Below are 72089 nucleotides of genomic sequence, written 5' to 3'. Positions count from 1 at the left end.
TGTGCCGCAGATCTTGGGTAGAATGTTCTGTAACTATTGATTAGGTCTGTTTGCTAGAGTTTAGTTTAATTTAATTCTAGTGTTTCTTTGTTGACTTTCTGTCTGGATAATCCGTCTCCTACCAGAATTATTTTTCTGACTCCTTCTCACTTGGGTAGACTATTTCTAGTATTCCTGATTTTATTTTTGATTTGACTGTAGTTTTTTTCACTATTTTTTTCCCTTTGAGGATGTGACCTTAATGTTTGTAGTTTGTGGTGCTTGCAGGGTTGTAAAGACTCTGTATGAGTTCCTTGTTATAGAAAACTTTGTATGATGTCTTTCTCAGATGCTGGTGACAGTAGCAATGTGGTAGGCGTGTGAGCAGGTTCACTGTCTCACGTGCGGTTGGAATTGCAGAGGTCTCTTGATATGTTTATCTTCTTCCACAGTGGTATACATTTATTTATTTATTTATTATTTTTCCCTTAGTATTTTACTTACTTGGTTGAACAGTTCAGGCTTCAGGCCAGTAGGGGAGATGTCCATGGGTAAAAGCCAGTTGTGGCTAAAGCACATGGATAAATGCAATACCCAATGGTTGGCAGAGTCACAGCCTTAACAGAGGTAGCTGGGGAGCTATCATGGGGAAGGGAAGGAGCCACCTTAGCTCTCCTGCCAGGCCAGCTAGATAGTCATCCACCTCCCATTCGTACTCCTGATCCACTGTTCTGGGTATTCAGATCAAAAAGACCCCTTTTCATCTGCAAGAATGTTGATGCTCCATGTAGGGAGCTTCTTTCAAAGCATCTGTGGTTTCTTTCAGTTTTCCTGTTAAGTTCCTGTGTTGCTTCTTGGAAAAAGAGCTCACAGTGTGAATCTCTACACTCTATTTTGTATTTGCAAGTAGGAGAGGCGTACTAACAATGCCTCCCATCTACCATCATGGGGGGAAAAACAACAACAACCAAACCACAGTTCTTTTTAAAAAACAAAAGGATCATGGTTCTCTCTGGCTTTAAATTCTTTGTCAGTTTTTCGTTCATCATAGATATAAACATTTTTAGTTTGGCCGGAAAGGTGCTCTGTGAGCTTTCAGGGCAATGCAGGTCTTGGTACATTGGCCCATGAGGCTCTCTTTCTGGAAAGCCCCTGCTCCTACCTGTAGATGCACATCAGTCATCTTTTAAAATTCATCTTAGATTTCTCCTCCAGTTTTCCACCCCCACCACTCACCCAAGGTAAAATGAAGTATACTATCTTTTATGGGAGGATAGTACAGTACAGAGATTGGAGTATGAGTTTTGGAATCAGACTTAGGCCTAAATTCTGACTCTACCACATAGGATATGTGGGATCTTGGATGTATTTCTTTAATTCCCCTGTGCCTCAGATTTCTTATTTGTAAAATGGATTTGTAATTGAACTTACCATGTGGAGTTATGAGGTTTAAAGGAACAATCATATGAGAGGCATTTAGAACAATTACAGCCATAAAAGCCCGTACTGAAGCTTACTCATTATTCCTTTTACTACTCTGTTCTGTATAAACCTTTATTATAACTCCTCTGACACTTTTTACCCTCATTTGTTTGCATATGTCTCTCCTTGTAGTATTTTAGGCTTTTCGAGAATAGTGATTATATATGATTCACTTCTGTGTCCTCAGAGACTAGCCCTCTGTGTTGCATACAGGAACATATCAGTATATGTTTGTGGATGAATGAGTTTGTTAACAACAGTGGAAAGCATATATACTATTTATGTTGTAGGGAAATTTTTGTGCTTCACTGGAAAACTGAATGGGTTAGAACAATCTCTTCTAGGTTATCTGATTCTGATTTTATGGAGGCTCTGGGCTTTCATTGACCTTGAGCTATTTTACAATTCTGTAAATTGTAGATAATTGATAGAAACGAATAATACTTGTTTTGGACATTCAACTAGATTCAGCCCAGTAGAGATTCAATTGCCTTTTTTCCTTATCATGGAAGAAGCAAGAATTTTGCCTCCATTTCAATAAACTTGACCTTCAAATTGTTTTTCTTTGAATTCTCCTTTGAATTGCTTGTAACCTCTTACTAATTCCCTCATTAATAATGAGTTAAATAAAATCTGTGATACAAACTCACTTGACATCTGTATGAAATCCACGATATTATCATTATTTTGAAAATTAACCGTTCAACATTGCTCAACTCTTATATCATGATGATCTTATATATTTCAGAATATTTTACATGATAAACTGTAAAAGACACACTCTAGATGCGATCTGAAACCATCTTTTCTTTGGGACATCAAGATTATTATTCATAATTAATAAAACACATTAGTCATTTAAGGCCAAGTTTGGGGCTTTTTGTGTAATGGGGGGCTGGTTTCTAGGTCTTTTTTGCTAAAACTTGCACAACTTTTATAACAACTTGTCTCCTCCCATGAGGCAGACAACAAAGACAAAAATCTTTTTAAGTATGTAGAGAATCATATGGGGCCCTTATGGAGCTCTGCACATATGGAATCAGACGTGTAGGGATAGTCTTAAGGATTATAAAAAGGAAGATTTGGCAGAATAATAAAGGAAAGAAAATTATATCTTGAACAGCTTTTCAATCTTTATCAAATTATAACTATTACAAAGGTCATTTAACCATAAAAAGTCCACCTGAATTAGATCCACTACCTTCTGGAAAATGACAAAGTATAAATTATAAAAAGCTACTAAAGGAAAGCAGGTAAATTTAGGACTGGCCACACACAAAAAACCTCTAATTTGGACTAACTGAAGAAAATAATCAGTCTAAGTTAGTGGCATTATTTATTTATGGCAAACTTTGTCAAGAAATGCAAATTTGCAAAGGTCAAGTGTTACAGAGTAAGGTCTTACTTGCCGTGCTTTAATGAGAAGTCAAGTCGTTTGTAATCAACACATTAATTGTATGCAAGTGTACATGGTTAAAACGACTCAAAAACAACAGGTTTCCTTCATTAAATTAAACATTCTGCCTGCTTACATTTCGATTACACTTTCACTTGCTTCAGAGAACAAATGTAAAATTCCTGATTATCAGCATATACATTAGTGAGGATGCTGAGTTTCTTATGAGATTTTTCTCTATGTTGTATATAATGTTCTACTTATCTCCCTCTTCTTTAAGGATGTAGCTGCTGATGCTTATTATTTAAGTGTCTATTAGCATTTAAAAGATTGATCAGTGATCTGTAGGCTTTTAAAGATTGGTTAAAAAGTATATAAGGTCAATAGCCAAAGCAATAACAAGAACCATCAGTTGCTGAGCATTTACAATGCATCAGAACTGTGCCAAACTCTTTATATGTAACCTCTCATAAGAACACCCATTTTGCAGATGAGGTAAAATACTTTTGCTTTCCCTGCTTAATTGTTCCCTCCTCCTCCCTCTCCCTCCACCCTCTTTGCATGACTGGCTCCTTATTTTTCTTATCAAGTAAAACTACCTCCCAATAGGAGGCCTTCTAGACCACGCAATCTAGGTAGGTTCTTATGAACAACTTTCCTGACACCTTGTGCTTTTCCTTTGTGGCACTTAACTCGTACGTATAAATTGATTTGCTTGCTTATTTGCTTTCCATCTATGCCCTGCTAGACTGCAAAATCTACTGGGGCTTTTGCTCTGTTGACTATTGTCTTATTAGGGATTTAAAAGATATTTGTTGAAGAGACAAAATACACATTTTTCTGGGCTGGTAAAAAGCAAATACTTTAAAACCCAGAACTTTGTGAAGATAAAGTCCATGCTTTTGCCAGAAGCCTTTGGTTTGCATCTCTCTTCGGGTAGCTAGTTTTCACCCTTGTTTTGCCCCTTTACTTCACAGTCTCTATGATGGAGCCATCTTGTCTTCCTTGCAAGCCGAGCTGCCTTGCTTGTTAGTTTCTGGAAAAAGTTGTAAACCCTTCATTCTTGAAAACATTGTGTTATTCTGATCTCAGTGGACACTGTTATCACCCTGCTGTCTGTTAGCTTAATTGAAACCTGCCCTCCTCTTGGGAGGGCTGGGTTGTGCAACGTGATTTCATGACAAGCAATGCTTATATGAAAGCACTCAAAGGATGTCAAACAGTTAGGAAAGTTGAGGAAGGATTTTAGTGGAGATAAAAGAGATTAAATGAGGGATGTTGACAAGCCAGAATGCAGTTTTTGATTTTCCTTCTCTACTTTCACATTCAGTTAAAATGTTGCAGCAGGTTTAATAAAAGGAAGCACTGGGTTGTGTTCTAAAATACCAGGAAGGTCTAAAAAATAACTCTGACTATTGTAGTGATGAAGAAAAGTTGGAGAGTTGAGAAACAGTTGTTTTATTGATAGAAGATGATTGTTTATTAAAATTGTACCATTTTCTCTCCCTAGAAATTCCTTAGGAAAATACAAAAATCACAATATTTATATATTCTTTCATTCACTCAATATTTGCTAGACATACTTCTTAATGTAAGAAACACAAAATTGCGATATAGGCCCTAGATTTTGCACACTAATAGAGAGAAAATACAAATAGACAACTTTATAGCGTGTACTTAAATTGAGTTCTGGGGAAAAAGTGCTAGAAGAGTTCTGGAGAAGGAGGGGATACATTTAAAAACTGTCTCATGTGAGAAGTACCATTTGACTTAATCCTGAACAAATTGGTTTCATTGTGTCAATGAAGTTGTTGATATGGGCATAGCATTTGAGAAGAGAAGCTGGAAGGAATGAAATATAGAACTATTTAAACAAGGAAAAGGGCAGAAAGGTTTGTATTGGTTAGTACGAATGATACATTTTGGGAAGTTTTAAGATTACGATTATAAAGGTTATTTGGGAGACTGATATTTAATGGTCTTGATACTCTGCTAAGGAGTTTATATTTTGTTTAGGTAATAGAGAACAATTACAGGTATTTTTGCTAAGTATAAGGAGGTTTTTAAAAATACAATACTTATTTTGGCAGTTTACCATGACCTGGAGAGATGAAAGATTATTTTGAAAGAAAATTCTCCATGGGTCTCTCACATTTCTACATATCTTCTGAGCAGAGGAATTGACAGATTTTGTTCCAGACTATCTTTTCAAGAATGTTTATATAGCAAACAGTCTTGGAAGATTAAAGTAGTGCCTCCCTTATAGGAGAGGAAAAAGCACCCCTTTAAAAGATTGGAGATTTTTAAGCTCAGAGTCCCTCTGCGTGATACAAATTTATTGTATACTCACCATCCACCTGGGCTTCTGAGCATCTCCCCAGTGGGACTTGGGAAACAAAGAGAACCTAGACAAACATGAAGCTTGTAAAGCTTGCTGTGCCATGAGTTATAAAGTCATTTCTGTCTTGCCCAGGAGTCTCATGTCTTTTGATGGCAACCATCAAACTATGAGGGGTTAACTTGTTAGTCTGCAAGTAGGATAAACCTCAGAGCCTTCACAGTTTTCAACAGAGTGAAATCTTAAAGTTCAAGGAAGCAGTGATTATAGAAATTCATTAAGGCACAGTAAAGTATTAGTGGTGTATATGAGGCTAAAGTTGTTCTAAAGGTAGTAACATGTGTCTGTAAACTGGGAAAATGGGGAAATAAACTAGTCAAGAAAAACGGTTTTCGGGCATTGATTTCACATGGGGTGATATTTGTCTCATTAAAAATAAATTAGATTAAGAGAATGAAAAGACAAGCCACAGAAGGAGAAAATATTTGTAAAACACCTATCTGGTAAAAGACTGGCCTCCAAAATATACAAAGAGCTCTTGAAACCCAGAAATAATAAAACAAACAATCCAATTAAAAACTGGACAAAAGATCTGAAAACACCTCACAAAAGAAGATATACAGATGACAAGTAAACATATGAGAAGGTGTTCAACATCATATGTTATTAGGGAATTGTGAATTAAAACAACAATAAAATACTACTAAAATGGTTAAAATAAAAAATACAGACAATACCAAATGCCGATAAGGATGTGGATCATTAAGAACACCTACTTATTGCCGGTAGGAATGTAAAAGGGTACAACCACTTTGGAAGATAGTTCAACAGTTTCTTACAAAACTAAACACACTCTTAACATACAATCCAGCAATTGTGTTATTTGCTATTTACCTAAATGTGTTAAAAACTATGAGTGTATAAAAACTTTCACATGACTGTTTATAGCAACTTTATTCATACTGGCCAAAACTTGGAAACAACCAAGAGAGCCTTCAATATGTGACTGGATAAACAAATTACAGTGCATCCATACAATGAGATATTATTTAGCATTAAAAATAAACTCCTGAGCTACAAAAACACATGGAGGAAACTTAAAGGCACATTACTAAGTGAAAGAAGCCATTATGAAAAAGCTACACACTATATGATTCCAATTGCATGACATTTTGTAAAAGGCAATACTATGGGCTGGGCACAGTGGCTCACGCCTGTAATTCCAGCACTTTGGGAAGTTGAGGTGGGCGTATTACGAGTTCAGGAGTTCAAGACCAGCCTGGCCAACCTGGTGAAACCCCATCTCTACTAAAAATACAAAAATTTAGCTGGGTGTGGTGGCAGGTGCCTGTAATCCCAGCTACTCCAGAGGCTGAGGCAGAGAATTGCTTGAACCCGGGAGGCAGAAGTTGCTGTAAGCCAAGATTACGCCATTGCACTCCAGCCTGGGTGACAGGGTGAGACTCCATCTCAAAAAAAAAAAAAGAAAAATAAAGGCAATACTGTGGAGACAGATAAAAAAGATCAGTGGGTGGAGGTTGGGAGTGGAAGGAAGAGAGGGATGAATCAGTGGAGGATAGGGGATTTTTAGGGCAATGAAACCTCTCTGTATGATACTCTAAGAAGGGTGTCTTAAACAGCTGTCAATATCCATAGAATGTACAACACAAAAAATGAACTTTAAGGTAAACTTTATTTAGCACTAATATATCAATATTAACTCATTAATAATAACAATGTACCACAGTAATTCAAGATGCTAATAACTGGGGAAACTGTGGTAGGAGACTGGGGAGAGAATATATGGAAACTCTTTCTGCCCAATTTTCCTGTAAACCTGCAACTGCTCTAAAAACTGAAGTCTATTAATTAAAAAAATTGGAAAGATAGGAGGTGATGCTGGGTTATTTGGAGAAACAAATCAATCTAATTTGATAACCTTGGGTTTGGGGTCCTGCAAGATATGAAGATACTAGTATGGCACATAAATTAAACAGAGGAAAAAGTGACTCACTGGGAAGGCCAACAAAACATTGGGCAAAACAGCATCAAAATTGAGAACAGTTACCTACCCTGGTGGGAATTGAGGGACCATCCACATTCAAAGTACTGCTTGTGTCTGGCCATTAAACCTCAGGAAAGACAGAAAAATGCTGGAGCTCAAACCTGAAGGATCCTTAATAGGAACTAACTCTCTCCCTTTGCTGTTCGCATTAGCTTCTAGCTTCAGCAGAACCAACTTTTTTTTTTTTCCAGATCTTTTTCCTTCTGGATCATAGTCTAACATGTACCAAATTGGCCTTTTTACTCAGAAATATTTGAAATAAAATATCAAAGCATGAAATAAAGCCCCTGTCCTAGAATGGATGCTCGTAGAAGAGTGTTCTTGGATATATATCTGCCTGCTTATATCACATCATAATAATTATGCTCAATTTCCCCACCCTGAAAGTTCTCTGAAATGTTAGATTTGGCCCCTGGTCACTGACTTTCCCCTTATTTATTTAGGCTTTGCCTCCACCCAGCCAACAGAGAGCGCCTATCTTGCTGTTTTCCATTTGATACAACCCACAGCAGACTTAAAACACCACCCCAGCCTCACTGCTGAGACCTGTTCAGTTATCTGCCTCCTCAGCTTTGGATCAAACCACTGCACTTTAAAAAAACTCAATTTTCTTGATAATTAATGTATTTGCATACTTCAAAATCAAAAGGAAATAAAAACATATACTGTGAGAAGTCTTGTCTCCACCTAGTCCCCATCTATTCCTTCACCTTAAATTTTCTTACTTATATATTTTTAAATCCATCCCCCTCAAGCATTTACTCTTTGAGTTACAAAGAATCCAATTACACTCCTTAAGTTACTTTAAAATGTACAATTAAGTTATTATTGACTATAGTCTCCCTGTTGTGCTATCAAGTCATAGGTCTTCTTTATCCTTTCTGGTTTTCCCCCTCCCCCCGCCACTGACCATCCCCACCTATCCCTGCAACCCCTCAATCGCCTTCCCAGCTACTGGTAACCATTATAACTATGTGTATATTTTTCTAAGTTGCCTAAGATTCTTTCTGGAGCATCTCATAATATAGCTATTAAAATTCTCACCATAGGTTTCCCTTGATTTCCCATCCAATACTTTTAATATTTGATTGGATTTACTAATTCAATTGATAGAGAATGTTTCTTACTACTATTATGTAAGGTACAATTCCGAGTTACTATAGGTTTTGAGAGATTCGTCTGAGAGCCTGTAGGAAGTTATTATCCAAGAAGCTTATATTCCTACTTTTCTATTGCATATTACAATGAACTTAGTTGTGATCTGCACTCATGATTTCCTACAGGCTTTGGTATAATTAATAAAGAGTTTAATTCTACATGAACAACATTGTAATCTTAATTGTCCATAGGGTAAGAAACTCTTCAATTCATTTTATACAGGAACAAATTTTCACATCCCTCTGAAATTCCCAGTGGACAGTGGAACTATATAAACTCATGTTATCCTGGTTTCCATATATCGAGTGCTTCCCTTTAGAACAAAACTTGAAATAATTGTCCAAAATAAATAATTTCACTTTCATACCTCTCATTCTTTCTTCAGTCTTTTCCATTTGGGCTCTGTCTCCACTATGTGACTAAGGATGGTCTTCTCTCAAAGACGCAGTAATCCCATGCTGCCAGAACCAGTGGGATTGGGAGTTCTCATCTTACTAGACTTCTCAGCAGCACTTGGCAGCTGCCTCACTCTCTCTGAGACATTCTTTTTCTGACTTCCTGGACATTACCCTGATGGTTTTCTTCTTAACTGCCTTTCAGTGATATGCATTTATTCCCCCTTTCTTCAAATTTAAATATTGGTATGCTCCAGGGATAGGGTCAGGGTTCTGATGTAACTATCTATGCCTTCTCCTTAGGTAATTTTATCTAGTACTTAGCTTCTAAATAACTTCTATATGGTAATGTGAAAGTGAACTAAATATGGCCTGAGAAGGACTCTGTATTTGAATATTTGAATCCTTATGGGCTAACTGCAGCCTAGCTTAATAGGTAGACAAGATTGAAAACCTAATTTAGGAGTATGCACCTGTATCAATAACTGAGTCTTGGCCAATCCCAGCGGCTGTACCTCAACCATTCATACACTGCTGAGGGTTCAGACTATATTTGAATAAGGGAAATGCAACCTGTAACCAATCCAGCCGTTCTGTACCTCACTTCCGATTTCTGTACATCATTTCCCATTTTTTGTCTATAAATCTTCTTCCACCACGAGGCTGCACAAACAACCCCATCAAAAAGTGGACAAAGAATATGAACAGACACTTCTCAAAAGAAGACATTTATGCAGCCAACAAATGTGTGAAAAAAAGTTCATCATCACTGTCATTAGAGAAATGCAAATCAAAACCACAATGAGATACCATCTCACACCAGTTAGAATGGCAATCATTAAAAAGTCAAGAAATAACAGATGCTGGAGAGGATGTGGAGAAATAGGAACACTTGTACACTGTTGGTGGGAGTGTAATAGTTCAACCATTGTGGAAGGCAGTGTGGCGATTCCTCAAGGATCTAGAACCAGAAATATCATTTGACCCAGCAATCCCATTACTGGGTATATACTCAAAGGATTAAAATTAATTATACTATAAAGACACATGCACACATATGTTTATTGCAGCACTGTTCACAATAGCAAAGACTTGGAACCAACCCAAATGTCCATCAATGATAGACTGGATAAAGAAAATGTGGCACTTATACACTGTGGAATACTATGCAGCCATAAAAAAGGAAGAATTCATGTCCTTCACAGGGATATGGTGAAGCTGAAAACCATCATTTTTAGCAAACTAACACAGGAACAGAAAACCAAACACCACATGTTCTCACTCATAAGTGGGAGTTGAACAATGAGAACACATGGACACATGGAGGGGAACACCGGAGCCTGTTGGGGAGTGGCAGACTAGGGGAGGGATAGCATTAGGAGAAATACTTAATGTAGATGATGGGTTGATGGGTGCAGCAAACCATCATGGCACGTGTATACCTATGTAACAAATCTGCACGTTCTGCACATGTATCCCAAAACTTAATGGATGTATATATATAAAAAGAGTCTCTGTGAATCTGTTATGATTCTGAGGGCTGCCTGATTCGTGAATTTTTCATTGCTCAATTAAACTCCTTTAAATTTAATTTGACTGAAGTTTTTCTTTTATCAGTGAGGACACTCAAGTCTATATGTCCAGCCCTGAAATTTTCCCTGTATTCCATATTCATATATTGAACTGTTCATGTGACATCTCCACTTGCATATCTAATAGGTATCTTGAATCCAAAATACTCAAAACAGAACCTATGATCCTCCCCCAGTTTTCTATCAACCAAGTTGTTGAAGTTAAAATCTGGGTGGTATCCATGTTCCTCTCTTTCCCTCACTCTCAATGTTGATTTCACCTCTAAAGCATCTTCTGAATGTATTCACTTCTCTTCCTCTCCACTACATTCACCCTAGACCACTCACCATCATCTTCTGCCTGGAACACTGGGTCATGTCACTTCATCGCTTAAAATCTGCCTGCATGTCCAGTACCACTTAAATCAACTTTATTATCTTTTCCCTGGCTTACATCTCTCTACAGGATCTGGCCTGAAGAGCTTCCTCTCTGAAGCCGTCTCATACCATGCTCTCCATAACTATGCAACGTACATGCTCCCCTTCTTTCTCCAGCATACTCAGTATCTGCTCACTTTAGAGGCTTTGTGCTGTTACCTTTGTCTGGAATGCTCTCATCGTAGATCTCCGCACAGCTTATGCCTTCTTATCAGACAGGACTTAGCTTAAATGTTACCTTATCAGAGTTCCACCTAATGTGAAGTAGTTTCCTCACTTTGTAGCACAGGATACTGCCATTCTTCTCTTTCTGGTATTTTTTTTTTTTGCATATTTATTTATGTATTTCTTTGCCATCTCAAGTTGGTTGACTATAATGCTCGTACGAGTGGTATGAACTTTATTTTTCTTTTGCAACGTTATCTCCCAGCACATAGTGATGATTATAATTTGCCAGTCATTCGGCCAGGCAGTAGGAATGCAATGGTGAACACAAACAGGGGCTCTCTATTGTTATTTAAAAATGAGTTAGTATATTTAGATAACTTGTTATTCAGTTATTCATTCAATAAATATTTATTAAGAACTTACTATATTCCAAGCCATGGGGATATGGCAGCGAACAACACAAAAAGTGCCCTTGACCTCCTGAAGTAAACATTCCAGAAAGAAAGCAGAAAAGGAAACAACAGATAAACAGATATGAAATATAATGAGGAGGACGAACTGTCTAGCTCTTCAGACTAAGAGGATTCAGCGGGGAAGGTGGAGGAAATGAGTTAGGAATACGCTTGGCAAGTCCAAGGAGCAGCAGGGTGTCCACTCTGGCTGCAGCAGCGTGAGTAAGGGAGAGAATGGGGCAAAATGAAGTTGATGAGTCAGCCAAGGGCCTATCTTGTGTGGCTTTGGATTTTATTCTAATTGCAATGGGAATACATTAGAGGGTTCAGAGGTAGGGAGTGACATAATCTTTTATTGCAGAGAGAATTGCTTTATGAACTATTTTCTTCTCAGAGAACTCTTTAGGGGATTGGCTGAGAATACAGTGATTGTTGAGAAACTTGGAATTTTTGGCTGATACTTCTTATACATCAGGCTGTGTGCTGGTAGCAAGAAGTTCTGGAACGTGTTCCCAGATTTGCAGATTCCTTCTTGAGGGGTCTTGGCTAGGCCAGTCTTTCTGGCTTAACACTGCTTCTTCACACTCATGTATTCAAGAAAGCATAAAGAGTGAGGAGGAAAGACAGCAGAGCACTTACGGGAATTCCCTGGCTCGCTGAAGCCTCAAGTCGAAATATGATATAAATAAATTAGCATGCAGAAAGAGTTTGGGCCCTTTCCATAATTAATAAAAACCATCCAAACCAGTAAGGTCTCCTTTGGAATAGTTTCTGAAGGTTGAATGATTCGTGTACATGAAAGATCAATGTGACTCTGTGTAAAGCAAAACAATCTCTGGGCTTTGTTTGACCTAAAGGTACTTGAATAACCCTCAAGGGTAGCCTAATTAAAAAAATTTAAAAAACTGACTTTCTCACATGTTTGGGCTTTATAGGTGAGGCAATTTCTGAATCAACCAGGATATTAGTAAGTAAATAATTACTAGGAAGGCCAAGGAAGGACGCTTTAATGCCTGATCATAAATGGAGAAACGAACCAAAAGAGAATTCTCAGAGGAATGGCGTATTCCATCCTTGAATTCTGGAAAGACTGCATTTGGATATTGTATTTTTAAAGACATGTACTTTTATTTGATATGATTAAAATTGGGATGGTCCATTCATCTGGGACAACAGTGAGGAAATGGAGTCAGGCCATTGCTCTCTCTTTTTGGGAACCATGGTTCAGGCATTCAGCCACAGGTTTCCTGGGATATCCCTGTCTTTCGTTTTCTTCTCACATTAAGGGAAAATCAAGTCTTCCAAGGACTCAAGAAAAACCTAAAATATCCCTCTCTGTGACTACAGAGAAATTCCTTCAAACCAGAGATTGAGTTATTTTCTACCTGAGCTTATTTGGGATACATTTTGTTGCTTCTTACAAAGGTGTGAAATGGAGGTTTGGGATTTCCTCATAAATGACCTTTTACAATGACTTCCTGTTACTTTATTTTTCCTGGGGAACCAGAATAGCCATGCAATACATTCCCACTGTGTGAGGTTGAATAAATCTTTGTAATTTGGAATTAGTCACTTGTGAGATCCTAATTAGCATTTTGAGGAAAGTGTCTATGTTTATTTCTGACCAGTCATGGAATAAGGCTGTGTTAAATTCAGTGTAACATTTTGTTGGCTCCTGCAGTTTGAGAAGCTGATGTCTCATACAAGTGTTTAATATCACCATCCTAGTCTATTTTTTTTTCTTCTGTATTGGTGGGCTCCACTCACTTTTCTACCTCTTAACCACTGTTAACTTAGAACCTAATCATGTTTAGTAGTTAATGTGTACCTTGTGAACTTGGCAAACAAAGAACTGATTCAGAGAGAACTCGGAGAAAAGCAGGCTGGCATTTAAACTTTAAACTCAAAAGCAAACAGCCAGGCAAATAATAAAGCACAAAAATGGGCTGTTCAATGATCCTGACGTGGTGATTACAAAGCCCCGCTTTGTATTCTTCGTTTTTTTGTTGAGTATTGCAGCCTGTGCATTGGCACGAGTCCTGGTTTAAGGAGAAGAAAAATAAGATCAACCTCTGACAAATCAACTAGTAAAATCTATAGGAATGAACCACGTGATCAATCTTGTGTGAGTGAAGAATTTTAGAAGTATCTAAAATGCAATTAAAATGTGACCTTGGAAGCAGGACTGAATTGGATTTACAGTCTGGTAAATGGAAACCTAGTCAATTATCATGGACTCTTGTCTGGAGATGGATGTGACCACAGAGCAGGCAGGGACTGAATGGAGTAGAGAGAAGGCAACCTCAAGAAGAACGAATTTGGTGGTGTATCACAGCAGTTTTATGGAGAGGATGCTAAGACCACTGAACATTTCTGGAAGGTTTGGCTGTTGGATCTCTGGGGTGGTTCTAGACTCTGGGGTGGTATCATATCTTGGCAACACTGACTCCATTACCAAATGTATCCCCCAAGACACCATCTGTGTATGGCTCTGGCTTCTGTGCTGCTTTTTTTTTTTTTTCAGGGAGAGAGTTTTCTGATCAGCTACTGTCTTATGCTGGATGGATAGTCTGATGGGTTCATTTCTCATGATAAACTAGGAAATTGACATTCTGGCTCCTGTGAGAGCATGTAAGGTGAATCTTTCCCAAGAAGCAGATCACCCCTGGAAAGGCTGGCAAAGTGGAACTTCAGGGCTGCCAAGCCAAGGACCTGACCCTGGTTCCCACCCAGCAGCTGGCTCTTAACCTGCTGTAAAAAGAGTATAAATGCCATAGTGAGGCCTAATAAGAAGCCACAGCATCTCTAATCTGCCATGGTTATAAACTGCATTTTTAATCACTGCACCATTTTGCCTCAGTTTTCCTTATATTCACATATTTTGGTGATCTAATGTCTGTTTCTTTCATACACATTTCCATATTTTTCCTTATGTGTCCTACATGGTAAATTTATGTCCAGGTGCAAGGCATTAATATTTTAGAATAAAATATCTATAGAAGAGGAAGAATGTTGAATACTGGGTATCCATTTTCTATAAACACTGTATTGCTACTGCACAATGACAATTTTAACCCCTACTTTAGTTCTGAACTGGAATTAATACTCTAAGTAGAGACAGTTGCTTTAAAATGTCCTGAAAAGAGAGGAGAGGCATCCTTCCCATACCGGATGCTTCCTATCTGGTGCATTTCCAGTGGGAATACACAAAAGGTTTTTATGAGCCAGGCTGCATAAGCACACAGGGTAGGAAACAGAGCATTAGGATCACATGAAAGCAGAAGAATAATATTGGTCTCAGGAAGGCTAGAATGGGACTAGAGCACAAGAGCCAAGGCTCTGCTCCCGTAAAAGAGACCATAAAACCCCTAAGTGAGAACTCCAACTTTCCAAAAATAAGAAAAAAGGTTTTTCAAAATGAAACATGCTAAAAGAACCAGAATCTCTTCACTCAAATTGTTCAGAGTGTATGATCTCATGTCCTTACATACACACCCCTCAGTAGAGTCATAAGGAAGAGAAATCGCAACATTGTTTTTATTGCTACTATTAGCCTTTGAGAACATGAATTGATTATTAACAATATCATGAAAAACAAATAGTATAGAGGGATAGTGATGATGGGAGAGTATAAAAGATGAGAAAAAAAACTAATATTTTCTCTACAACACATGAATTGCTTTTTTACTGTCTATTCCATGGACAAATATATTGGGTAACAAGATGTTGGAAACAAAAATGCAAAGAGGTTATCTTTTCACCATGGTGTAAGGCCCAGGAAGGCAGGGATTTTTATCTTGTTTCATAAACTACTATGTCTCCAGCACTTAGTCTCATGCCTGGAAAATGGTAAGGACTCAATACATCCATTGAATAAATTTTTGAATATTATCTTATGAAAGAGAAGATGATATCATGATGAAAATATGAACTATCTGTGCTTAATTTCTGGTTCAAGTCCCAAATGTAGGCCTGGTTTGCCTGATGACTTAGAGAAAGTACCATATTTTCTGTGGGGTATTTGATTGTGCTACTCATGCACTTTCCTCTGCCCTGAGCATGAGGAATCTCTCTCTCTCTTTCTTTTCCCTGCATGGGTTCCCATACTGCTATGAAAATCTAGTTCACTGATGACTGCCTCATGGAGACTTTTCACGATTAATCAAATTGGAATCATTATCCTGCCTTACTCTGTGCATTTGCTACAAGGAATAATAATTGGCACGATGGCAACATTAGAAAAACTTTATCTAAATTTACTTAGACTTTCCCTCTGTTCTTCCCCTCGATTGTCATTTCTTCTTATAATATCTCACTGTCCATTTCTTTCCTTACTGGCCTGGTCTTTCACAAGGTCTAAGACTTATTACTGACAATCTCCAACCCCTGCAATCTCCCGCCACTGTTAAAATATCTGTTATATGAAAATTTCTCAATATCTAAGACACATTAAATGAGTAATGAGTAAATGACTCATTCCCGTACTACAGAACTCAAGAGATAGTTGACGCCAGTAGACAGAATACTGATCTGATAATCCTGCGACCTTGTTTCTAGAAGGAGATCTGTCACTAACCAGTTTTGTGAACTTAGGCTACTCAGTCTGCCTATGCTGCTCTTTTCTCAGGTGTAAGAGTGAGAGTTCGTCTAGAATAGTGCTTCTGTACTTCTGTAAGTACGTATGTATGTTCTGTAACACCGGTCCTGAATGTGTCATTCAAAAATATGTTCTGAGATTATATTCACTTCAGAATAGCTATCACGTCCTTGAATATTAGAAAGTTGAAGGATCTGACAAGTCCTGAAATTAATAAACTGTTTTTCTTTACCTAATAATTTTTTTTTAAAGGCAGAGGTAGCATATTGGTAGTTCCCTAGAGAACCTTATGAGGAAATCACTAGTTGAACTTTCTGAGGAGCTTGGGTGCCATTGCAAATCTCTGTAGCTCTAATGCCAGCTACTATAGGTACAGAGGTGGAATAGGGTAAGATTTGTGCTTTTCAGGCATATAGAATCAAATCTGAGGGAGAGACACAAATAAATGTGACATAGTGGCAATTGTAGATTAAGGTCTGTTCAAATAATAATGGGTTTGAGGACTGAGAAGCAAGTAAATCTGCCCAGAGTGGGGGCAGAGGATGAGGAAGGGAAGGCTCCACAGGGATGTTGCAATAGAGAAGTTGGGAAAGGATGTTCCAGGCAGAAGGAACAAGGCATAAAATCCAAAGGTGTGTTCTAGGCCTGGGAAATAATTCTGTGGTTATGGAACCTAGAAGCGGAAGCTGCCTAGGAAGAAAGTGGAGGGACAAAGTTCTGGGAAGTGGGTGGAGGACTTGTTTGCCATGTGCTGTAAACGCTACCTTAGGGAATCTGTACTTTATCTTGTAGGTAAAAGGGAAATATCCTTAGATTGGGTTTTCATCATTATCATTACCTAATCAATAAGTATTTCTCAAAAAGAATTTTAAAGTGCTAAGGCAGAGAGGAGCTGGGAGAGACTGCCAGGGAAATTAATTCTCATTCTGTTGACACAGCTCAAGTAAGAAATGATGAAGGACTGAATAATGAAATGCAAAAGGATGAGATGGAAGAAATAGTTTTGACAGTAATTTAGGAACTACACAGACCAGTAAGAGTGATTGGACAGAAAGAAAGAGGAATACAAAATACCTGTACAAATTCGGCCTGGGAGAGTGTTGTGTGATTATAACATTAATAAGGGTAGGAATTTCCAGGAGTGAACTGTTTCATATAGGTTCTGAATTGGACTAGGGGATTCTATTACACAGTAATTCTCCTGTACAAACATATCCATTGATTTTTGTGTTATAGAGTTCAAGGGTGATTTAACGAAAGACTATACAGGATTATTTTTAAGGATGTTCAGCATCCACCAAAATATCTATGTCAAACTAAAATTTGGTAGTATTCAATGCATTCTTGTCAACAAAGCAGCATTTAAATCTGTAATTTTTTTTAAATTTTAGCCTCTAAATGATAAATAATCATTTATGGGACTATAAATCAATTTTGGTTTTCATTCAACCTGAAATTATTCTTTCAGCTATGGTTTATTCTGTATACAGAATATCTCAATAGAAGGTTGTGAAACTATTTCTATTTTCTAGTAGGAAACAGAACACAAACAATTTTAGTGATGGTTTATTATTAAGCCATTATTTTTGGAATTAATCCTAAATTTGGCCTTTAACACTAAATATTATTATTGATAATGGATTAAAATATATTGTATTTGTAGTCAGGGAGTGGGATTGTTTCAAAAACATTGTATGCCAGTGAAAATTAGAAATAATATTTCTCTTTTGTAAGGAGTTCATGCTTGCTTATCATGTAAAACTTAGCAAAGATTCTAAAGAGCAATTTTCTTAACAACCTTTTAAAGTAGAGGGTTCTTTTATTTAGGGGGAGAAGAACTCCCTTTGAGAGGCAAGATGTGGAAACTAACATGACCCAGGCTATTTACACAAAGCAGTCCACACCTCCCTGATTATGTCAGATAATTTTGCCTTTACCTGAGACAGCTGTCTTCTATTAGCTCTGGAAACAAATAGTAAAATCTATGGTCACTGATCCATGACCACCTTCTCATTTTGAATGTTTTGTCCAAGAGGACCTGGAATCCAGAAACTGAGTTGGTGGAAAAGAGCTGTTGCTAGACATAATTTATCAGAGGAAGGAAAGTACAGTGTCCACCTTAAAAACAAACCAAGCTATCAAAATGACTATACATTATAAAATGAACACAATGTGGCAGTCAGTGCCACTTTATGATTTATTTCCCTTTATATCATAAAAAAATAAAGATAAAAAGCAAATGGTCTTATCACCACAGGCAAGGCTGCCTCTCCCTCTGCAATTTCTGCGGAGCATTTACAGCAGCTCTGGAATTGTTTTGAAGTAAATTTAGATGTTTTGGAGGGCAGATACAAGTAATGGTTGTTTTACTATTCTGGGTTTCATGATAACAGGTTGCTATGTCTAAGCCTTGATATTTTGCAGATTTCTAAATGCATTTCATTGCATTTAGAAGAAATTTTGTAGTATTGAGAAAATGCAATGCAAAAATGAATAGATACAATGTCCGCTTAACTCAGAACAAAACCACCTTATTTCCCTGTAGTTGAAATGGAGGGCAGGGAAGTCAGGCAGTGGTTTCTGAAAGCCAAGAACATAGTAGCACTGTGCCATTCTCTGGCCTGATCCAGTGCCACTCCCTTCACTTGATATCTGTTTACTCTGGAGGAGGCAGTTTTTGAGAAAGGATAATAAATATCCTGGCCCAGTGCCCCAGGAGCCATGACAAGCAAAGGAACATACTTGCCTGGAGATAGCCTTTGCGATATTTAAATGTGTGGGTTAATTTTTTATCCACTTTAATAACCGTTTTATTCCTCCTTCTACTTCTTTGCTTTCTCTTTCCACTCTGAAGCCGTGGGTACAGAATCTCTGCAGGCAAGTTGCTCCAGAGCACATTGCAGGACAAACCTGTAACGAATAGTTACATTCACGGCATCTGGATTCCTAATCCTTTTCTGAAATGGCAGGTGTGAGTGGCTGTATAAAATATTCTATGTTTACCTTCAACTTCTTGTTCTGGGTAAGTGTTTTCCTTTAAATTATCAATTTTATGCAAGAAAGGGGATCTTGATATAAATATCGTAAACAAGAACAGACTGTACACTAGAGAAATAGGAGAAGAGGGAAAATATATTTTCCATGTACTTGTTTGGATTTGTTTGTTCTTTCTTTGGTTATTTCAGTAATTGAAAATGAGCCAATGATTCAAAAAAGTGCACTTCAGAATCTGTGAGGATAAACATTTCATAAATGTTTTGATATTGCTGTAAAAACAATCACAAAGGAAAACAAATACCCCTTAACTAAAGGACAATTATTCTTAGTTGTATATCAAGCAGGCCTCCCTAATTTAAGAACTCTGTGGTAAAAACATGGTCTGATTCCATTCGGAGCCAGGGTCCTGATTCCTGCCCTTCACTTCTGGGTTTGAACAGGTGAATCACAGGATGTGGGACAATAAAGATCATTTTCAGAGCCTCAAAGGAAAAAAAAAAAAATGGGTCATGAAAAACTTGAGGGGGAAATGATAAAATTCCTAAATCATAAGAAGATCAAACTAAGGCAGTGGATATATATATGTATTGGCATTTTAAAGTCAGCATTTTGATGTGTCATCACCCCACCTTTTAATTGACAGTATTTGTATTTCAGCAATATGTTATGTTTCTCTTGAAAGTTCATTGACATAACCAACAAATTGATAAGTGACATCTGTCATTGGAAAATGGAAAAACAAGGTGTGAAAAGAGCAAGCTGGGATGTTGGGAAATTGACCTTATCATTTTTAGCATATATAGTACAATTAAAGATTGTTTAAATGTCAATCAGTGGAACTAGCACAAAGTATTTAAATGAAAAAAGTATTTTGTATACTAGATTAAAAGCTAACTTATCCACTCCAAGGATGAAATAACTCTGGTTTTGTTTCTTTAGTAGACCTCTGTTTAAGTCTTTAGTAAACAGACATCTCATATCTATGTGTTGCTATATTTCTGTTCTATTAAAATAATGATGAACTTAATTAAACTTAGCTACATGAATACAGCTTTATTGTATAGACTGATTTTCCATTCAATGATCAGTAGTGCTAATGAGTACAAATAGATATATTGGTGAATTTTAAATAACTAAATATTTTAAAAAGTAAAATAAAGAAGGTAAAAAAAAAAAGGCTGTTTTTAGGTTTAAGAAAATGGGCTGCTTTTGCAAATACTAAATGTAGCTCATGCTACATATATACCAGTCTTTTAGTTAGTTCTGATACATTTCTTCCCTTGAGATATTTAAATTGATTACGCATTGGGAGTAGGATATATAAAAAAAGACCTGTATTCTTTGATTTTGTTTTGTTTCTAGCTTTTTTTTTTTTTTTTTTATGGAGAACTTTGAATAGTCACAAAAGAAGACAGGATAGGTAATCAACTCCATTGTCCAGCCCCAGTGACCACAGAAAGATGGCCAATCTTTCTCCATTTTTACTCTGTTCACTTCCCCCACCCCATATTATCTTGAAGCACATCTCAGATATGTAATTTTGTCTGTAAGCATTTTAGTATATATATCTCTGAAACATAATAATTCTTGAAAAAATGTAACCACAGCCAGGGCGCAGTGGCTCATGCTATAATCCCAGCACTTTGGGCGACCCAGGTGGGTGGATCACAATGTCAGGAGTTTGAGACCAGCCTGGCCAGCATGGTGAAACCCCGCCTCTACTAAAAATACAAAAAATTAGCTGGGCATGGTGGCGGGTGCCTGTAGTCGCAGCTACTCAGGAGGCTGAGGCAGAAGAATTGCTTGAACCTGGCAGGGGGAAGTTGCAGTGAGCCGAGATTGCACCACTGCACTCCAGCCTGGGTGACAGAGATTCCATCTCAAAAAACAAAAAAAAAAAAAAATGTAACCACAATATCATTATTACGCTTTAAAAACTTAATAAGAATTTTTACAATCAATTGTTAAATTGATTTGACAATTTTAATCAATTGTCAAATTTGAGCCCATTCAGGGCTGAAAATTCCAATTACCTCATAAATGTTCCTGTTAGAATCAGGATCTAAATAAGGTCCATACTTTGTGATTGGTTAATGTATATTTCATGTCTATTTTAATCGGTTGATTCTCCCCCAGTCAACACCTCTTTTTCTCCCTACTGAAATTTTATGCACTGGTGTGTGTTGTTTGTTTTATCACATTGCCCACAGTCTGGATTTTGCTATTTGCATACCTGTGGTGCAGCCTGATACAATTCAAGGTCCTTTTTTTTTTTAGCACGACAATCATAAGTGTATTCTTTCATGAGGAGGCACTGGATGTTTGATTGTTTCCTTCTTTTGTGACGTTCATAGCCATTGATGGTCAAGGGCCAAAATCTATCATTAGTTCATTAAGAGGTTCAAAGTGATGATATTCTAGTTTCATCAACTTTTCTTTATTTATTAGCTGGAGCACTTTCTATAAGGAGAAATTTCTCATTTACTGTTTCATTACCTGGGTATCCCATTTTTAATATTTTTTAAGTGACATAAAATACTTCTTTCTTATTCTTTACTTACCAGATTGCAAGTGATGAGTTAAGTTACTAGTATTATCCAACAGTGATAAGTCAGTATTTCTTTAAGTATCCTTATGAAATGATAGATCAGCTCCATTACAATGTTTACCCTTATTGATGTGCAATTTGTTCGATCTCTGGCCATCAGGAGCTTCTTCCAGGTTGACCGAAGTTCTTTTGAAATGATCCTAATAACTTTGATAACCTCTTTAGTATTTGGTTTGACATGTTCCACATCACTTGCTTATTTCCTGTCCAGACCTGGAATCAGCTATTTCTCCACCAAGTTCTAATATCTGTCTTTAAAGAGCTGTAGTCATTTTCCTTACATAATACAGAATATATATGGCACATGTAAACAAACCAAAATATTAATATGCTAATAAATGCAAGGCTCCTATTTTATTAAAGATGTTCCAAAGCACTCAAACCAGTAGCAATCTTCAAATTATGAAACAGTTAAAATATATCTTTGTTGTATTAAAACATCCTGGAAAGTGCTAATAGCTATTATGAAGACATCAGAGGTCAGTGTTTCATTAAACAGCTAATCAGAAATTTGAAATGGGTCTGAATTATCAAAATAACAGTCTAGAAAGGGGTAGGTTATAGATTCAGAATTATTTACCTACCTACCTTGATAGGGTTTAAGGTAGATTGTAGAGGTCTGTACCATGCCACACCCAGATATTATCATTGTTTTCCTGGAGAGTTATTATTATTATTATTATTATTATTATTATTATCATCATTTTGAGGAGTCTCCCTCTGTCACCCAGGCTGGATGGAGTACCGTGGCATGATCTCGGGTTACTGCAGCCTCTGCTTCTCAGGTTCTAGCAATTCTCCTGCCTCAGCCTCCCGAGTAGCTGGGATTACAGGCATGCACCACCATGACTGGCTAATTTTTTTGAATATTTAGTAGAGTAGAGAAGGGGTTTCACCATGTTGGCCAGGCTGATCTCGAACTCCTGACCTCAGGTGATCCACCCACTTCCGCCTCCCAAAGTGCTGGGATTACAGAGATGAGCCACCGTGCCTGACCGGAGCTCTGATTATTTTATGGTTACATTATCTGTTTGTTTCTTTGATAACAGAGACAAGTCTTTCTGATGCTGTAGATTTCAGTTAGACCTTTCTAACTAATATCCCTTGGCGATTCCTACCACCAGCATATGTGGTGGGATTTACAATCTCTACATAAGAAATTTTGAAATAGAGTCTTTCAGTGAGAGCAACAGTTGTAAAAACCAGTGATAATTTCTTAGCCAAGAGATGCCATCAATATTTTAAATTCAAATATAGGCAGCAGGAGGAATCTCTGAAGTTAGGGAAGGTTCCTATATCTACTGTCCCTTCTATGCTCAGCTCTGAGTTCTCAGTTGCAATTTTACAATCCTTCATAGGAAATTAGCAATTTGTCACATTCCTAATGCTTACTTAAGTAAAAATTTTAATGACCCCACTGATGTGGTTTTCTTATAGATGCCCAGGGCCTTGTGTTTTCAAATGCATTCTTTCTGGTATAACTTGCAAAACTGAGCCTTTGCAAAGTAGAGCCAGATGTTAAAATATCTCTTAGGTATGCATGTGGACATTTAATCTAAACAGACCAGGTTCTTTTGGGGGACAACTTGAGATATACCACATAAGTATATGGTGATTTTGATTTGTTAGAATTACTAATTGAAGAAAAACATGTAAAAGTGAAAGTTATTCCTGATTACTCATGCTAGAGTTGGATGCAAGTTAGAGAACTGGAGGTGCTAGAGATAATAGATAAATTATAGGTACAAAACCTATTTCCCTGAGTCTTGTTTCAAAAATAGATGAAATGCCCCAATTTTTTAATGCTCCTCTCAGATAGTTCAAGCCTAGGAATATTGTAGATGCTTATGATGCCTTAGGGGTCTGAGTAAGTATGAAACATGGGGCCTTTGGCTGGTGGATGCAATGGAATAATGGCTAGAGAGAGCGCTATGGAAAGGCCAGTTCTTAATGAGGGAAAGAAGAATGAGGTACATTATCAATCTCAAATGAGTCATAGGGAGGAGCCAAATTGTAAAGCTGAATGTATTAGTAACTGAAGGAAGCCACCGCACAAGGAGGTTTGAAGAAAGCAGAAAGAAGTCGGAACTTGTAGAGAGTCTGGGTTCCAGCGTTTCAATATTCATCATTTTATTTTATTGAGATTGGACGTGCTGAGAGCAATTAAAAGATTGGAGGCAAAGCAGACATAACCCTGAGATGGTGGTACACTGAAAAGAATAGGACACAATTATATTTTATTGTGTCCGTTGATGGAATCTTTCAAGATGAAGACCTAACAATGGCTGAAGTGTATGAATTTTGTAAATACAGTGGTTGCCTGACCCTATGTAATTAGCATGGAACTAAAAGAGCAACAAAAGGCATTAGAGTCCACTGGTTGATAGAGCAGGCTGAACATCAGCTCCTTCATCAGTAGCCGTGCTTCTCTGGTGAAATTGGTTAACCTCTCTGTGTTTTATTTGTTCTCATCTGTAAAAATGGGGATAGTAGTAGTATCTACCTCATGGGTTTGTGGTGATGATTAAATAAGTTAATACATGTAAAGAAGTAGGAATTAACACTAGATAAATGTTTAAGAAAAAGATATTTCAACAGTATTTTATGGGCATTTTTAAGAAGCAGAAATATGTAACTATTTGGCATAGTGATAAATAAATTTAAATGTTGAGTTTTAAAACAAAGAGGAAATAAGATACCAAGAATATGATAAGTCAGAAACTCTTCTATCATAAATTAAGGGAATGGGAGAAAGGTGGATTTTGTAAACAGACTGGCTGAGATTTCAATCCTGAATCTACCCCTTCTTGTTATGGAACATTTCCCTTGGCTTTTCCGTGCTCCAGTCTTTGCATTTGTGAAATAAAAATGATCATTTTATCTGGCAGGATTAATTGGAAAGATTAACTAAGCTATTTTATGAAAACCTGTAACCAAGGACTGACCATCAATAATAGCACAATTAACATATTTTTCCTGATTCCAAACATCATAATTGCTTTTTCATTTACAACTGTTAGAATCTACTGTGACAGTATTTTATTCATAATGGACTTTCAAAAGGTAAATATAATTTTAGCCCTACTCTGATCCTCTTCTCATCTCACAGGGCGAGGAATATGCAGGAGTAGAGGGATATGTCAGCCCCGAGGCTGCCTTCCACTTTGAATATCTAGGACCCAAATTTCCCTGCTCAAATGCCCTGAGAATTCTAAATCAAACCTTTTCCTCTAGGTGATTTAAGTGGGCACATTTTTCAAGATAGGAATATAGGATACATGTTGTCTGTGCATATTACCTTGAGTTATAACTTCCTGATATAATGCCCTGTGGCCTGTGGGCTGCCATTTGCATTTTTCCTAGGATTTTTAAATGGATGTACAGTTCTACAGGTGTTACTTATATGAAAGTTATACTTTTGAAACACTATGGTGAGAATATTACTGAAATTGTGTCGTTTTTTGATTCAGAAACAGCAGGATACAGATTAAATGCTGAACATTCATCTGTACATGTTTTGAAGTTAAATGAATATAGGGTTTTAGTGGTTACTGAGGCCCTTTGTGGGAGGAAAACAATGTGGTTGATTTATTTTCCCTAAATTTAGAGTTATTTAAAAATTAGAATTTGCAGCAGTTATACCCAGTGCTTGTTAGAAGATGCACATGAATGCAACCATGGAGACACATGGAGTGTACACTTAACACTTGTATTAGTCTGTTTTCACGCTGCTGATAAAGACATACCTGAGACTGGTAATTTATAAATAAAAAGAGATTTAATGGACTCACAGTTCTGTGTGGCTGTGGAGGCCTCAAAATCATGGTGGAAGATGAAAGTCACATCTTACATGGTGGCAGGCAAGAGAGAATGGGAGCCAAGTGAAAGGGTTTCTCCTTATAAAACCATCAGATCTCGTGAGACTTATTCACTACCACAAGAACAGTATGGGGGAACCACCTGCATGATTCAATTATCTCCCACCAGGTCCTTCGCACAACATGTGGAAATTATGGGAGACACAATTCAAGATGAAATTTGGGTGAGGACACAGCTAAACCATATCAACACTCGATACAATAAACACCATTCATATGGGGCTGAAGATTTTTTAAAAACCATGATTGCACAGTCTGCTAAAAGTTGAAGATTTTTAATTTACTCCACTGGTTTACAGCATCAGAAAATCCAATATTGCATGAGGCTTAGTAGGTCAGAACAGCATCAGGCCATGCTTGTAAAGGGAATGCACATTCTACTCTTTCTTATTTATTTATTTATTTATTTATTTATTTATTTATTTATTTTGAGACAGAGTTTTGCTCTTGTTGCCCAGGCTGGAGTGCAGTGGCGTGATCTCAGCTCACTGCAACCTCCGCCTCCCAGGTTCAAGCGATTCTCCTGCCTCAGCCTCCTGAGTAGCTAGGATTACAGGCATGTGCCACCACACTCAGCTAATTTTTTTTTGTATTTTTAGTAGAGACAGGGTTTCGCCATGTTGGCCAGGCTGGTCTTGAACTCCTGACCTCAGGTGATCCACCTGCTTCAGCACATTCTACTCTGAATGAACTCTAAATCAGAATTTGTCTCATCTTGTTCAAGGAAATTTAGCATAAGACCTAATAGAAAATACTGTTGAATAAGTGAAAGATATATAACCCTGAAGACTTAAGAGGACAAGCACACATCCCTGAAAGAAATACTCTAGAATCTTGAAAAAATGTATGTAGAAATTGGTATCCACAATGTGATGCTATAAAGTAACCCCTCATGAAACAGTGGATGGAGGCCGTAAGAGAAGATAAAGTTTATTGGAAGACAACAGGATGAGATAAAAATGGAAATGGATAAAATATGTAAGGACTGCAAGTAAACTACAAACATAATAGCAGAATTAAACTTCACTGTAGAGATTACATTAAATAAAGATGGTGACATGGAATCCCAAACTGATAAGCTCTTCCACAGGAAAATCAAAAAAGAAATCAAAATGTTGTGAAAGAAGATAATGGATACAGACAACAGAGAATGGAAACCCAAAATAAGCTGTGCTCCTGAAAAAGAGGACAAAATAAATGTAACACAAATAGTAATCAAATTAATATATGGAAATTTTGTGGAGCTGAAAACTTACCTGTATGCAGATGGCAAGTACCTGTTCTACCCCAATGAAAGAAGACATCTATGCCTAAATAAATATTAAGAAAACTACTAATTTAGTTAAAAGATAAATAAACATCTTACAAATGTCTAGATACAACTAACAAAAAAGAAAACAAGCAAATAATGCATAAGCAAAAATAAGGCTGGTGATATTCTTCTCCTATTTAACCCTGAAAGTCAGAAGACAATGGAGCAATGTCTGAGGAGTATTCAGAGCCTTTCACAAATGAATAAGAGAGAAAGAGATCTCTGGGTATTCACACTGTAAAATTTACTGAAACATATCCAAAATGATTAAGGTATAAGTAAAAATGGATAGTTGAAGTGTGGGAAAATCATGGTTAAATGGCTAACCATTTTAGGTCTGGAAATAAAGAAGTCACATGTCTTGATAGTTATATTTTTTATTATCTCAAATGTAAATTGGGAGGATATTTGGAAAGAGATGTAATAGAAAATAGCAGTTTAGTAACATTTACTCTGTGCTAAAGCCCAAGACTGATTACACTAAATAGCATTTATTAGATTATATGGAGGAAACACTGTTAGAAATACAGAATAATAAACGCAAACTCCATTAATTCAGCTTAACACAACCCGCCTCTCAGTTTTTGATAACTCAGGAAGGACAAGAAAAAACATGGATACAGGGGATCTAAATGATTTAATGAATAAAGTATATTTAATAAATTTCTAATAAACTTTGTAGCCTCTTGAGACTTTGTTGTCTTTTCTAGTACCTCTGAATCTTTAGAAATTGATGAAGGAAATGCAAAAAAAACTCAAAAGTAACAATCCTACAGTCTGCACTCTCTTACCACAATGCAATTGAACTAAGACTTTAAATGTTTAGTAAAAGAAGAGACTTGAAAATGAACAATAACAGTAGCAGCAGCAGTACAGTCCTACTATGTTAGGGCTTTCGGAATCCTTGCTCCCTATCATCGTGGAGTCGCCTCTAGTGTTCTGTGGTTATCATAAAAACAAATTTTGTAATTATCCATTTGCATATTTTCTTATTTTTTATCCTCTCAGGAGCAGCACAGGAAGAGTTTCTTAAGCTTATCTAAAAGGTGTCCATTTTGGGACAAATTATGATGTAGTTCAAAATCCACTCCTCCTCCTCACACAGCATTTTCAGCATTCTCCAAACATACTTCAATAAACACCCAAATAAAAGGGTAGAATTTGGAGGGAAGGAGTAGGGATGATTGGAGACACATTATTAGAGAAGAGGACAAATCAACATTCTACCATTTATTTTTGTTCTGGATGGTATCTTCTCCCCTCTCCCCCTTTTTTTTTTTCCTGATATTTTATGTTCTTCAGCGTCTGCCTGTTCTTAGTCATCTGCTTGGGCTGTCATAACAAAATACTGTAGACGGGGTGGCTTAAACCACAGAAATTGATTTTCTTATAGTTCTGGAAACTAGGAAGGCTATGATTAAGGTGCCAGCCAATTGAGTTTCTGGTGAGGATCCTCATTCTTTGGCCATTTCATGTTTCTCACATGTTCTTTCCCTGGGTGTGAGTGGAGAGAGAAAGATCTCTCTCCTATAAGGTCACCAGTGCTATCAGATTAGAACCCCATCTTCATGACCTCATTTAGTCTTAATTATCTTCTAAAAGCCTATCATCAAAAACAGTCACACCGGAGGTTAGGGCTTCAACATATGAATTTTATGGAGACACAATTCAGTCCATTGTAAGCAACTATCAAAATTGCCTAATTTCTTAGGATGCTGGTTCAGTCCTATTGCATCCAAATTCCATAAAATGATGGCTGTTCCGTGAAAGCTGAATGAAAACCACAGTGATTCTCTTCAAAGAGAAACCAGAAGCAGGGAAAGGTAGGCCTAGTCAGTTCTGCAGGGTTCTGGAATCACGATACTAACCCATTTTACTTTTACAATGTTATCAACAGAAAGTAGAGAGCAGGCATTTATTTATTAATTTATACTTTTAATTCTTTAAAATAGTATAAAAACATTAGGGGAAAAACCCTAAAAGCTAAACTTGGTAAAGGGCTCAAAGAACCATTATAATGGTCAATCTTTTAATAATGGGATGAAATAGTTCAGTATTATTCATGGCTCTAGGATGGTCATTCTTGATAGAACATAAATTTACTTTTAAAGTCATTCAACAAAGTTATGAATAATTTCATGCTATTAGACTGATAGTTACATGGGAATTTCTCCACTCAGATGAGAATGATATACTCTAAACATTTGTTTCATTTTTAAAATGAAGTTTGAAGAAAAGGTAGAGTCAGGGATGGAAATGATACTTTGGCCAGCTTCATAGTTCCTGAAAAAGATTGTCTAATTCTGAAGATTAGTTGGGCAAAATACTTTTGACTTCTGGAACAGTTGGGTACTCTTTCTTTTAAATGTTAATGTTACAGAAAACTTTCAGTGGCTGAGAAGACTAAAAGTTGCTGTCTGAGGGGCAGATATGATTGATTTAATACGATTTGTGAATGATTTGATGTCTAAATACCTTGAAAAAGTAAATAGTAATACACAAACAAAAAAGTTAAAGTTTTAAAAAATATCACAGTGAGTTCTTACTAAGCTCTTACTAAGAATTCTTAAAGTTTTTTCATTGATAGTTTAACAAATACCAGGAAAGAATGCTACTCATAATAGCTATAAGGTTCATTACTTACAGCTAAAGGCCAGAATGACTGTTAAGCCAATCATTATGAATCTGCCTGTGAAAAGAGAAGAAAAAGAAAGAAGATAATCAGTGAACAAACTAAACAACGAACAAAAAATTCAGTTGGTATGAAATTACTGAAAATCCCAGAGGGTCTCATTATCATTTGACATAAATTATCATTCACAAACTGTTTAACAAAGAACTGCTAAAATGAGCATTTGTCTTTGTTTGCAAATGAAATTAGAATTTAGTGAAAGGATGCTGTAAATCTCAGGGTTAGAGAAGTAAGGAAAATTTTCAAACACAAAAGCTGTGTTTTTGAATCATTTGTATTTTATGGTGTGTGTGTGTTTGTGTGTATGAGATAATTGCATAGGTTATTTGGTGGTTAAAGAGGTTTGGTTTTTAATTGCATTCGTTATTTTGTAGGAGTTGAAGTATCTTGTAAGGGCAGGTTGGTTAGGAATTGCTCCGTGTTTTCATGATGTGATAATTAGCACCCAGGATTCCAATTTCTCCATTCAAAATGAGGTGTTTAGACCTAGATGATTTTCAAGGTCTTTTAGGGAGCACAGAGTCTATGGTTACTCAACTACTCATTGTGCTTCCTAGTCCTTAACAGAGGCCTTGACTCTATTTCCCCTGCAAACTCAATGAGAAGCCATTAAAAGTGCTGTCTGGGGGTTCTAGGCATGTGTCTCAACCATGCATGAAAGCAGTGATGCCCCAAGGACATTTGTCTGTCGGAGCACAGCACGGTCAGAATTGTCTATTCAGTCCTCCAAGGCCTGCTGTGTCTGGTATGTTACCAGGCCAGCTCTTAACATCTCTATCTAATAATAGATCTTTGATTTTTGTTTTTGAAGCCACAATGCATAACTTTTTTTAAAAAACCCTGAATGACAAGAGTTCTTACACTAAAGTAAAATGTGTTTTACATTTTATTGTGTTGGCATTGGTCCCAATTAAATAATCTGGTAAAGTCATTAAAGGAATTTAAGACTTTTAAGTTCTGTCTTTCATTTTTCCTTCTCTCTGAGTAAACTTTACTACCTAAAAGAGCTGGTTTTTAAGATAGTTTATTTGGGTTCAAAAACTGTGGATTATTGTGTAGCCTTGTTGCTTAACTGCACATCTTGTCAAATGTTTTACTTCTTCCGGTCTATCCCAACTTCTCCCTTCCTCTCGAATCTTAAATGAATGGTGACTATTCAGTCATTCGCTTTTTTCCTGGTCCAACATAGCTTCTCACAAACAAACCCGGAGGCATGATAAAAATATTTTATCTTTAAACTGTTGTGACTTTTCTTTTGTATGCTACAATCTAGCAGAAACACAAGGCTAGAGTTACATGGAAAAATAATCTTTCCAGGCCTAATGGAAATAAATTCTTGTCCATAGACCTATGAGTGAGTTGTGGATGAAAAATAGAATTATTCTCATCAAACTTACAAATTGCAATGTAACATTTCAACAATGATCTGTACATGAATATGCCTCTTGTATGTCTTCCAGGTTGTGATAGTATAGTCAATGAGAAACTACTGTCACCGGATAGATGAGAGGATGTGGAATCAGAGTTTCATATGATCCTAATTATATTCTTTTTTTGTTTTGTTTTTTTCTGCAGCTATGTGGTATCTTGATCCTAGCATTATCAATATGGGTACGAGTAAGCAGTGACTCTCAAGGGGTAAGTATGCAAAAACAAGTCACCCCTTCCCCAATGTAGTTTATTTCATTTATAATAATGAAAGTTATGACAATAATAGTAATAAACATGTCTAAAGTGTTTCTCTCAACTACTTCATGTGATCACTTACGCTGTTACGTGATTTTATAATTTAATTCAATCCATCAAAATTACTATGTGACTGGCACTGTGCTAGTTGTGGAAAAATCTTTCTAGAGAATGGAGGAGGTGTTATTCAAAAAATTCAAAAACATTCAGTGAGATGCAGGTGGGAAGGCGCCAAAGTGGACATTTTCCTCCTTTACTATTTGTTTAAGGCCACCATTTGTTTAAGGCCTATATTGAGGATATAGGCCACCTCTCCTTCTCACCAAGAAGAACAATTTTTATAATAGAAGGTATTGACAGTAACTTAGTTGATCCCAATGTGGTTGGTCTAAACGGAAAGAAGATGAGAAGTTTTCTTGGAGAAGAATAATTTGAATCTGTATTTTAAAGGCAACAAGGTACAAGGTACTTGTTATTTACCTGTGGCAACTGGCAGTGAAGGTAACCGCATGCCAGTAGTGGCTGATCTAACTCGGTGTAACTCGGTAATTCTCTGGGGATGTTCAGATTTTTGCTATATGTGTAAGATTAACATGACCCATTTTCCTCCCCTACACATCATTCCGTTCCCAGTGCCAAAGCTCTTACCCAGATCTACAGGACTGGAGGAAGTGTATTTCGTTTGGTTAATTCTGGCTCCAGCTATTGGACTCCATATGTGTGGTATCTGTTCCATGCCACAGTATCCCAAATGTGGGAAGAGTTGGGGGAAGAGGGAGGGGGCGAGTGTGCGGGGATTGTTCTGTCAGTTTTACGGAACATAATGCCACCCTGGCACCATTTCCTGGCTCCCGTGCTTTTATTCTTTTCTCTCCCCTCGTCTATTCTGGGGCTCCATCCCCGCAAATTATTATAGTAACACATTCAGAGCCATTTATTTGTTCTTTGTTTTCTGGGCTCTTGCCACTAAAGGATCACCACTTCTACTGCTAGAGCCTTTTTAAGGTATTTGCCCACATAAAGAGAGTTTCTCTTCTCTGAGAAGAACTTTGATTCCAAGTTGATAATTACTGAGAGATTTTTTTTTTGTCCTTTTCCTTTTTTTATTTATTTATTATTATTTTACTTTAAGTTCTAGGGTACATGTGCATAGCGTGCAGGTTTGTTACATATGTATACTTGTGCCATGTTGCTGTGCTGCACCCATTAACTCGTCAGTACCCATCAACTCGTCATTTACATCAGGTATAACTCCCAATGCAATTCCTCCCCCCTCCCCCCTCCCCATGATAGGCCCCGGTGTGTGATGTTCCCCTTCCCGAGTCCAAGTGATCTCATTGTTCAGTTCCCACCTATGAGTGAGAACATGCGGTGTTTGGTTTTCTGTTCTTGTGAAAGTTTGCTAAGAATGATGGTTTCCAGCTGCATCCATGTCCCTACAAAGGACACAAACTCATTCTTGTTTATGGCTGCATAGTATTCCGTGGTGTATATGTGCCACATTTTCTTAATCCCGTCTGTCACTGTTGGACATTTGGGTTGATTCCAAGTCTTTGCTATTGTGAATAGTACCACAATAAACATACGTGTGCATGTGTCTTTAAGCAGCATGATTTATAATCCTTTGGGTATATACCCAGTAATGGGATGGCTGGGTCATATGGTACATCTAGTTCTAGATCCTTGAGGAATCGCCATACTGTTTTCCATAATGGTTGAACTAGTTTACAATCCTACCAACAGTGTAAAAGTGTTCCTATTTCTCCACATCCTCTCCAGCACCTGTTGTTTCCTGACTTTTTAATGATCACCATTCTAACTGGTGTAAGATGGTATCTCATTGTGGTTTTGATTTGCATTTCTCTGATGGCCAGTGATGATGAGCATTTTTTCATGTGTCTGTTGGCTGTATGAATGTCTTCTTTTGAGAAATGTCTGTTCATATCTTTTGCCCACTTTTTGATGGGGTTGTTTGTTTTTTTCTTGTAAATTTGTTTGAGTTCTTTGTAGGTTCTGGATATTAGCGCTTTGTCAGATGAGTAGATTGTAAAAATTTTCTCCCATTCTGTAGGCTGCCTGTTCACTCTGATGGTAGTTTCTTTTGCTGTGCAGCAGCTCTTTAGTTTAATGAGATCCCATTTGTCAATTTTGGCTTTTGTTGCCGTTGCTTTTGGTGTTTTAGACATGAAGTCTTTGCCCATGCCTATGTCCTGAATGGTACTACCTAGGTTTTCCTCTAGGGTTTTTATGGTATTAGGTCTAACATTTAAGTCTCTAATCCATCTTGAATTAATTTTCATATAAGGAGTAAGGAAAGGATCCAGTTTCAGCTTTCTACTTATGGCTAGCCAATTTTCCCAGCACCATTTATTAAATAGGGAATCCTTTCCCCATTTCTTGTTTCTCTCAGGTTTGTCAAAGATCAGATGGCTGTAGATGTGTGGTATTATTTCTGAGGACTCTATTCTGTTCCATTGGTCTACATCTCTGTTTTGGTACCAGTATCATGCTGTTTTGTTTACCATGGCCTTGTAGTATAGTTTGAAGTCAGGTAGCGTGATGCCTCCAGCTTTGTTCTTTTGACTTAAGATTGTCTTGGAGATGCGGGCTCTTTTTTGGTTCCATATGAACTTTAAAGCAGTTTTTTCCAATTCTGTGAAGAAACTCATGGGTAGCTTGATGGGGATGGCATTGAATCTATAAATAACCTTGGGCAGTATGGCCATTTTCACGATATTGATTCTTCCTATCCATGAGCAAGGTATGTTCTTCCATTTGTTTGTGTCCTCTTTTATTTCACTGAGCAGTGGTTTGTAGTTCTCCTTGAAGAGGTCCTTTACATCCCTTGTAAGTTGGATTCCTAGGTATTTTATTCTCTTTGAAGCAATTGTGAATGGAAGTTCATTCATGATTTGGCTCTCTGTTTGTCTGTTACTGGTGTATAAGAATGCTTGTGATTTTTGCACATTAATGTTGTATCCTGAGACTTTGCTGAAGTTGCTTATCAGCTAAAGGAGATTTTGGGCTGAGACGATGGGGTTTTCTAAATATACAATCATGTCATCTGCAAAGAGGGACAATTTGACTTCTTCTTTTCCTAACTGAATCCCCTTGATTTCTTTCTCTTGCCTGATTGCCCTAGCCAGAACTTCCAACACTATGTTGAATAGGAGTGGTGAGAGAGGGCATCCCTGTCTTGTGCCAGTTTTCAAAGGGAATTTTTCCAGTTTTTGCCCATTCAGTATGATATTGGCTGTGGGTTTGTCATAAATAGCTCTTATTATTTTGAGGTATGTTCCATCAATACCGAATTTATTGAGCATTTACAAGAAAAAAAAAACAACCCCATCAAAAAGTGGGCAAAGGATATGAACAGACATTTCTCAAAAGAAGACATTCATACAGCCAACAGACACATGAAAAAATGCTCATCATCACTGGGCATCAGAGAAATGCAAATCAAAACCACAATGAGATACCATCTCACACCAGTTAGAATGACGATCATTAAAAAGTCAGGAAACAACAGGTGCTGGAGAGGATGTGGAGAAATAGGAACACTTTTACACTGTTGGTAGGATTGTAAACTAGTTCAACCATTATGGAAAACAGTATGGCGATTCCTCAAGGATCTAGAACTAGATGTACCATATGACCCAGCCATCCCATTACTGGGTATATACCCAAAGGATTATAAATCATGCTGCTATAAAGACACATGCACACGTATGTTTATTGCGGCACTATTCACAATAGCAAAGACTTGGAATCAACCCAAATGTCCATCAGTGACAGACTGGATTAAGAAAATGTGGCACATATACACCATGGAATACTATGCAGCCATAAAAAAGGATGAGTTTGTGTCCTTTGTAGGGACATGGATGCAGCTGGAAACCATCATTCTTAGCAAACTTTCACAAGAACAGAAAACCAAACACCGCATGTTCTCACTCATAGGTGGGAACTGAACAATGAGATCACTTGGACTCGGGAAGGGGAACATCACACACCGGGGCCTATCATGGGGAGGGGGGAGGGGGGAGGAATTGCATTGGGAGTTATACCTGATGTAAATGACGAGTTGATGGGTGCTGACGAGTTGATGGGTGCAGCACACCAACATGGCACAAGTATACATATGTAACAAACCTGCACGTTATGCACATGTACCCTAGAACTTAAAGTATAATAATAATAATAAATAAATAAATAAATAAATAAAAAGAATTTTAAACCCAGAATTTCATATCCAGCCAAATTACTGAGAGATTATTAAGCCAGCAATTAAGACAATGTATTTTCTACTAAAGCATATTCTATCATGGTGCAGCTAAATGTCTTTGAACATGGCCTAGTGGAAAGAAAGATGAAAAGGGAATTAATGTCTGCTCTGTTTTCTTTGCTACAGTGGGTGGCTTTTCTGAAAACTTCTTTCTCACTCTATCTCTGTTTTTTTGTTTTGTTTTGTTTTGTTTTGTTTTGTTTTGTTTTGTTTCTCTCTCTCTCCTGTTGTTCTTTTCCTTTTAAAATTTGCTTTCTATCTTTAGAAAGCCCGGAGAATCACCGTGGCAATTAGTGGCTTCTACATTCTATGCCTCACCATGGTGAAGAAATTGGGTGGGAGATTTCTCTTGGTGTGGCAGCTTTTTAGTAACATCCTAGTCCATCAGGATTTCACTGATTGTTTTCTACTAATAACTGGAATTGTGACTTCCTGATGGCCTGGAGCTCTGGTGTTTGAGTCCAAGAGAAGCATTTGAAGATGTGCAGAGTTTCCATCCTGTAGAATCTGAAGTCTGGCTTTGGGGCTCATAATTAAGCACAGAGATTAACAGTCACCTACTTACAGGGTGCTTTGGCCCTTCAAGATGTGTGTGCAGCCTGCAATTTATTTTATTTTATTATTTTACTTCCTGTTGATATTTTCTTTCCTTCCCAGTGCTTCTAGTAAACAAATTTGGTGTTTAGTCTGTTAAAAAATTGTACATATTGGATGTATTAAAGGGAAACTGTTGTCCTTGAGAGGGTGTTACTCCACATCTGGGGATGAGAATGAATTAATAGAGTTAGACAGCACCTTTAGTTACATTTTGACTCACGCTTCATCAGCCTCTCACCCTGAACAAAAGCCAGTGTCTGCCAGGACAACATTAACCAGCTTGACTTATATAAAATTGGCTTGGTTTGTGTTTATCTCAAGCCAGTGACAAAGAATCAAGACTAAGCAAAGAGCTGAATTTTTTATTAGTTAAAAAAACAGAGGTAGCTGTTTTAGAAGGAAAAACATGAACATAAACACAGAAAAGAAGGATGTTAGGGAAATGACAGATCTTTCTGCTGAAGTGTCTCATAGGGACCCTTTTTTCTACCTCAGGATAAACTTAACACCATGAGGAAAAGCACATGGGCAGCCATCCTTGTCCCAGGAGGTCCCTTCTGGTCCAAAGAGGATTCCTGAGTCCTCATCTTTCAGGCCCAGCTGAATTTCTCTGTCTTAAAAGTCTGCCCTTGTCCTAAGACACACAGGGACACAGTGTTCATTCAAGACAGCTTTTCAAACCCTGCTGTGCCTCCCCTGGTGCAAACATCAGAACTCAGATTTCCACTTCATTCTTGAATAAGAATAACCACTTGTTGGGCTGGAATGGGAACAATGACCACTAGACAGTCAATATACTGCTTTCTGGCTAGTCTCTGGCAGTGGGTCACCCTGCCCAGGTTAACCTCCTAGAAGTGTTTCACTACCTGCTGCACAAGTGCTGGTCCACTATCTTGGCCTCACGTGTAGATATTTGAACTATTATTTGTATGTCTGGAGTATCTTTTCTAAGTTCTGATAACCCAGGTAGTGAGGCTTCCATCCTCTCACAGGGTTCGCCTGTACTGGCCACAGTATTCTAGTGAAGCAATATTTAGCAGTAAGTCCATAGAGCTAGTTTCCTAACGCTTCTATTTTTGTCACATTTATTTTTATTCCAATGTCATGCCTGTTTATTAACAAAACTGATTTTTTAGCTCTAATATTAATAAGAAAACAATAAAAACAAACAAACAAAAATCTTTAGGGCTTAACTAAGCTTTCAAAATATGTAAATTGAAACATTATCTGTAGGCATAGACTTTTAAGAGACAAAGGAGGCCTAGCTATCACGGAGGTTGACCCAATTCCCTTCTATAAATGGGGAAACTGGAGCCCAGTAGGTTGGGTGACTGTTCCATATTTATTAGGACCCTGACAAAATATAGATATTTGTTTTAATGCTTTTATAACTTTAGCACATTCATTCCTATTGATTATTGAATAAAAGTTTTCTCTAGGCAACAAGTAGAATTAAAAAGCCTTGAAAAACAAAAATATCATTAAAGCATAGCAGTCATTTTTGTGTTGACTATTAAAGGAGCTGACCTCCATGCTATATAGCCCATTCTGGGAGGCAGAGGTTTCAAGTTAGTCTAGGAACTAGTGCTCTATCTAGAGAGAGCCCAGTAGATAGAGGTTATAGAAGACAAATGGGCTACATACAGGATTTATGCATAACACACGCACAAGGCTTTACTTTTTCATTTGATTTACTTCTGGATGAATCCACATATCAAGGACAAGAGGTAGACTGAGGCTAGGTGTTATGAGGGTGGTGAAGACGAGTATGTGTGTGTTGTTGGGAGAACTGAATTATGCCTGATGGGTAGCCCACCCACTCTAAAGAACCCTAGGATTTTGTTCCTCTCATATCTCATTAACTAACCGTCAAAATAAAGAGTTTCTAGATGACTTTATGGACTATGGCTTTTGGGAACAAAGAGATAAAATTGATATGAAATATCAGGAACTGGATTTCTTTTTAATGAAGATACAAAGCATTTTTATTAACCCATGGAAGTTCCCTTATGTCCCTTTTCAGTTAACTCTTGTTTTCCCTTCTGCTTTGCTCAAAGTCAAGCACTGCTTTGATTTTTATAACCATAGTTTTGCTTATGCTTGAACTTTACAGAAATGGAATCATACAGTATTTAATTTTTTCTGTGGCTTCGTTAGCTCAGCATAATGACTCTGAAATTCATTCATATTTTTGTGTCTATCAGTAGTTTAAAGAACTTGAACTTTTTAAAGAATTGAAAACCATAAGAACACATGCTTTATAATGCTACATTATGTAGAATACACAAAATATGTGAACCAAAGATTACATCAAGAAGAGTAAAAGTAACTGTCCTAAGCTTTTTAAAATAGGGTTTAAAAAAAACTGTTACATTTCTTCTACCCAGCTTTCAACATATCATTTTAGAAAAATATAAGGTTGGAAACATTATTTGGGCAAATAGCACTTCAATAGAATGTGAGTTCCATGAGGGCCAGGATTTGTACTTTTTAAGATCACTGATGTATTTCAAGGTGCTGGCACAAGACTTGACACATAGTAGGCACTCAATGGATATTTGCTGAATGAGCAAAATCAACTTCAAGGAAAGAAATTTTCTGCCATTAATCTCTTTTTTACTTCAGATTTTCAATTCTACAAATGTGAGCTCTAGCTCCAATGCTGCTGTGGACATATTGATTGCTGTAGGTGCCATCATCATGATTATGGGATTCCTGGGATGCTGCGGTGCTATAAAAGAAAGTCGCTGCATGCTTCTGTTGGTGAGTTCTCTAAACAAATCCCAGTGTCCAACCTTCAGACTCCAGAGAATTCTCTCCCATCCCTATTGTCTGTTAAAAAATGCCATGATTGATGAAACTCTACCTCCAACTTCTCTTTAGAAGGTTTGAGTGTGTAAGCTGATCTGGCTTAGATTTGGCTTAGTTTGGCTTAGAAACTGGAGGATACTCTGAGAGGAAACAAATTTTAATCATTCATCTATTCATTCATTCACTAATTCAACATTACTACCATACCTCTGTGTGTCAGATATTGTGCTAAATAATACATAAGACCTTTAGAACCTACTAGGGAAGATTAATAAGTAAGCAAATAGCTACCGTGGGAGTGGCCCCAGAAACAAAGGGCAAGACAGGAGATGGGACTTTCAAACCAGGGCAGAAGTGAATAAGGTATTTGTATGAGTGAGGGTAGGAAAAGCTTTCTGGAAAGCTGATGTGTTTGGGAACTGAGAAGCCTTGGGTATGGCAGGAGACCGGCAAGACTGTTTCCAGTAAGTGGTGGAAGATGAATCCAAGTGTGGGTTGTGGTAAAATCATAGGTGTTTTACATGCCATGCTAAAAAAAAAAAGTATTAAATGAATGAGATAATCAGAATTGTCTCTTAGAGAGCATCGAAGAGGATAAATTGGTTTTGGATAATTCACAAACATTCATTTTTAACATATACAGTAGAAAATGGATATAGTTAAAATATTCGGAAAAAATCAAGTGTTTGGCAGATACAAATATGACATAAAAGTTTATCAGATCTAATCTAAACTTATTCCTCTAATAAAGTAAGGATTATATCAGTACCTGAGAAAAAATGTTTAAAACTGTTTGATTATTGTGAGGGATGATAGAGATAGAGTTTTAAAGGGACTCTAATAACATTCCTACTGATTGCTTTTTGAAAAGCAAGGCCTCATTTGCAATTGAAGAATTTAATTACTCAAGGAGCTTGTTTTTAAAAAAACTAACTGTCTTTGGGCTGCATCCTTCTAAATTATGATTCAGCGTATCTGAGGCCGATTTCAGGAATCTATATATGTAACAAGATGCCAGGTGATTCTGATAGTAGTTGGAGATGCTGTTTCAAAGCCAGTTCTGAGTTTGTGTGAGGTTGTGTTTGATGAAGAAAGGGAAGGAGTAAAATAACATTCAGATAAATTCATCTCAGTTTTCAGACTTCCCTCTAGTCAATATCATACAGATACCAATAGTTGTTTTGATAATTTTTTGCCTGAACCACTTTCCTCGATCAGTCTCTGGAGCAAAGTTTTCTGAGTAGTAAAGAACCCAAAATTTTCAGCTTGAAGTAAAAAGTGGAATAAATGAAGAGTGTGACTGACACTCTCACTGTGATATAATCCCAGCTGTAGAGAGAAGTGCTGTGCCAAAATGTCCCCAGATGTTACTGAATGCACTGAGGATAATGTGTATTTCTTTTCCTCTTCTTCAGTTTTTCATAGGCTTGCTTCTGATCCTGCTCCTGCAGGTGACAGCAGGTATCCTAGGAGCTGTTTTCAAATCTAAGGTGTGTGTACAGATATTTGAAAATTTTGAAAAAGTTTGAAAAATTGAAATACTACCTTGTGGCATGAATAATGTAAAATACTTTTCAATTTTCAGTCTGATCTCATTATCAATGAAACTCTCCATGAAAATGCAAAGCTTTTGAGCACCACAGGGGAAAATGCAAAACAATTCCAGCAAGCCATAGCTGAGTTTCAAAAAGAGGTAATTAGAATTCATTGTTCATTTTAAAGAGTTGGACATAGTTCTTCTGTGTTTGTTTAGTTTTTAACGCATATTCCTTAAAGATTGAAAAATGTCTCCATTTTGCAGATTTTGATTGATTATTCTGTCACCATGCAATAAGAAATATCTAAGATATTTGTAATTACTTTCTCACTTCGTACAATGTTCTGAAGCGGTTTTGAAGGACAGAAATTAAGAAGATACATTTATGACAGGTTAAGCCTCGAATGAGTCAAATCAATAATAGTTTTAATATTTTCCATTTACCATTTAAAAGGATAGTGGGTCTGGGAATCTCCTCTTTTTCTCTCTCCCTCCTTTTTTTTTTTGAGACAGAGTCTCGCTCTGTCACCCAGGTTGGAGTGAAGTGGTGCAATCTCGGCTCACTGCAACCTCTGCCTGCCAGGTGATTCTCTTGCCTCAGCCTCCTGAGTAGCTAAGACTACAGGCATGCGCCACCACACCCAGCTCATTTTTAATATTTTTAGTAGAGACAGGGTTTCACCATGTTGGTGAGGTTGGTCTTGAACTCCTGACCTCAAGCGATCCACCTGCCTTAGCCTCCCAAAGTGCTGGGATTACAGGGGTGAGCCACCGCACATAGCCCCTCTCTCTTCTTTTTAAAAAATAATGAATTATTTTGAGGACAGGGTCTTGCTGTGTCACTCAACCTGGAGTGCAGTAGTACAATCATAGCTCACTGCAATTTCAACCACCAGGACTCAAGAGATCTTCCCACCTCAGGTTCCTGAGTAGCTAGGACCACAAGCACGCATCAGCATGCCTGGCTACCTTTTTAAAAATTACTATCATTTTTGTAGAGAGAGGGGTCTTACTATGTTGCCTAGACTGGTCTCAGATTCCTGACCTCAAGTGATCCTCCTGCACTGGGCTCCCAAAGTGCTGGGATGACAAGCATGAGCAACCATGTCCAACCTCTCTTTTTCTCTTTCTCAGCCTCCACCACTTCTCTGTCTCATAAAAATGGTAATAGCTAACATTAATTGCTACTATGTACCAGGCTTTATATCCAGTAGCTCATTTAATACCCACAACAACCCTGTGGATGGGTCATAGCATTATCTTCATTAACCGTATTTTACCGATAAGGAGATTGGGATTTAGGGAGGTCTAACGGCTACCAAGTGATGGCTTGGAATTTGAACCCAGATCTGTCTGACAAGTCTATTATTTTTTAAATCAGTATACTGTCCCCTCCTTTTTTCTTTAAAGTCAAAATATGGGTGGGCATTGAAGGTCTTCTACTCTCGGGCTCCTACCTAATATTTTCACTTTACTAAGTACTGCTCTCTAAAGAGTAAACTCTAGTCTAGCCAGGTTTGCGTACTCAGGGTCCCTTGAACAGTTCTGCCTTCCTGCCTTTGCATCAGTTTCCATCCTTGGAGTGCTCTTACTGCTTTTTCCTCCTGAATATATGCATGTCATGGAAATTCACAGAATCTTAGGAGAGGCCTGAATTGTATAGGTCACTTAATCTGACTTCTCACTGATAAACATATTTTATATTTATGGTCATCTACCCTCAAATGAAATATTAAAGAGGTGAAAGTTTACTAATTTTTGCCCATCCCGCTTATATACAAGTCTGATGATTAGTATGTTATTTCTTAATTTGAAACAAAATCTGCCTCCCTAGGATTTACATCATTTAGTACTAGTTTTTCCAGAGTTTCAGAGGAAAAAAAAATTATTGATGCTTTTATATATGATAGATTTTTCTTTAAGAATGGCTATTGTTCAACTCCGAAAATCCTTGCTTTTCAAGTGGAAACATCCTTGATTTCTCAAACTGTTTATCAGATGCCTTTTTTCCTCCCCCAGAGCATTCACTAGTTCCTATTTGGATAGATGCCAGCTTGTAAAAATTCTGCTTAAAGCATCATTTCCAAAAGCTGAAACCTGATATGGGTCAGTCCCTGTTTAACTTCCTTTCTGATGTGCTTTTCCCCCTCCTCCTCCTCCTCCTCCTCCTCCTCCTTCTCCCTCTCCCTCCTTCTCCTCTTCCTCTTCTTTCCTCCTCCTCCTCCTCTTCTTTCCTCCTCCTCCTCCTCTTCTTTCCTCCTCCTCCTCCTCTTCTTTCCTCCTCCTCCTCCTCTTCTTTCCTCCTCCTCCTCCTTCCCCTTCCCCTCTCCCTCCTCCTCCTCCTCCTTTTCCTCCTCCTCCTCCTTTTCCTCCTCCTCCTCCTCCTCCTTCTTCTTCTTCTTCTTCCTCCTCCTCCTCCTCTTCCTCCTCCTCCTCCTCCTTCTCCACTATGCTCTCTTTTATAAGCTATGCTTCTTTGGGAAAAGAATCCTACCACCACAAACTCTGGCTGGATGACCTGGGGTCCCATAACACATTGACAAAAGCTGCAGATGCTGAGTGGCTTTCTCTTTGGATTTCAGGGATTTCCCACAAAAATTCCCTGTCAACATACTGATGGAATGCACCCCTTTTGGATTCTTGCTCATTATTGTTTGTCTTGGGGTGTTGTATCATTCAGTGCATACTGCCTTTTTCATCCAGCTGTTACACCACTTTCAACAAGTCCTGACCAGCTTCTTCTTCAACTGCTCCTATCTCTGATATAGTGACTTGATATTGTGACAAGTTTTAACCTTCCTCACTTCTACCCTCTCATCGGTGAGTATGTCTTTATGCCTCCCTAAGGAGTCCTGAGGTCTACCGTATTCCAAATATGAACTGATCTGTAAGTGAGAATATAAATTTTGTAGTGGAACTTACTTTACATTTGACAGAGGATATCTGTATCAGTTAACACTACTCAAGATTATGTAATCAGAAAGAATAAACAATCATCTCTACCATGGGAACAGGAAAGGAGGTTGTTTCAAGAGCACCCTCCTTGCTAGTACTGACCTTGAAACAAACTGACATTTCCAGCTCTCTGTCATATAAACACCTGTTGAGTAATGTTTTTGTGTAACTCAGTCTTTGGACCTAAGTATAAGACTTCATATCTGCCTCAGTTGAATTTGTTAGTTTATCTCTGTTATTTAAACGATCTTTGAAATTTGACTGTTCTCCAGCATATTAATCATCACTCCTAGCTCTACATAAACTACAGAATTGGAAAGATATTTTTTCTGTTTATTCAAATCGTTGATAACAATGCTGAACAGATCGTGTTCCTGTAAGAGCATAACAGAAACAACACCAACAGCAAACAATGAAAACAAAAACAATAAAAGCCAATGCATTATTGAGTGCTTTCTTCAACCTGGGAGTTCTTATCTTTACATGGATTTTCTCATGTTTATCTTTATGATAAATCTGCAAATTAAATGCTATTATTAGCAACTGTTATTATCTGTGTTTTACAGATGAACCAACTTTGGCACAGAGGTTAAATTAATGTGGGTAATAAACATGATTACCTGCCCAGTAAATGAAAATTCTTTCAGTATCTTGGCATTGCAATGTGTCAGAGCTGGGAAAACCACTCAGTCTTGGTTCTGTTGTTTTCAGCCATTTTTTTCCTCCCATTTCTACACGAAGTGTTTTCCCTCTAATAGAGCAGATGGAAGCAAGATGAGGGATAATTATCTTTCTTTCGCCCATCAAATAATATTATGTGCCACATGCCCTGATTCTTGGGGTTATCATTTCCTTGTTTTTCTTCCTGAAATGTGGCTACGAACCCTCCTTCCTCTCTTTTTTAGTGTTTTTTCCATGAATCAGTTTATTCTGGGGCTATAACTTTCCTGACATTCTAAGAGCTTGATTTTTCACTTGTGTTCCATCCCATATTTTAAAGATATTCATAAAATTCAATCTTATAGGAGGCTCCTTGAGCATCTATTTTGGTCTTTGCAATATCTCTCATCTTTTTCCTCCTGTCTTTCAAAAGTGATCAGAGATCATGGAGTGAAAATTTCACTTTTAAAACTTCATGTCTCTTTTGAGCAACAATTCTTTGACTCTCTTGTGAATTCTTTGGAAACTTTCTTGACAATATCTAAGTTACATAGATCTGACTCTCTTTTGTCATTAAAAACTAGTAGGTGAGGCTGGGCACGGTGGCTCATGCCTGTAATCCCAACACTTTGGGAGTCTGAGGTGGGCAGATCACGAGGTCAGGAGATTGAGACCATCCTGGCCAACATGGTAAAACCCAGTCTTTACTAAAAATACAAAAATTAGCTGGGCGTGGTGGTGCATGCCTGTAATCTCAGCTACTCGGGAGGCTGAGGTAGGAGAATCGCTTGATCCAGGGAGTTGGAGGTTGCAGTAAGCCAAGATCGTGCCACTGCACCCCAGCCTGATGACAGAACAAGACTCCATCTCAAACAAACAAACGAAAAAACTAGTAGGTGAGTTTTTCATCTTCCCAACTTCTTCAGATTTTTGAGTCTACAACTCCATTTTTTCCATCATTAATGTAAAGATCAAAATGAAAAAATCCTTAATTTTTACTTCTATATAGAGAAAGGTGAAAGGTGACTTACATGGTATTTTAGCATAAAAACCATTTTAATAATGACTTCAGAAGATTATAATTTAATGTATTGCCAATGTTTGTAATCTTCGTACTGACTGCTTCTCATTCTACCCTTTATCAAACAGTTTAAATGCTGTGGTTTGATCGATGGAGCTGCTGATTGGGGAAATAATTTTCAACCAAATTCCGAATTATGTAAATGTCTAGATACGCAGAGACCATGCACCACCTATAAGGAACAACAAGTTTACAAAGAGGTGAGAACTAAATCACATTTGATAAAATAAGCAATTCTGTTACTTTCTTTTCACAATTAAAGTCCCTACAAAAAATTAAAATGTATCAAGTAAAATGGGAATCATGATATAAAAATCTCAGAAATTTCCCAAATTAAAAAAATCCTTATTTAAAGATAAAAGCAGATAGACTTCATTTATTCTATGAGTCTGGCATCATTTAAGTCCAATCTTAATAGGTCAAAGAAACATTCTGCTGCAATGGGAGGCAAAGTACAAACTAACATAAAAGTTTACTTTGTCCTCTCTTTGGTCATCTTAATCATTACTCTCCTTTATTTTTTCCTACTTTAACATGACTTCTAGAAAACAATATTTTCACTTTAATTTTCAAAGTCAATGTTTTTTGTTTTCTAATCAAATTTCGTTTTCTCAAGAAATGAGGTTTCTTCTTTCTCAAAATTTAAAAAAAAGAATTCCAAGTCCTTCCCAATACGTTTAAGGGTTTAGGTTCTCTATGTTATTGACAGCTACCAATTTACCTAGTTATTGCTGCAATTGAGAAGTTACCTTGAACATTTAAAGTCAATTAAAAAAGACAGGTTAATCTTTTATGTGTTGTAGAGGTCATATTTATGTGACTTGTGAATGTCAGTACGTGGGTGTCCTAGTTCTTCTTATTGATCAATTCATCAAATACTTACTGACCACCTTCTATGCACCAAGCCTTCTACCAGTCACTGGAAATTCATTCCTGAACAGAGCACAATGTCTGTACTCATGGAGCTGATGCTTAAATGAGGAAGAGAGAAAGATAATTAGGCGACTTCAATCCAATGGTCTACTACTATTTCATGGATAGAGATGGGCGCAAGGTGTTATAGGACCCCATCTCACTTAGTCTGTGGGGTTCCGGATATGGCTTCATGAAGAACATGACATCTGTCCCTTCATCAGCGGTTCCTTCTGCTTAGAAAAAATGTGTTCAAAAATTACAATTGATATTAATATTTCACTTATTTGCTGTTATTCTTCAGTGCCTACTACATGTCAGGCGGAACCTTGCTAGGGTTAGACATACCTCTGAATCCTCTAGGAGATTATAATCTAGTTGAGAGGCAGATACATTAAAAGCCACTATAAATTCACAATGAATTAATCTTAATATCTGTAATACCCAAATATTATTTTCAATCTAGAATTGTTTTGATTTAGTAACTGCTGCTGAGATTAATTTATACAAGGAAATAGAAAGTATCTCAGGGGAAACTACCCTCTCCTTGACTATTTATCTTTTTCACTGATCTTATCAAAATTAAAAAGGCTCTTCCCTGAAGGGGAATTGCTGTCATTAATACTTAAAGTATGTCACTAAGATTTAAAATAACTCAATAAGTAATCTACCAGACTACAGTGTTATACTGCGTTTTTCCTTGTCACAATAATATTACTACAAAAAGTTTGATTCTTACTTTTTATATTCTCCCTGCTCCTCTCCTCCCTACCTAATGTTAGTGACATAATATTTACAAGGAAAAGGGGAAATAAATATAATGTAAATGAAGATAGTTTCCACTTAGGATAATGAGGAAATCAGTAAATTCAATTGCAGATTGCTATTTGTCTCCTGTTCAAATTCAACTCAAAGATGTTTTTCCTCAAGACAGATTCTGAAAAACCCCTGGAATAATCCTAAAAAACCTACTAGATAGTTTCTGTAAGTTCACACAATTCCGCTGAATATAGGCTGATAGCTACACCAGTTTCCCAAAAGGAAGGTTGTAAATTCATAAAATACTTCCATCTGCCATGTGTAAGTTGCAAGAAGTCTGGTAAAATGAAAAATATGGAATAGCCATAATTCACATTTCTTTTTTTTCTCTTCCTTTTGCCAAGATAACCTCATTATCTTAGGGGAAGAGGAAGAGAAAAACCCTTGAAACATAATGAATGTGACTCAGTAGATATAGTCATTAATCTCATCGTTAACCTAAATGACATAATAATTTCCTTGAATGTTTACCACTTTGGGTTAAAGGTGAATGGAGAAACTCATTACAGTCAGGAATGAAGGGGAAAAGATGACTTAGCCTTCTGGAGAACTTTTATTATATTTAACAAATAGCAATATTTTGTTGGCCCTTTGCATGTATATAACCATCCAAGGGATAATATATTTCAGGGCAGTACAAAAATAACACTATTATATTGTGTGGTCTTATTCCATTTTAAAAATTCTTCCCATAATTTACAATTCTTGAAGTTACTAGGTCTAGTCCAAAATGTTTTAAGCATGAAAATGCATGCTGAATTGTATACATTTCAAAAATGTAGCAGAGAGGCAACTTCCTAAATTCTCTTTTTTATCTAAAGTAATGGCATAATGGTAGACATAGTAAGTTTTTTCTTTTTAAGATAAAAATAGTCCTGATAAATATTAAGGGATTTTGAAAATGTCTTGTTTTTTTCCGACAGCGGTGACCTCAAGCCTGTTAGCCCCACACTTTCAGAGGCTGAGGTGGGTGGATTGCTTGAGCCCGGGAGTTCAAGACAAGCCTGGGCAACATGGCAAAACCCTGTCTCTACAAAACACAACAAAAATTAGCCAGGTGTGGTGGCACATACCTGTGGTCTGAGCTACTTGGGGGGCTTAGGTGGGAGGATCACTTGAGCCCAGGAGGTCAAGGCTGCAGTGAGCCAAGATTGTGCCTCTGCACTTCAGCTTCAGTGCTGGAGGGAGACCCTGTCTCAAAGAAAAAAAAAAAAAAAGAAAGAAAATACCTTGTTTTAAAAATGAAAATTTGCAATATTATTAGCTATAATCTCAACCAGGAACCTTTCTGTTGTAGATTACAAACCTAAAACATCCTTAGTCAAGGTGGTATAAGCTCTAAAATGAATAAAGTTAAGATAAAATTATCATTTATACTTTTATGTTATAAAATGTATAGCTTTATCAACTATAAAATTTATAGTATAAATTATAAAATCTATCACTTGAGGATATGTTCGTGAAAAATCGTTTATAATTATTAATCCCTAGATTCATCAATTAGGCGGTCAAGCAGAATTTTGTTCCTCAGTTGCTTTTTAATGTATAAACAAACCACAACAGTTACAACCTTTTGGAGCAAGGGTGAAGCAGGGAGTGGAAGGAACAACCCAGTTCCTTGTTGTTAAGTGTGTTTCTTGTTAGCAATGTACAAAGTCAAACAAAAGAATAAAAATTTTGATTAATATAAGGTCGAATTTTTCTGAGGTAACTTTTAATGGTTTTTTTTTTTTTTTTTTTTTTTAAACAGACCTGTATTTCTACCATAAAAGACTTATTGGCGAAAAGTTTCATAATAGTTATTGGAATAGCATTTGGACTGGCAGTTATTGAGGTACAGTATAATCTTGTATTATTGACTCTTTATTCTCTTGCTTGTTCATTAATTTTAAGAAATATTGATGGTGAACAAACAAACAAACAAACACAACAACCATAAGAAAACACAGATGCTTTAGAAAAGCACTGGATGCTGAAGGCTCGTCATCTCCCTCAGTCAGCCTGAGTCTGAGGAGGAGATTCCCGTTTTAGGAAGTGAGCAGGGCTGAGACTCTTGCTTTTGAATGACCTCTCTACCGGGAAAAAGAATTAATTTTCGCATAGTTCTTAGTGCCAGGTATCTTTTTCCCACTGAAAACTAGCACAAGGGTTAAAATTTTCCAAAGTTAGAAGAAAAAGCACCAAACAAAGCAAAATACGACCTTTACAATTTCTTATTTCTCATCTTGATTTTGAAACAAAATAAAAACTGAACTCAAGAGTGTAAGAAGCTGTTTTCTTGTTACTTATTATTACATTCTAGAGAAATCCAAGAAGTTCTAAAAAGTAGAGGTAATTACCTCTGATATCCTCAGCTTAAGTACTATTGACTCACTTGGAGAAATGTTCAGGGAAAATTGAGGCTTGTATATTACTTTCATCACTTTAATTATTGATGTTGGAAAAATATCCCACATAGGATTCTTGTCTTGATGAACTTTCTTGGCATGTTTTTAAAAAAAAAAAAAAAAAAAAAAAAAAAAACACCTGAAAGACACTTTTCACATGACCTAAATTTGCCAAGAAAATGAATTAAAACTGCTTCAGAGAAGCATTTTGGAATCATCCCAGATCTTGGGTAATTTTGATATCAGGTAGATCAAATTCACTCACAATCCTATTCCAGGACATTAGCAAGAATGCTAATAATATGAAGTATCTCCCTGGTTAATGCCTGTGAGAGCTGGTTAGCTCAGCTGAGTGACTTGTGCTTCATGCTCATGGAATGCTGTGCAAGGTACTCCTTGGACTTTCTGGTAATTTTCTACCTCTTACTCATGCCACATCACTGCCAGAAAGAAATTTTAACTGAGAATGAAGCAATTTGGTGTCCTACGTGGTTCTTTAGTTTGCTGGTGGAATTTCCCAGGCAACTATTAGAGAACGGTTAGGGACTATTAGCAGCAAATTAAACTGTGGGTTATTACTTTCTTGTCATCCAAATGAATAGGTATAAATATGAAGCATTCTTTGTTGGTAGGTTATGGCTATCTTTCTTTAGGTCTGATATATGTTCAGAGTCAAATGGTGCTATGAATTAGGTCTATTTCTCTTGATTCTGCATTTTGTAAGATGTATTTTGTTTCTCTGCTTTGTATTCTGGGTTTATGCTAATTTAGAAATAAGGACTAATGGCCATGAAGATGAGTAAGAAATGAATGATTTAAATGAATCATTAGTGATTTTAAATGAATGATTTAAATGTATGAGACAGCATGTTTTAAATGAGATATTTAATATAAGAGTTATATTTCATGTTAAACTCAAGTTCTGACAATTGACTATCACTAGCTCAAATCACAGATGCTCCTCAGTTAGCAAAACCAGAAGAAGTAAGGACATACTTGATTGGGGAGATTGATGAAATACTTTGTGTCATAGTCAAAGGCATTTTCAAGAATTTAAATACATCTAGTGAAAAATAAGATTACAAAAAGATTAATGCATTTCAGTATTTTATGAAATTGGTATATTCCATGTATTAATTACACATTTAAATATTTTATTGGTTCTTCTAAAGACATATTCAGAGAAAAATAGCTCAATACAAACATTCTATACAGTAATTTATAGGTATGAAGTGTTTGTGGTACTATCATAAAACATAATCGTTTTTTAATTAGACCAAATTAATTGTGATTTCTAGACTATCTGCAGATATGGTAAATAGTTGGTTCAAGTAACTGAACTTTTTAAAATTGTTGTTCAGTTCCTCAATCTAAAATCTCCCTCTTTTAAAGGGAAACAAATCATTTTATATTCCATCTTCCTTTATTCAAAAAGTAGATTGGAAAAGTCTTCTGATACCCAGTCTATAAATTATGTATCCCAAAAAAAACCATTTTATAGCTCATCTTACAGTCATTAGTACAAGTTTTCTATTGCTCTTTGACTTAGGCCTATCTCCCTTCTTTGTTTCCAAAGTTCAAATTCAAAAAAACACAAAGATACAAAAACAGAAAATCTCCTCTAAAAAATACTTTTAAGAAAACAGAAGCAAATATCTTCCTGCAGAAAATATGTTCAGATTATCTCCACAGAAAAATATCATATAAAAAAAGACTGTCCCATATTTAGACCTTATGTTAGTATGTTTAGGCATAGGTTTTAGTGAGATGGGCCAATATTTGTTTCCAAAGCTCTGTTAGGATTATATACCTAAGGGATTCTTCTCACATTGAATGCTAAAAATTATGCAAAATACCTTATTCTGCAAGAAAAATTTATCTATAGACATTTTTGGAATTCTCATTATTCTAGCTTAAAACAACCAGACTATCATATCTTTCCTCATTGGACTATAGCAACTTACAAGCACAAAAAATGATCAGCACTTTCCTTGCTTTAATAAAAAAAGAAAAACTACACACTGAGAGCCATCACTTTGTAGGACAGAAGTTATCCCAATAGGAGGTCCTAGAAATAAAGCAGTTAAAAGAAAAATGATAATTTTCCATGTTTTTAGACTGCTGCATACCTCTTAGCAAATTTATCATGAGTCTCGGCATACATTATAAAATGACGAATCTCTTTTAATTGTGTGCTGTTTTTTTGAACAATGATAAATGTTTTTTTCAGGGACAATGAAATGCAAGAAAGTGTGATAGTAACTGTCTAGTCTGCTGATAAGTGGTGGGCTTCTATTTCAAGGATGTAGCAGTGAAAGATGATAGTTGTCTTATCCCATTATTTTTTCCCATTAAAAAAAGTTCTTTCTTGATGTTTGTCCCACAGACTTAAGGCTCAGCATCAAGGCAAAAAGACTAAATTTCAGTCTTGAATTGTAGAATATTTTGAATGGAAATTATTACTTTTGCAGAGAATTGGTGTCAACCATTTTAAGAAGGAAGAAGTATTAGTTAGCAGTTCTCATTTGAATTACATTTCCAGTAAAGTGTTAGTAAGCAGAAAGTCTCAACACACTAGAAGCATTTAAATTGACTCAGCATAAATGGCACTTTGCCCTCCTCCGTCCTCCCTTTAAAGGGGGTTGGTGGGGAAGAAACTTTCTATTGGTAACGCACACAGGTCCTGTCTATCATTTCTACGTCAAAGACATAGCATGCAAGTCACCAACTGTAGAGCCAATTAGAGCAAATTTTGGGGTCCCTCATTCTTGGGAGAGCTACTTGAGATGGAAATTATGCCCCAGATTTTCAGTTGTGCTTTTTCACTTCAAAAGAAATTCCTGAATTAAGCTATTCCCCATAGTTTAGAAGCTTTTTTAAAAAAAGAGTTACTTCATTTTTTTATTCCTCTTAAAAATGCCTAAAACTACAGCAGGAAAAATTCTAGACTCCTTGATTTTTATGCAGATGATTTAAACCAGATGATAGTAACCTTTTTATGGAAGCAGTACATATATTTAGCCCCCAGGGACCTGAGATCCCCAGTGCTCCAGAGGAGACGCTCTGTAGAAGAATGTGTGTGTTCCAGGAAAGGGAGTGGGTCTTCTGGTGGCAGCTGCTACTGTGCAGTTATATAGGGCCAGTTAGATAGAGGCTGATTGGCCAGCTAAAAAATGCTGATTAAAACACAAAAAAACTTAGAGAGCGTTTGCAGTGCTCTTCTGTCCCATTGGAACCTCTAATTTTCCAAGAGATATGACTTAGATAGGATTGAAACTGTCAGTATACAAAATCTTTTCATATATAATGTTCTTTCTGTTTATTTATAATGTGTCCAGTGTTTTCCCTTAAATTCCATGTTAATCCTCTTATTTTGTTCTCTAGATACTGGGTTTGGTGTTTTCTATGGTCCTGTATTGCCAGATCGGGAGCAAATGAATCTGTGGATGTGTCAAGCTATCACCAGTAAAACCCCTTTAAAATGTTGCTTTGGCTTTGTAAATTTAAATATGTAAGTGCTATATAAGTCAGGAGCAGCTGTCTTTTTAAAATGTCTCAGCTAGCTGGACCACAGATACCTTCTAGACATATTGAACATATTTAAGGTTTGAGATCCCTTAAATATAAATATAAAAATGATATGAATGTGTATTTTTACTCAAAATAAAAGTAATTGTTTACGTTGGTGCTTTTCTACGTCTGATCCTTGTGTTCAGGTGGTACAGTGCTTAAAATGTTCTTCTGGAGCCACCCAGTGGAATAATCATCTCCAAGCTGACAGGGCCACAGATAGTTAAGACAGTGGATCTGGGGTTCTTCAGAAATGATACTCTTTTATGTGATGTATCAACCATTGGTGATACGATTGAATCAAGTCTGATGTTAAAATAATTGGCAATGATCCAGGTAAAAGAGTCACCATCTCTTTTCTATTTATGTCACAACTACTAACAGTATCTCTCTTTTGCTGCGTGTCTATTGTAGGAACAAAAAGGTCCGAGTGCCCAACACCCAACTATTGCTTCTCTGGTACCCATCTGGATCTTCCTCTCAGACACAACAGTTATAACATTTTTTTCTTTCTAGTTCTCAGAAATATTTAATATTTTGGCTTTTTAGAGAAGTATAATATACAGACAATAAAGTCGATAATTCTTAATGTATAGCTCTGTGAATATGTGTACATCTGTGTAAGGACTAAGATCAGAGTTGGGCACAGTTGGCTCATGCCTGTAAGCTCAGCTACCTGGGAAGCTGAGACAGTAGGATCTCTTGACCCCAGGAGTTTGAGACCAGCCTGAAAAATAGCGAGGCCCCCATCTCCAAAAAAAAAAAAAAAAAAAGAAGAAGATGCAGAATATTTCTAGCACACCAGAAGAATGCTCCTTCATGCCGCCTCTCAGTGGTGGGCTGTATTTGGCTCACACCGACTTGCTGAGCAGATTGTACACATATACACAAAAGTTTTGTACACAAAGTTCTTCCCAACTTTGTGTTCAGTAACATGACATTGGTACCTTGAAATCTACCATGCTCAGAGTATTTATACCATAGATACTGACAAATGCTGTAAATTCAGGGCTTTTCTTTCTTTTCTTTTCTTTCTTTTTTGGAGAGCTGGTTGATAAACATTTACCAATACACTGCCCCTCTCTGTAAATACTTCCCTAAAGGTAACTACTTTTCTGACTTCTGTGACATAGACTCATTTTGCCTGTTCATGAATGTTCTCTAAATGGAATAATAAAGTGTGCACCCTGGCTTCTTTGGCTCAACATTTTGTGTGTGAGAATCAACCATTTGTTGCATGTAGCTGTAGTTTATTCTAATAGCTATGTAGCATTTCATTGTGTATGAGTATATCACAATGTATATATCCATTCTTCTGTTGATGGGTATATAGTTTGTGTTCGGTTTTTCATGATTATAAATAAAGCTTCTATAAACATTCTTTTATATGTCATTTGGAACATATATGTACTCATTTCTGGCTATATATGCAGGAGTAGAACTGCTTTGCATACATATGTTTAGCTTTAATACATTCTGTCAAGAAATTTTCTAAAGTTCCTTTTTTTTGAGACAGAGTCTCACTCTGTGGCCCAGGCTGGAGTGCAGCGGATATCTCAGCTCACTGCAACCTCTGCCTCCTGGGTTCACTCCATTCTTCTGCCTCAGCCTCCTGAGTAGCTGGGACTACAGGCGCCCAGCACCACATCCAGCTAATTTTTTGTATTTTTTAGTAGAGATGGGGTTTCACCGTGTTAGCCAGGGTGGTCTTGATCTCCTGACCTTGTGATCCTCCTGCCTTGGCCTCCCAAAGTGCTGGGATTACAGGCGTGAGCCACCACGCCTGGCCTTTCTAAAGTTCTTGTGCTAATGTATGCTGATACTAGAAAAGTATAATAGACTCAGTCTCGTCTTCTGAGAAAGAGAAATATTATGGAAGGCAGTTCTTGTCAAGCTGATTAGATGGCAGCCAAGCAGTAGGAAACTTGGGGGAGCTTTGGGCTGGGTTAGGCACCCTTATTCTGTGCTTCCCTATTAATGATAAAAATAGCAGCTAGGTGAGGTGGCTCACACCTGTAATCCCAGCACTTTGGGAGGCTGAGGTGGATGGATAACCAGGTCAGGAGATCGAGACCATCCTGGCTAACACGGTGAAACCCTGTCTCTACTAAAAACACAAAAAATTAGCTGGGTGTGGTGGCGGGCGCCTGTAGTCCCAGCTACTCAGAAGACTGAGACAGGAGAATTGCTTGAACGCGGGAGGCAGAGCTTGCAGTGAGCTGAGATCACGTCACCGCACTCCAGCCTGGGCGACAGAGCGAGACTCCATCTCAAAAAAAAAAAAAAAAAAAAAAGCTGAGTACGTGTCATCTTCCAGGAACAATACCCAAATCTGTGCTTTTATTATCTCATTTTTAATCACTATATCCTTATGAGGTAGGTACGATTATCATTCCCATTTCACAGGTAAGAACATTGAGGCTCAGGGGAGATAGATGATTTTGCTCAGAGTCAATTAGTAATTGGCAGAACTGGGAATCAAACCCTGTCAAATGTGTCCCAAACCCTGACTGTTGATCATGTTAGCTTTCCCATAATAAATTTATCAATAAACTTGCCATATTTTATTATAATTACCCATTCGTGTGTTTGCCTCTGTTAGCATCCTCAAACTCTTTGAAGGCATTGATTGTTTTTTCTTTGTCTTTATGTCTCCAGTACCTATTCTTGTGCTTGGCATGTAATAGACACTTAACAAATTGTAGCCAAAAATAATAGATTTATTGAGAGCATACTGTATGCCCACATATATTCTAACCACTTTACATAGAGTCACTCATTTAACTCAGAACAGCCCTCATAGTTTGATACTATTACTAGACCAATTTACAGATAAGGAAAGCAGGGCCTAGAGAGATTAACTTTTTTTAGGTCATGTAGCTAGTAAGTGGAGGAGTTGTAATGCAGTCTAAGCGACTCAAAATCCATGCTTTTTACATCATACCATTTTGTCATATGTTACAGTGTTATTGGGATAGATAAGAAAATGAATATTAACATGTCTTTTGCATAATGTCGGGTACGTATTGCAGGCTCAACAAATATTATATAGTATCAATGATATAAAGAACTTGTATCAGTCAGGGTTGACAGAAAAATAAAAACCCTCCAGCTATTTCAAACAATGAAAAAATTATACAGGGAACTCCTATATTAGTCAGCTTGGACTGTCATAACAAAATATAGCTGACTAGGTGGCTTAAACAACAGATTTTTTTTTTCTCAGAGTTCTGGAGTCTGAGAAGTCAAGGATCAAGGTGCTGGCCCATTCAGTTCCTGGTAAGGGCTCTCTTCCTGACTTGCAGTTGAACTTCTTGCTGTGTCTTCACAAGGTAAAAAGAGAGCATGTGTGTGCACTCTGTTGTGTCTTCTTATAAAGACAACAATCCTGTCAGTCCAGGGTTCCACCCTTATGACCTTATTTAACATTAATTTCTTACTCCAAATACAGCCACAGTGGGGGCTTCAACGTACAAATTTTAGGGGGAAACAATTCAATCCATAGTAACTGCTTACAGAGGTGATGGAAAAAGTAAGAAGCCAATAAGGAGGCAAGGTAAACCAGAGATTAGCAACAGCAGGGGTTGCTACTACCCTTAGGACTGGAGAAACAGAGATAGTGTTACCAGCCCCCAGGATCCAGGGCCACCTCGTGGAAGATAAGCCATGGCTTGGATTCCAGAGAAAGACTGTCTAACAGGAACAGGAGCCATGCAGACTTAGCACTCATTATCAGAAGAAGAGAGAGAGGACAGAGAGCAGTGCCCTGGCTTCTCTCCCTCCCACTTCAGTCTCCTGTCAGACCTCCATTGACTGAGGCCACCTAGAAGTCAGAAAACAAGTGGCCCTGGAAAATATAGTTTCCTCTGACCCAAAGCAGAGCTGAGAATGGCAAGGACTGGGCTGAGAGCAGACAGAAAGAAAAAGACTGTTAGATTAAGTTTAGCCCAAAGATGCCTTCTTACACAGTAAGTTTTACCCAAAGGTTTCTCTGTGCACAGTGAACTGTAACCTAACTGGGTGTGTAAACCAACTATAACCTACTCTTGTGCTAGTCACTCAGTTTTAGTCAATTAAAGGCAGCCAACTATTCAAACTCGGTTCAAGTAAGGCAAACGCAGAACTATAAGCAATCCAGCTGTTTCTGTACCTTACTTCCATTTTCTGTACATCGCTTCCCTTTGTGTCCATAAATCTTCCACCACCTGGCTGTGCTGGAGTCTCTCTGACTCCAGTGAATTATTCTTTCCTCAATTAAACTCTGTTAAATTTAATTTGTCAGGGATTTTTCTTTTAACAAGACTGTAATAGCAAATTGAGAGTTAGAGAGCAGGCAAACAGATCCTGAATTTTTTGAGAAAAGGATATGAAAATTGCAGAAAGTGCAACTGAGATTTAAAGTTATATGAGACATTTTTGGGATTCTTCCTGTTTTAGCTCAAGTTCACAACATTTTAGGGATCTAGAGGACTTACAGCACTTGTTCTTTACTGGAGGGGGGCATTTTGCCCCTCAGGGGATATTTGTCAATGTCTGGAGACATTTTGGTTGCCACAGTGGGTAGCAGGGGGATGTTACTAGTATCTAGTGGATGGAGGCCAGGGATGCTACTAAACTTTCTACAATGTACAGGTACATGCCCACAACAAAGAATTACTTAGTCTAAAATGTCAATAGTGCTGTGATTGAGAGATCCTGCTTTAGAGAATCACACATGTGAATAACAAAATATCCTTGTTGGCAGACAGTAAAATCCATGTTAAAAAGTGAATTGGATTGAAGTCGGTCCTAGACCAGGCTCTGACTGCTTGCCAATTTTGTATCCTTCGCAAGTCACTCAGTTTCCTCATCTTCAAAGTATACATTTTATTGAAAAGATATTTAAGTTCCCTAGCATTACTAGAATCTCTGCATGTACTAACTTCTTAAATGTGTTTGGTTTTCTGCTGTGTTTTTAAATGTCAATATTTATTTGCTTATGATAGTTCACCTAGGCTTTAACTTAATTGTTTTTGTACTGAAGGCATTATTCTAAGAGAAACTTTTACTCTCCTGCAAGATATTCAATTCAGATTTAAGAATAGGCTCATTCTTTACCTTCATGTTTCCAAGGGCAAACCATAATATTTAAAAATATATTAAATTTGATTAAATTACTTAAGGAACATAGCAAGAACAACTCTCATCAAATTAATAATTCAGTGTAGATGGAAATGCTGCTTTCAATTCACAGAAATGTAGGAATTATCTTCATCATGCTTAAGACTGTACAATTGTACTAATTTAGATATACAATATGTATATATTAAAGCTTGGCAAATGATTCTCAAATCTGTCCACTGCTCTGCTTTCCTGTTACTTCCATCCTATCTTCTCTCTCACAATCCAGCCTGAGGTAGGATCATTGCAATTATCTTGGGATGAGTTTTCTACACTTTTTTTCGTTCTTCATATCCATTTCCCATGGTGCCACAGGAGTGATCCATCTAAAATGCAGATGTTATTATGTTATATTACTCTCTCTCAAGATTACCCCTCCACTGACTACCAGGTCCTTCATAAGCACCAACTCCACCTTTCCCTCTGATATGGTTTGGCTGTGTCCCCACCCAAATCTCATCTTGAATTGTAACTCCCACAATTCCTGCGTGTCATGGGAGGAACCCGGTGGGGGGTGATTGAATTATGGGAGTGAGAGGTGATTGAATTATGGGAGTGGGTCTTTCCTATGCTGTTCTCATGATAGTGAATGAATCTCATGAGATCCGATGGTTTTAAAAATGGGAGTTTCTGTGCACAAGCTCTCTGCCCACTGCCATCCATGTAAGACATGACTTGCTCCTTCTTGTCTTCCATCATGATTATGAGTCCTTTCCAGCCATGTGGACCTGTAAGTTCATTAAAACTCTTTCTTCCCAGTCTCAGGTATGTCTTTATCAGCAGCATGAAAATGGACTAATGCAGTATATTGGTTACTAGGAGAGTGGGGCATTGCTGAAAAGATAACAAAAAATGTGGAGTGTGGAAGCAACTTTGGAACTGGATAACCGGCAGAGGTTGGAACAGTTTGGAGGGCTCAGAAGAAGACAGGAAAATGTGGGAAATTTTGGAACTTCCTAAAGACTTGTTGAATAACTTTGACAAAAATCCTGATAGTGATATAAGCAATAAGGTCCAGGCTGAGGTGGTCTCAGATGGAGATAAGGAACTTGTTTGGAACTGAAGCAAAGGTGACTCTTACTATGTTTTAGCAAAGAGACTGGTGGCATTTTGCCTCTGTCCTAGAGATCTGTGGAACGTTGAACTTGAGAGAAATGATAAGGGTATCTGGTGGAAGAAACTTCCAAGCAGCAGTGCATTCAAGAGGTGATTTGAGTGCTATTAACGGCATTCAGTTTTATAATGGAAGCAGAGCATAAAAGTTCAGAAAATTTGCAGCCTGACAATGTGATAGAAAATAAAATCCCATTTTCTGAGGAGAAATTCAAGCTGGCTGCAGGAATTTGCATAAGTAACAAGGATCTGAATGTTAAATCACCAAGACAATGGGGAAAATGTCTCCAGGGCATATCAGAGGTCTTCATGGCAGCCCCTCTCATCACAGGCCTGTAGACCTAGGAAGAAAAAATGCTTTCATGGGCCAGGCCCAAGGTTCCCATGCTGTGTTTGGTGCCCTGCATCCCTGCCACTTCAGCCATGACTAAAAGTGGCCAAAGTACAGTTCAGGTTGTGGCTGCAGAGGGTGCAAGCCCCAAACCTTGACAGCTTCCACATGACATTAAGCCTGCAGGTGCACAGAAGTCAAGAATTGAGGTTTGGGAGCCTCTGCCTAGATTTCAGAGGATGTATGGAAATGGCTGAATGTCCAAGCAGAAGTTTGCTGCAGGGGCAGCACTCTCATGGAGAACCTCTGCTAGGGCAGTGAGGAAGGAAAATGTAGGGTTGGAACCCACACACACAGTCCCTACTGGGGCACTGCCTAGTGGAGCTGTGAGGAGAGGGCCACCATCCTCCAGACCTCAGAATGGTAGATCCACTGACAGCTTGCTTGTATCTTGTGCCTGGAAAAGCTGCAGATACTCAACACCACTGCATGAAAGCAGCCTGGAGAGAGGCTGTACCCTGCAAAGCCACAGGGGTGGAGCTGCCGAAGACCATGGGAACCCACCTTTTGCAACAGCATGACCCACATGCATGACATGGCGATCATGTTGAAGCTTTAAGCTTTGACTGGCCTGCTGGATTTTGGACTTGCCTAGGGCCCTGTAGCCCTTTGTCTTGGCCAATTTCTTTCATTTGGAATGGCTGTATTTACCCTATGCCTGTATCCCCATTGTATCTAGAAAGTAACTAAGTTGATAGGCTCATAGGCAGAAGGCATTTGCTTTGCTTCAGATGAGATGTTGGACTGTGGAATTTTGAGTTAGCTGAAATGAGTTAAGGCTTGGGGGACTGTTGGGAAGGCATGGTTGGTTTTGATATGCGAAGACATGAGATTTGGGCAGGGCCGGGGGCAGAATGATATGGTTTGGTTGTGTCCCCACCCAAATCTCATCTTGAATTTTAACTCCCACAATTCCCCTGTGTCATGGGAGGAACCTGGTGGGAGATGATTGAATTATAGGGGCGGGTCTTTCCTGCTCTGTTCTTACAAATAGTGAATGAGTCTCACAAGATCTGATGGTTTTAAAAACAGGAGTTTCCCTGCACAAGCTCTCTCTTTGCTTGCCACCATCTGCGTAAGATGTTACTTGCTCCTCCTTGCCTTCCATCATGATTGTGAGGCCTCCCCAGCCATGTGGAACTGTAAGTTCATTAAACCTCTTCCTTTTGTAAATTTTCCAGTCTCAAGTATGTCTTTATCAGCAGTGTGAAAATGGACTAATCTGTCCTGCTCTTCTGCAGACCCTCTTCCATATGCACCCTGTGAGCCTTCAACTTCTACGCTTATCCTTTCACATATTTGCCATGTTGCTCCCTATGCCCAGAATTACTTTCATATTCATGTTGTTGGATTCCTTCAAGGTCTAGCTCTGATGTCACCCACTCTATGAAGCTTTTCTGAATCCATTCAGGATAAAAATAATTTTTTTATTTATTTATGTTTTTCATAGCATATTATATTAAAATATCACTTATCCTAATATATATGGCTAGCTTTTTGTTGAATTTTATTATAAACTCCCTAAGTACTCCTGAGCTGCTGAATTAAACTTTTACCCCAGAGGTTAGCATGGCACCTAGAATATATTAGCAACTCAATAAGTATGTATTATTAACATCATAGTACATTTGCAGAATGGTATCCATTTTTATTTTATAAAGATATTCCATTGAATGTAGATATTTTATTTATAATTACAATAACAATAACTGATACATGTAGCATAGTACTTATTATATGTCTGGCACTATTCTAAAGAATTCATGCATATTAACTCATTCAGTTCTCACAATAATTCTATTATTAAAGTTATGCTTATTTTACAGATAACAAAACTGAAAGGCAATGAAGTTAAGTAAGTTGCTCAAAATTAGTAGTGCCAGGGTTCAAACTCTGCTACTGATTTGGACAGGAGGCAGGAAAATACTGGGCCCTGCGGCCCTAAATGAGAACTTTACTTTCCTGTTTTCCCACCTGAATGTTGCCTTTTGGCCCAGCATGCCCCCTATCCTGTGCCCATAAGAACCCCAGACCCCAAACTCAGCTCACACACACACAGGAGAGAGAAGCATCTGAACATCGAAAGGAGAAGAAGCAGCTGGACATCAGAAACTGTGGTAGGAGAGGAGTTTGGCTGAGTTCCAGGGGAAGACTGCCTTCATATTCCATCCCCTTTTCAGTTCCCCATCCTGCTGACAGCCACTTTCACCACTCAATAAAATCTCCACATTCACCATCCTTCAAGTCGTGTGACCTCATTCCTCTTGGGCACTGGACAAGGACCCAGTTGCGGATGCAAGAAGCTGTCACACTGACTCTCCACTGAGCTGTTTAACACTTAAGTTTTCTGCAGACAGCAAAGCTAAAACAGCACACTGTATCTAGAGGCTGTGGACAGCCCCTAGAAGCTGCTGTGGGCTGGTAAGGGGTTCATTCCTGCTGGTGCCCAAAGGCACTCACCCCAGCTCTTGTACCCACTCACCTACATCTTCTCCTTCTTTCAAAGGGTTTGAGCTCTGCAGGCTGAGTAAGGGAGCTAGCCCTTCACAAGTCCTGTGGGGTCAAGAGAATCTGTCTCACTACCCTGGCTTCACAGCTTACATTCAAGCAATAATACCATATTCCATCTCTTGGGGAAAAGTTGATTTGGCTAAGAAACAGGGTTTTAGATCCTTTTTGAGTAGCTGAATTGCTGAGGATCATACTTGAACATTAGAGTATGTGACATGTTGCCATACATCCGAATAAAGTAGTCCCCTTCCACCCATCCTTATATTTTGTGTACACTCCCTTCCTAACATTACTCCCACTATATTTCAGATTTATTTTCATTCTGCCTTTTTTATCTGATTGGGAACAACTTGAGGTCAGAAATGTGTCTTTTTTTTTTTTTTTTTTTTAACTTTGTGACCTACCCATGCACAGTATGGTAACTGGCAGATGTTTGCTCAACCAATGTTTATTGGATAAAATGATAAGGAATAGTCCATATATTTTAAAAGAAACTAAAATTGCCACATCCATAAATACAAGTTGGTAAGACCTGTGATTTACCACCAATTGAATTAATTCTAAGAAATGAGATTAGAATATCTTGTCCTTTTTCATGAGAGTTTATTTAGTTACTACTTTAATCTTCTCTTTCTATTACAATGGGTGGTGACTAAGAGCTGTTGAATATGGAGTCAGATTTGTCAGGGTTCAAAATAATGCCTGTAACATCTAGGTGCTGAGTGACGTTGGGCATGTTACTTAATTTCTCTGTGCCTCGTCTGAAGACCAAGGATAAAAGAAATCTCTATAGGACTGCTGTGAGATTAAATAAGACAATACATGCAAATTGTTTAGAACATATAGTAGAGTTAGCATTTTGGGTTAGTAGCTATAACATCATTATTATTGTAAAAATAATTATACCTAGAATTAGTATTTAAGTATACAATTAACAAGTTCTGTTTTTGATTATGAAGCTTCTTTACACTTCAAAGCAAGTTTAGGCTCATCAACAACTTCATCTTCAAAGCCCTGAGTTTTTGAAATGGATTTTGACAATAACGCCTCCCAGAAGGATACATCTTCTGCTCAGAATCTCTTTCCAAGGCTGATATCCAGTTATCATATCAATAATGGAATAAAAATGACAGAGAAGAGACAGTGGGCCAGGAACAGAGCCGCATAGAATGACAGACAGTAAATGAAAAGGAATGTAATTTAGAATCGTCCTAATGAGAAACAGCATGCATCAAGACAAGTGGAGTGATAGCTCTGTCAGCTTTGCTGGCAAGGTGACCCTCAAATAAGTCATGTCTATTTAATACAATGTGAGCATCAGTTGTGGCAGCGCCAAGAGCAACAACTAACTAAGGCAAACACAACATTGCACCTGGCTCACAATATCTTCAAGAGTAATTTGTGACGCTATTTCAAGTGATTCCAATAGAACATGTTGTTCTCTGCAGAAATCATGCTTTTGGAAAACAGGTTAGGGTTCATGGCAAAATAGAGATGAAAATTATCTGGAATGTTATAAACAAGCAAGAAATTATTAGGAAGCTTATAACTGAAAGCCATAATAACTGGCAATTGGGCTTTTTTTAATAACCAAAAAAATATTTAATATAGAAACATGCAAGTCAAGCAAATGAAGCCCAATAAGTACTCAGAAATAAAATATGTATCAATTGTGTGTAATGAGTAATAGGATGTGACCGGTACTGGTTGAATTGAGAACAAGGGAGTCTCCTGGGTCTGGAAGCTGGAACTGTGGCTTCTAAGACAGGCTGTGGGCCTGGCTCTGTGTGATGCTGGCTGACTCCCCAATACCTTTTTTTATTCTCATTAATTATCCCTCAGTGGTTCAGAATTTTTGACTTTGGAAAGCACTTTCTAAAGATCTAAAGATCTAAAAATCCTCAGATAAAATGAATGAGTTTCTGATGGAAGAGCCAACTTTCTTTCCTGGGAAGCATCCAGCCATAAAAAATCTAAAAATATCTTGGAAACACCATATATTTGAAAAATGGAAGCAGAAATTTTATTTTTCTTACTACCCAGCTTACTCTCATATGTAATTATTCTATATCTTTATGGTCAAATTTTAGTAATGTTGGTCCTAAAGATCTGGGAAACATAATATTCACTTGGTGGAAGTAAAAAGAAGGAAAGACAGTTGAAATTATTAGATCACTAAGTCTCAAAGAAAAATGGCCATTTGATAAGAGTTTTCTTAGACTGATGGGTTACATTGCAATGTTGGATTATCTGTTCTTGGAAAAAACACCAAGGTGGAAAGATAGTTAAAATTCTTTATGTAATTAACCCAATCCTCAATGGAAAATGAAAGACCTTGGTATGTGGAAGAGGAAACCAGTACAGGAATCAATTTATTTAGTAGATGTCAGCTGTCTGTCAGGCTCAAGACTAGGCACTTTTCATGCTTTATCCCAAGGAAATATGTCAATACAATGCCAGGATTGTACCCCTAGACATTTTGAATTAATTAGTGAGTATAATGTACAGCTGAGGCTGAGAACCACTGACTTTTGGGTGTTCCGTGAAAACTAGTTTATTCTCCCTAGTACCTTTTTTTCTTGTGCTGTTCAATTCCATGAATTTTCTTAGGCACATTTCTTTAAAGCACCTGAATGCTACCTACAATAACAGCATAACCTTGAAACATACCCAGTAATTCTTAAATATTTTCCACTCTTGAACCTGTGTACAAACGTCACAAATTCAAGGTTAGTCATTGCTATAATTTGAATGTGTTTCCCAAAGTTCATGTGCTAGAAACTTAATCCCTAATGCAACAGAGTTGAGAAGTGGGACCTTTCAGGGGTGATTAGGTTATGACGGCTGAGTGTGGAAAAGCTCACTCAAACTCAAAATGACTTTTCCATTCCTCACTCTACAACAACAATCAACACAGAAGACCTCTGTGAACAAATGTGTGGAGGTTTTCCCCTACCAATAAGTAAGCAATTAATTCTTCAGCAGACACCAGCTGGTTGTCCTCTAATTCAATTTTGACACTATCTACCTGGAGATAGCATCAGTTTCTACAGGTTAAGGACTCAGTCCCCAAGGCCCACCCCCTCCCTGCTTACTTGGGCCCACCCCCTCCCTGCTTACTTCTGATACCAGTTGCAAGCCTTCGGTTGCTTTGTCTATGCTTCTGACCAACTGGCTATAAATTGGGGTTTCCACAGTCCCTTCCTAAGGTTCAATTAATTTGCTAGAGCAGCTCACAGAACTAAGGAAAACATTCACACTTACCAGGTTATTGCAAAAGATATTGTAAAGTATACAAATAGCCAGATGAAGATATACATAGGGTAAGATCTGGAAGAGTCACAAGCACGAAGCTTCTATGCTGGTGGTGTTGGGGTACACCACCTTCCCAGCATGTGGATGAGTTCTTATTTACCTTCCTGTAGGCATGCACATGTTCAGCTATCTAGACCTCTCTGAACCCAGTCTTTTTGGGTTTTTATGGAAGATTCACTACATAAACATGATTATTAAATCACTGGCTGTTGGCAATAACTTTCAGCCCCTCTCCTCTTCCTGGAGGCTGAGGGTGAGCTGAAAGTCCCAGCCTCCTAGTCCTTCTTGGTCTTTTCAGTGACCAGCCTCCATCCTGAAGCTACCTAGGGGCTCCCAGCCACCAGTCAACTCATTAGCATACAAAAAGACATCATTTTGGAGTTTCTAAGGATTTTAAAAGTTATATGCCAGGAAGCACGGTCAAAGATCAAATATATATTTCACAATACCATAGGACTCTGCTCTCATGAATGGGTGTCATTATTGCAGGAGTAAGTTTGTTATTGTGAGAGCGGGTTTGTTATACTGCAAGTTCAGATCCCTCTTATATCCACTCTCACACGTGCATGTTGTCTTGTCCTTTCAGCCTCTGCCATGAGATGACACAGCAAGAAAGCCCTTGCCAGAGTGAGCTTCTTGACCTTGGACTTCCCAGCCTCCAGAACTGTAAGAAATAAATTTCTCCTCTGTAAAAATTACCCAGTCTGTGGTATTGTATTATAGCAACACAAAACAGACAAAGAAAGTCTTTCCATGGGTTCCTCCTTGGTCCTAAATTCAGAGTGGAATTTGGGGCAACAGATTGAGTGCTGCTTATCTAGAAACTATCTCTAACAATCTACAACTGTTATTTCCCCGGTGTTCTACAGTGTGTGTAGGACTCACCAGTCTTGCATTTAAAGTAACTAACATTGTTCTGTCTTCCACTGTTGAATGTGGAAGGATTGTCTTTTTCCTAGACTTAAATCTTTGCTTCAGGTATGCTAGCAATGTAAGATGCAGCAGCCTACATTATAAAGCCTCCACCATTAGGCTTAGAATGGTCTAGCGGCACATACCTCTTCTGAGATATGAACTGTACCTCTTTACACATCCCCAGTCTTCTCACTGCCATGCTATAGCTGAGACCTACACAGCCCAAAGATTATTTGAGTGCAGCTGCCCACATGTACAGCCCTGCTTCTATGAAATAGCCACTTGCCTGTGTACAAAATGGCCATAGCAGCAGTCAACTGCCAACATCATGCCATAATAGTTAAATGCCAACCACATAATGTTAAAAAAACTTCTTGGCATAATATAATATTTTACCAACCAAAAAAGGGAGTATGGCTACTCACACAAACTCCATGGTTCATGAATTCAAACCCTATGAGAAACTTCTTGACATATTATGTTTGTTTACAAATTCTACACCCAATTTTAATTCTCAGTGTGGAAAGCCTATGTACCAAATGTTGGGTCTTGAGATAAAGCTCCCCAAACTACAAAATCCTACTGTGAAGCAAGTATTCCAAGAGGGATGATAACTTTCAAAGGGGGAAAAGGAGAAGTTAATTTAGACAGGTCCAGATTATTCATACCCAACTGACCATCAAATACATCACTTTACCTCCCCTTGGGAAGGAAAGACAATATACTAGGGTGGTGCGGGGGTTGTGGTGCATGCTGAGAGACTTAAAGAGTTAAACTAATGGAACTCCCTAAATAGGGAAGAAACATTAGATATGGAGAAGAAGCACTTCTCTCCCTAACAGTGTTCATTTGAAAGAATGTTTTAAAATTGCATTATTTTAACTTCTAATTGAAGTATATTCAGAAAAAATGAACTGTAAGTATGGTAGTTTTAAATGTGTCCACAAATCCTTTGCTATTCCATCCTCCAACAATAAAGCCAAATTTTACTCCCCTTGACTGTGGATCAGAGTTAGTGACTTAACTCCTAATGAATAGAAAGTGATGGAAGGTCAATTCGGGACAATGTGTGAGTTCCAAAACTAGGTCATAAATGGCATTGTGACTTCCTCTTTGCCCTTGAGCCACTTGGCTCTGAAGAAAGCCAGCTACGTTGCTGTGAGGACAGTCAGGTATCCCTATAGAGAGATCTATGTGGTGAGAAATTAAGGCCTCCTGCTAAAAGCTAATGAGGAACTGAAGTTTCTTGCCTACAGCCATGTGAGTGCGACATGTTGAAAGTAGATCCTCTAGTCTCAGTCAAGCCTTCAGATGATGCAGCCCCCTGCAACAGCTTGACAATAATCTCATGAGAAATTCTGAACCAGAACTACCCAGTTGTTCTTTCCAATTCCTGGCCCAGAGAAATTAATATAATAATTGTTTTTTTAAAACCTCTAAGTTTTGAGTAATTTGTTAAGCAAAAAATCAATAATACAGTAAGTATAAAGATAAAATAATTTTCAGAAATTAAACACCCTAATACCCAGATCAAAAAACAGAACATTACTCTACTTCAGAGACCCCTTTTATGTTTCTTTCCAGCCACTACTCTCTTCCCTGAATAGTAACTATAATACTTACTTTTTTTTATTTATATTTTTTTAAGTTTTTTTTTATTATTATTATACTTTAAGTTCTAGGGTACATGTGCATAACGTGCAGGTTTGTTACATATGTATACTTGTGCCATGTTGGCATGCTGCACCCATCAACTCGTCAGCACCCATCAACTCATCATTTACATCAGGTATAACTCCCAATGCAATCCTTCCCCCCTCCCCCCTCCCCATGATAGGCCCCGGTGCATGATGTTCCCCTTCCCGAGTCCAAGTGATCTCATTGTTCTGTTCCCACCTATGAGTAAGAACATGCGGTGTTTGGTTTTCTGTTCTTGCAATAGTTTGCTGAGAATGATGGTTTCCAGCTGCATCCATGTCCCTACAAAGGACACAAACTCATCCTTGTTTATGGCTGCATAGTATTCCATGGTGTGTATGTGCCACATTTTCTTAATCCAGTCTGTCACTGATGGACATTTGGGTTAATTCCAAGTCTTTGCTATTGTGAATAGTGCCACAATAAACATACGTGTGCATGTGTCTTTATAGCAGCATGATTTATAATCCTTTGGGTATATACCCAGTAATGGGATGGCTGGGTCATATGGTACTTCTAGTTCTAGATCCTTGAGGAATCGCCATACTGTTTTCCATAATGGTTGAACTAGTTTACAATCCCACCAACAGTGTAAAAGTGTTCCTATTTCTCCACATCCTCTCCAGCACCTGTTGTTTCCTGACTTTTGAATGATCGCCATTCTAACTGGTGTGAGATGGTATCTCATTGTGGTTTTGATTTGCATTTCTCTGATGGCCAGTGATGATGAGCATTTTTTCATGTGTCTGTTGGCTGTATGAATGTCTTCTTTTGAGAAATGTCTGTTCATATCCTTTGCCCACCTTTTGATGGGGTTGTTTGTTTTTTTCTTGTAAATTTGTTTGAGTTCTTTGTAGGTTCTGGATATTAGCCCTTTGTCAGATGAGTAGATTGCAAAAATGTTCTCCCATTCTGTAGGTTGCCTGTTCACTCTGATGGTAGTTTCTTTTGCTGTGCAGAAGCTCTTTAGTTTAATGAGATCCCATTTGTCAATTTTGGTTTTTGTTGCCGTTGCTTTTGGTGTTTTAGACATGAAGTCCTTGCCCATGCCTATGTCCTGAATGGTATTACCTAGGTTTTCTTCTAGGGTTTTTATGGTATTAGGTCTAACATTTAAGTCTCTAATCCATCTTGAATTAATTTTCATATAAGGAGTAAGGAAAGGATCCAGTTTCAGCTTTCTACTTATGGCTAGTCAATTTTCCCAGCACCATTTATTAAATAGGGAATCCTTTCCCCATTTCTTGTTTTTCGGAGGTTTGTCAAAGATCAGATGGCTGTAAATGCGTGATATTATTTCTGAGGACTCTGTTCTGTTTCATTGGTCTATATCTTTGTTTTGGTATCAGTACCATGCTGTTTTGGTTACTGTAGCCTTGTAGTATAGTTTGAAGTCAGGTAGCGTGATGCCTCCAGCTTTGTTCTTTTGCCTTAGGATTGTTTTGGCAATGTGGGCTCTTTTTTGGTTCCATATGAACTTTAAAGCAGTTTTTTCCAATTCTGTGAAGAAACTCATTGGTAGCTTGATGGGGATGGCATTGAATCTATAAATTACCTTGGGCAGTATGGTCGTTTTCACGATATTGATTCTTCCTATCCATGAGCATGGTATGTTCTTCCATTTATTTGTGTCCTCTTTTATTTCACTGAGCAGTGGTTAACCTTACTTTTAACAGCATAGTTTCTTTTGGCCTTTTTGAACTTTTATATAAATGGAATTTAACAGTATACACTACGTTTTGTCTGGCTTCTTTTACTTATTACGTTTATGAAATTTATGTACATTATTGAGTTTAGTTGTATATGGTTAATTTTTATTGCTGTATAGTTTCCAACATAAACATATATAAAATTTATTCATCAAAAACATATATTGTCAATTTTATTTAGTGATTTTTATGGCCACATTTAAAAATAAAGTTTTAACATTTAGCAGTATAGCTGCCCATAACCCCCAGTTTCTTTTCCATTTGGAGAGAAAGATTTTACTGTTGACTTTACATTCAGACAGACCTGACTTTGATATTAATTTAGGTCAGTGTTTGTGTGTGTGTGTGTGATCAAGTTAATTAAATTCACACACACACACACCCTCTTTAAGTCACAAACATATAAATGCATACATATTACATATATATAAAAATAAATATATCTAATATACAAATAGAATAATAAGAAGAATTATATAATTATCTTCATAGACACCAAAATGCCTTGAATGAAATTAAATACCTATTCCTGTAAAAACAAAACATAATTAATAAAATAAAAATCTATGGATACTCCCTTAGCACATACATCAGACCCCAATTTGATACTTCCCTCAGTGGGGAAACCTAAGAAAGTCAATGCTAAAACAAATATAATCAATGATGGTATATTAGAATTTTCTAGAGAAACAGACCCTATAGGATACATAGAAATATATAGGGGGAGATTTATTACAGGAATTGGCTTATGTAATTATGAAGGCTGAGAAGTCCCACAATATGTCACCTGCAAACTGTAGAATCAAAAAAACTGGTAGCATAATTCATCTAAGTCCAGAGGCCTGAGGACCAGAGGAGCCAATGGTGCAATGTCCAGCCCAAGGTTACTCATGGATTAGTGCTATCAGATATTAAAAACATATTCTAAAGCCTCTGTAATTAAAACAATATGACATTGAGGAACAAATAGATGAAAATTTTATAAATAGACTCAAGCCCACCTAGAAATTTAGTTTATGGTAAAAGTGGCATCTTAAATCATTATGGAGATACATGAGGTGCAATAAATAATGTTAAAGAAACTAAATAACATTTGAAAAAGATAAAATTGTGTTCGTACTTTGCACTGTATAATGATGAAATCTAAATGAATTACAGAAAATAAATCATACAAATGGCAAAAAGAAACATTGATTTCTTTTATAATCTGGAAGCTAAGTAAAACTATTAAATTATTTCATAAGATAAGCAATAAAAAATTAATAAATTTAATTCCACAAAAATAACAAATGTTTGCATGAGATATGACCATATTATTGTGTGTATTAAAAAGTGGTATAAAAAACTAAATTACTGTAAGAAAAGTCAAAAGATGAAGGACAAACTAATAGAAAGTATTTGCAACTCCAAGGGCTAATTTCCTTCATATATAAAGAGCTATTTACAATCAAGAAGAAAAAGTTGAAAAGCCCAACATAAAAGTGAGGAAGAAAACATACAGATAGTTCATGGAAAAGAAATGCAAATAACCGGCTTGGTGTGGTGGCTCAAGCTTGTAACCCCAGCACTCTGGGAAGCCAAGGTGGGAGGATTGCTTGAGCCAAGGAGTTTGAGACCAGCCTGGGCAACATGATTAGACCTCATCTCTACAAAAACAAAATAAAGAAATGCAAATAACCCTCAAAAAAGATAACTATAAATTAAAACTGCATTGAGATTTCATTTCTGACTTCTCAGATTAACAGACATCCACTTGCTTGAAGATATGTTTTGTTGGAAAGACTGTAGAAAATAGCCCCTTTAATAGAATACTGATTGGATTGCAGAATAGTTTAACCTCTATGGAAGAGGATGAAGAAACCAAGCAAAACTACACATCCAATTCTGTCATTTTGCAGTCTCAATGTCTAGGAATCTACCTTGCAGCTGCACTTTCACAAATGTGAAACAAATAAAATATTTTTTCATTGTAGTGTTATCTGTGATAGCAAAAGATTGGAAATGACCCAAATGTTCATAAGTAAGGGACTAAATGATGATCCATCACTGGGGTACTATACATCTGTAGAAAAGAATGAGGAGTATCTCTATGAGCTGGTGTGGACTGATATCTAGGCTATATTGTTAAGGAAAATATCAATCAATATTATACTATGCTATTTTCATGTGTAAGAAACAGAAAGAACATATATATACACACACACACATATATATATATTTGCTTATGTGCTTATATATATTTGCAAAAGAAAACCAAGGAAAGATAAAACAGAAATCAATGAAAATGATTACCTATAGAGGAAGCATGAAAATGAAGCATGGAAAAAGAATGAGAGTGAGAGTTCTTGGAATATATTCCCACAAAAGTGTGTTCTGTTGACTTTTTAAAATGATTTCAAATTAAGTGCTTCACATATGCAGAATTAAATGTAAAATAAGCCAAAGTGAACG

The 72089-nt window shown here is 37.4% G+C and overlaps 1 protein-coding gene across 1 annotated transcript; it reads left to right on the top strand.

Annotated features, from left to right (window-relative positions):
* Positions 1–18871: 18871 nt before the first annotated feature.
* TSPAN8 (tetraspanin 8) lies at positions 18872–52942 on the top strand. Its single transcript, XM_008004021.3, has 8 exons — positions 18872–19061; positions 31102–31164; positions 38720–38857; positions 40321–40395; positions 40491–40598; positions 45207–45338; positions 48620–48703; positions 52641–52942. The coding sequence occupies exons 1-8, from the start codon at positions 19002–19004 to the stop codon at positions 52692–52694; spliced, it is 714 nt and encodes a 237-aa protein (XP_008002212.3). The 5' UTR covers positions 18872–19001; the 3' UTR covers positions 52695–52942.
* Positions 52943–72089: the final 19147 nt, after the last annotated feature.

This window comes from Chlorocebus sabaeus, chromosome 11 (assembly GCF_047675955.1).
Source record: "Chlorocebus sabaeus isolate Y175 chromosome 11, mChlSab1.0.hap1, whole genome shotgun sequence".
Lineage (NCBI taxonomy): Eukaryota > Metazoa > Chordata > Mammalia > Primates > Cercopithecidae > Chlorocebus > Chlorocebus sabaeus.
Note: the sequence above shows the minus strand (reverse complement) of the source record. Positions and strands in the feature narration are given on the sequence as shown.

What these genes read in the sequence shown, in the direction of transcription:
- TSPAN8 (XM_008004021.3), top strand. Translation starts at nt 19,002, where the DNA reads ATGGCAGGTGTGAGTGGCTGTATAAAATATTCTATGTTTACCTTCAAC. An exon ending in GTCGCTGCATGCTTCTGTTG is followed by an intron (nt 38,858 to 40,320) that starts GTGAGTTCTCTA and finishes CCTCTTCTTCAG; the next exon opens with TTTTTCATAGGCTTGCTTCT. An exon ending in TTGGACTGGCAGTTATTGAG is followed by an intron (nt 48,704 to 52,640) that starts GTACAGTATAAT and finishes TTTGTTCTCTAG; the next exon opens with ATACTGGGTTTGGTGTTTTC.